This window comes from Lissotriton vulgaris, chromosome 2_1 (assembly GCF_964263255.1).
Source record: "Lissotriton vulgaris chromosome 2_1, aLisVul1.2, whole genome shotgun sequence".
NCBI classification, from domain to species: Eukaryota; Metazoa; Chordata; class Amphibia; order Caudata; family Salamandridae; genus Lissotriton; species Lissotriton vulgaris.
The window spans coordinates 1,102,564,763-1,102,636,851 of record NC_141687.1 but is presented as its reverse complement, the minus strand read 5'-3'; the positions used below and the strand labels follow the sequence as shown (position 1 = coordinate 1,102,636,851).

Below are 72,089 nucleotides of genomic sequence, written 5' to 3'. Positions count from 1 at the left end.
CCTCACCAGGGGGCCCCATTTGCACATAAAGTTTTTTAAATTCCCTAGGAAGATGTCAGAGAGACGCTCCAGACTCAACAAACGCCACAGCCGGGCATGCCACAAGGAGATAGCGGGGGCAGACGGGCTTTTCCAAGCGGTTGCCAAAGTCAACTTAGCTGCCCCCAGACATAACCACATAATGCGCTTATCCGCCCTAGTCTGGTGTTCAAGCAATGGATCCCTAAGGCCTAGTAAAAAAAAATCCATGGAATCGGGGAGCGGGTAACCCAGAATATCTTTAATGTGGGAGAGAATCTCGGTCCAGAACGGCCGGATGGTGGGGCAGTCCCACCATATATGGCTAAAGTCCCCCAACATCCCACAGCCACGCCAACACCTATCCGAAGCCGTTGGAAATATGCGGTGTAGTTTAGATGGATATAAATACCAGTCGAAGATGAGCTTCATATGGGCCTCCTTGAGGTCAATAGAATGGTTATGTGCCGTCACGTCCCGTCATAAGCTCCTCCACTCGCTGTCGGAAATGTCCCTCCCCAGTGTGGACTCCCAATGATCCTGATATCGCGGCCGCGGGGATATAGCAGTGTCTAGCAGCAGCCCATATAGAAAAGAGATCGCTCCCTTCATGGTGGAAGTGCGAAGGAGGAAAGATTCGAATTTCGTCAAGGGTCTGGTAGCGGCATCTACTACACCAGGTGACGTCGCCCAGTGCAGGAGCTGTAGATGCCGAAAGCGCTCCGTTGGCAGAACACCATAATCCCTCATACAGTTGTGGAAAGTGAGGGGTTCGGTGCCATGGAACAGATGGGTGAGGGCCCTACAGCCTCCCTCCCGCCAAGTCTCGAAAGGACCCTCCGTCCACGCCGGGGGAAAGGCCGGATTGAAATGGATCGGGGTGAACGGGGACGGAAATGTGGTCCACCGGTCATCGCTACTCACCGTGTCCCAAACCTTCAACACCGTGCTGGTGGGAGTGCTAATGTACGCGTTTCTGGGCCGGTCTACCTTAGGCTTCCAGGCCAGGTCCCAGATGGAATGACCTGCAACACTCCGATCCATGTGGAGCCAGTGCTTCTCCGAAAGCTGTTGGGACCACTCCACTAGGACCCTCAATTGGGCAGCCTTGTAATACAAATGCATGTCCGGAAAGCCCACTCCTCCCTCCAATCGTGGGCGCCGAAGAACCGCGAACGGAAGCCGCGCCCGGCCGCCTTGCCAGACATACTTCAGCATCACGGTCTTCAGCCGACGAAAGTAGTCCAGCCCTATCGGGATAGGCAAGGCTTGAAAAAGGTAAAGGAGCTTGGGTAGAAGAACCATCTTGAGTGTATGGACCCTACCCAACCATGAGATGAATTTGGGCTTCCATCGGTCCAATTCCGCCCGAATCGATGCCAACATCGGGGGGAAGTTAGCCTGGAACAAGGCACCTATGGTAGAAGTCAGGCGCACTCCCAGGTAGAGCAAGGACGATGACGTCCACGAGAGCGGAGTAAGCAGCCGGATCTGTTGCACCTCCCCCGGCGGCAAGGTTAGATTTAAGATGTAGGACTTATCAAAGTTAACCTTAAATCCCGCCACCGCTTCATATGCCGAGAGTACCGAGTGGACATGGGGTAGCGACAACGCCAGGTCTCTAAGGGACAACAGGACATCGTCAGCAAAGAGCGAAATCTTATGCTGCTCGCCCGTAAAGGGGAGCCCTAGAATTCGTTCATTCTCCCGGATCGCCAATGCCAACGGCTCTATGCTAAGGGCAAAAAGGAGGGGCGAGAGGGGACAGCCCTGGCGCGTCCCTCGGGAATGGCAAAAGCTCCCGGACCTATGGCCGTTAATCAACACTCGGGAGGTAGGGCTATTGTAATTGGCCTCAATCATCCGTATGAAATGTGGCGAGAACCCAAAGGCCACCAGCGTCTGGTGTAGGAACCCCCAATCAACGCGGTCGAAGGCCTTCTCCGCGTCAAGCCCTACCAATACTGCCGGTATGCGGAACCGTTCCGCTTTTTCAATGAGATGTACGACGCGCCGCAAATTATCATGGGTCTGCCTACCCTTAATGAAGCCAGACTGATCCGGGTGGATTAGGGCAGGCATCAGATCTTGCAGCCTGCCCGCCAGGATGGAGGAGTACAGTTTAGCATCCAGGTTAAGGAGCGCTATCGGACGGTAAGATGTACAGGAGGTAGGGTCCTTACCCAGTTTGGGGATAATAGTAATCAACGCCTCGGCCATGGAGTCCGTGGTTCTACCATCCGTCGCCATCGCGTTGAAGAGGGAGACTAAGTAGTCGCAAATGTCGGGCGCGAACGTCTTATAGAAAAGGGCCGTATAGCCGTAAGGCCCAGGGGCCTTGTGCAACTTCAAGGCCTTGATAGCATCCAAAACTTCTTCCCGAGTGATGGGGGAGGACAACAAGTCATTCCATTCTCTGGAGACTTTCGGGATAGGCAGACCTTCCAGAAACTCGGATTGAGCCTCCGGGTCGAGAGCGTCGCTAGAGTAGAGCGATGCATAGAAGCGACCAAATATGTCCGCCTTGTCCGCGTCTTTGTGCTGAATAGAGCCCGCGTGGTCACGCACGCCCCCTATATAATCCCTTTCGCGTTTGTCACGAAGTTGCCGGGCTAGGTGGAGCCCAATCTTATTGCCTTGAGAGTAGGAGGTACGCCGAAGGCGCAGAAGAGTGAATTCCGCCCTGTTGTTATAATGGGCCCTCAGCTTCCCTCGCACCGCCGTCAGGGGGCGCAGGGTCACCCTGGAGGGGTTCGCCTTGTGAGCCTGTTCTAAGGCGGCAAGTTCCGTTTCCAGAGCTTCCCTCTCTTCCCGCCGCAATTTATTCAGGCTCGCGTTGAGAGCGAGGCACGTGCCCCGCAGGGAAGCCTTGCATGCGTCCCACGTATTATACACCGACGTGTCAGAAGGGGGATTGAGGAGAAAGAAATCACCAATGGCCTTGCGTAGCGCCTTAAAGGACACCTCGTCCCTCACCAGAGCCGCCGGGAAGTACCACTTTCGCCAACCATCACCCCCCGCGGCCCAGTGCAGTCCCAGAACTACCAGGCTGTGATCCGATAACGAAAGCGGAAATATATCAGTTAATTGTATATCCCCCCTGAGTGCCTGGCTAACCAAAATGTAGTCTATGCGGGAGTATGAACGATGAACGTGAGAGAAGAAAGTGTAGTCCCTGGCCTGCGTATGGACAAAGCGCCAACTGTCAACTAGCCCCATTTCACTCAATTGACGCTGTGTTTCCTCCGAGAAGACGCCAGTGTCTGCCCTGCGCGCCCCAGAACTATCCAAGTCCCTGTCCCACACCATGTTGAAGTCTCCCAGCAGAATTAGGTGCCCATCCACAAAGTCCCCCATCTTATCCAGCAAACCCTGCAGAAAGCCATTCTGACCTGAATTCGGAGCATACACTACAACAAAAGTACACAGGCGTCCCCTTCACCATCAGCCAGCGACCCTCCTTATCAACACTCACCCCCAGGGGCTGAAAGTGGAGGGAAGCCCGGAAGAGGAGGGCCACTCCTCTATGTTTCGTGGGCGCGGACGCCCTGTAGATAAGGGGGAACTGCCTATGGCGAAGTCTCATTTCGTCCCTCCTAGCCAGGTGGGTTTCCTGGAGAGCGACCACATCCAGGTGATGGTCCGAAATGTACTTCCAAAGTTTCTGCCGCTTCTGTGGGGAATTGAGGCCCTTCACGTTCCAGGTGCCTATGCTAACAGGCATAATGGGGAACTAAAACTCCACGCCATGAATACGTTCAGACATCCACGCTCCACCTCCAGACCCCGACACACACCAGGTCCCGATCCCATCGGGGGCATTCACTCATATGGAACCAAGGGAGAGACCCCAGCCACAACCATACCGAGGGGACCATGTGCATTCTCCCCAAGCCTCCCAGTACAGCCCTTTTTCCAAAGAAGGCAAGAGCCGAGGAAGCACCATCATAGAGCAAAAGAAAAAACGCAAGGGTGAATAGCATTGAAGCCACCAACATCATGCATCCATCACACACGGTCGCCACCACACCCCCCCTCACCTCCAACTCCAACCCCAACTTCCCTGCCGCCGTACCCACATTCAGAGCACCAACTGACCCCCCCCTGCAACAACCCAAAAACCAGAAGGAAAATAGAGCACAAGGCCCGCAACCTGAAACGAACGTTCAGCAGTTCCAATGGGCCACAGGTCACACGGTCCACATCAGACTGGAATCGGGGTGGGAGCACCAGTTCGGGGGCCCCCAGGGCCAAGGCCCGGGGTGTCTTCTCCAAAAGTACCCCAGGGCCGTAGGAGCGGAGGCCCTCCGGCGCCCAACCATCAAAGAAGTCAGGGATCATGCCGCTCCAGAGCTCTGCTGAGTGTCCGCAAGGGTGGCCGAGGCCACCGACGCCACTGCCGACCCCCTCTCTTGCAAGCTGATAGAGTGGTCCGGACGTAGTCGATCCGGAGAGGCGCCGACCCGGTGCCAAGATGGTGAAGACTGCGCCGCCTGAGATGATGGTTCCTCCTCTAGTCCCAGCAGCTCCCTCGCGACCTTCAGGGAGCGGATCTGCTCCAGCCTGTTCTGCCATCTAAATATAATCCGGAAGGGGTGACCCCAGGAGTAGGAGATGCCACGCTCCCTCAGAAAAGCAGTCACTGGCCGAAATTCTCTCCGTTTTTGAAGTGTGGACGCCGCCAGGTCCTGGAACAGCTGCGGCCGATGGTCACGAAAGTGCAGGGCGGTGATGGCCCTGGCCTTCCGGAGGATACGTTCCTTCGTCTGGAAGTCATGGACACACGCGAGGATGTCTGGGGGGGGGCCACCCCGCCTGGGCAGGCCGACTCTGTGCACCCTATCCAACTTGACCTCCTGAACGTCCTCCTCATCCAGCACCTGTAGGAAGAGGGCCTGCACATATTCTCTCAAGTCTCCAGCCTCCCCGTCCCAGGGGACCGCTCTGATACGGATGTTGTTTCTCCTGGAGCAGTTTTCCAGGTCCCCGGCGTATGCTTGCAGGTTCAGGTTCTGGTCAGTAAGGCGAGGAACATCTTGTTGCAATTGGTGAACGTCATTCGCCATACTTAGATCATGATCTTCTAACGTGGCCACCTGCTCACCAATTCCGTCCACATCTCTGCGGACCTCTAGTAGGTCCGACGCTAGTTGAGCGCGAAGCTCGGAGATATCCTCCTTGATCGAGGCAAAGAGTTCCGACATGAACGCCTTGGTGGCGGGCGCCTCCTCATCCGACAGTCTAGTCGAGCCACTAGCTCCGGGAGAAGATGGCGGTTGCGATGCTTTAGAGGCTCCGTCCTTCACCGTCCTCCCCTTGCGAGGCAAGTTCGACATCGCGGCGGGCCGCGGAAACAAGGCCGCCCAAGATGTAGGCCGCTCAAAAGCACCTGCGTCACAAGCAGCAGTCGCCCGAAAAATGGCGGCGTGGAGACTTCCCGTCAAGGATCCAGAGGGACGGCAGCAGGCCCAGAATGCCCGTCTCACACAGCCGGATCTCAAATACAGCCACTCGACACCTCCAATGCACAATTTAGTCCACCATCACCGGGCAGTGCGGGCCGGGTAAGCAGTCCGCGGTACAGTGCAGGCCTCTGAATCAGCCAATGTCCAAATCCGGGCGCTCCGTACAGACCCAGCAGCCCCGAGCCGCAGGTGAAGCAGGGCACGAGGCCACCCCAAGCAGTACAGTACTCACAGGGACGGGGAGGACCCTCCCATACAGTAGAGGCCGTCGAGGGCGCCGACGCGGCGTGCAGGAGCGGCCGCGCTCAGATCGCACGGCTCCGCTAGAGATCCACGGCTCGCTTTTCACGTGGTCAGCCGTCCGTCAAGCCCTCAGCCCTTCAAAGCAAGGAGCCCACCATCAGACCAGAGTCCCGCTGTAGAGGAGGGAGCGCTATGGCGAAAGAAGGTAGAAGGCGTCCGCCGTTCCGCGAAGCCACGCCCAGCTGGCGCCGAGTCACTGCACTCCGCGGCGGGTTCGCTCCCACGCAAGGCCGGTGCTCAACAGGCCCGATGAGGAAGGGCACCCGGTGGCGTTGTACGGCCACTCCGGGACTCGCCGGGAACACCGGACCACTCCGCTCGATGCCGCTGGCCTCTGCGACCGTGTCAAAGCAGATTGGCGCCACGAAGGCGATGCTGTACAAAGCTTAGCTGGTCGGGCGCCGGAGCGACTCGAAAGCACGTCTTACTCCGACGCCATCTTGGCCACGCCCCTCCCCTGTGACAATTTTTAAGCTCAAGATACCATGCATTTCACCATACTTTGTAAACATTACAATGATATCAGAAAGAAGTTTTTAATTCCTGTTCTAAAGAGAAAGGGATTAACCCAGGTTAAACCAGCTCTAATGTACCTCCAACACTTAAATGAGCCTTGCGAAATTTTTTATATAGCAAGTTTTTTTGTAGCAGCTGTGAGACTCAGGAACCTACGTAATTGATTGTCTTTTATCAGATTGTTTTATATATATATATTTATGTTTTTAAATTCTGTAGTGTATATTTCTTTATTAATATATGAATTTTATGAAATACACTGGCTAAATGTATTTTGTAAGGGTCTATATTTGTATGTTCTGTACTTTTATGTTTTTTATTTAACCGAATAAAGTGATTTGACTGACTGGCCTGCTTGGTAAAGGCCCCGCGTGGAAACAGCCGTGTTGTAATGGCTGTTGCCCACTTCTTCCTAGCTAGGCCTTCTCATATCAGGCATCAATGTGAACGCAATTAATTGCACTTCAGCTACATTAAAGCAATTGCATAATACCTATGCTAGCCAAAAATAAAGAATATTGCACAGAGTCATAATATACAAAGTGGGTCTCTATGCTTAATATTTGTGTTGGAGAAGTGGCAACCCCACCAGCACAGTGACGTTTTGATGTAATTGAAGAAAGTGATAGTGCCCCCAAAGAATCTAGATGTTGCATCCTGAGATAAGAGGGAGAAAGGCCTTCAGGGCATGATGGATCACTTGTGGTTTGGAACATTTATGTGTAAGTGCTACTCCAACATAGATGAGAGGGTCAGCACTGTCATGTTGCCCAGATGATCACCCCAACCAAGGAGGAGTCATGCATGATCACAGAAGCTTCAGAATTGTGAGGGTTGAATTGGTTCAAAAGTTTGGAGGGGGTCCATCAACAAGTTCAGATCCTGATCACCGACTGGAAATTCAACTCTCTGCTGAGAGACTTCCTTTGTGTTACACCCACAACTTTCTCAAACACCAATAAAAGATGGTCATTTGCCACCCGTCATGGGGCAACAACAGGATGGGTAAGGCCAAGAGACCCAGAAGGCAAAAGAGCTGCAGGATTTGGACCGGAGCTTGAGTCAGACACACTGGAATCATTACCCAAATATCCATGATCTTCTGAGGACGAGGTAAGGTCACGCACTACCCCAATAAAACTAAGCCTCTGTGGTTGTGAGGTGAGACTTCCAAACGTTGATGGTAAATTGCACATCATTGGGAAAGGTTATCATCCCTGGAGATGTTCCTGGCCCAGTGTCAGGAACTCCATTTTCACCAGCCACTCATCTAAGTAGAAATATAAATGGAAGATGAAAGTAGGCCTCTTGGTGGTTCAGAGACACCAAGCAATCACCAGAGTTCATGGTCAAATGTCCTGGCTCATGAAAAGCCTTTGGAATGTGTACCTCTGTTTGAACAAATTAATTTGGAAAATGGAGATCCAGGATAGCCCCAAGCTTACTGGGTGTAAAGTCCTCTGCCTCTCTCTTCCAGGGCAACATCTCTATCGCTCCCATTTGTTTGCTGTAACACTTTTCGCCTTAAGTGGGATGGGTATGGCCAGACGTGGGTCCCTTGCTCACCGTGCCACTGTATTCAAGCTAGCCTGGCTGAAGAGTGACATACCCTGAACCAGTCCCAGGATGCTTGTTTCCGGTCCAGGGAGAACCTGGCGTGGCAGTTCGGTCTGGACTGTTCCCATGGGGCACAGGGTCAAGACTGATTTGCATATGGCTGGCTCCAAACTGGGGTGGCGTAGTGGGTAAAAGAACAATGGATTTAACCCAGATCTTTTGACTAGGGGAGAATGTTTGCATTGTCAGCATTCCGTCCATCATTTGTTTGCTGTGACGCACAAGTTACTACTTGTGTAACGATATATCTGTAAGAGACATTAGTTAGTGATAGATTCCTTACCTTAGAATATACCCAGGCGTCAGACTGGATCCGGAAACTTTGGCGTTGCAATATCCTTGCTCGTCGGTAGGCGTCGTCCGCAGCTTAGCATCTGTCGTCGGAATCATTAGCGCCGGAATGACGTCGCCGGAGTACTTAGACGCCGCCCTGACGTCAGTTCTTATACACAGCTTTTCCGCGCCAGATACGCAGAGTCATGATAGAACCAACACTGGTGCCATGAAACTAGGGCCCTGAAAGGGGAGGACCTTAACCCTAGATATCGGTTCGCAGAATGGGGAGGATGGGTGGGACGATAAGGAATCTATCACTAACTAATGTCTCTTACAGATATATCGTTACACAAGTAGTAACTTGTGCATCTGAAAGAGACACGTTAGTGAGAGATTCCTTACCTTAGAATAGATACCCCAGCAATACCAACCCCGGGGGTGGGTCTGCGAAACAATAATCACACCAGAAAGTCCCGGAGGACGGAACGGCCAAAGAAGCCATCCCTCCGGACTGCGCTGTCCAGGCAGTAGTGTCTTGCGAACGTGTGCAGCGAGGCCCACGTAGCTGCCTGACAGATGTCCTGCAAGGGGGCTCCCCGGCCCAGGGCAGTAGTAGTCGCCGTGGCCTGAGTGGAATGGGCCCTCAGCCCAACAGGAGGCTCCTTCTTAGCTAAAGAGTAGCATGCCTTGATACACAAGACGACCCACCGAGAGATGGTCTGTTTGTGCACAGCCCGTCCCTGCTTAGCGCCCATGTAACCAACAAAGAGTTGGTCATCCACCCGGAACTGGTGTGTGCGATCCAAATAGAAAGAGAGCGCACGTTTTGGGTCCAGACGGTGGAGCCGATCTTCCTCTTTAGATGGATGCAGAGGCGGAAAGAAGGTGGGCAAGGTGATGGACTGCCCGATGTGGAAGGCTGTGACTACCTTGGGCAGGAAAGAGGGTTTTGTTCGCAACACAACCTTGTCCGGATGGACAGAAAGGAAAGAAGGTTTAGAGGAAAGAGCCTGGAGCTCACTCACTCTCCTGGCAGAGGTGATGGCAACCAGGAAAGCAGTCTTAAGTGTAAGAAGACGGAGAGGACAGTTATGGAGCGGCTCAAAGGGAGCGCACATCAGGTAAGTTAGAACCAGGTTCAAGTCCCACTGGGGCATCACAAAAGGAACAGGAGGGAACATATGAGTGATGCCCTTTAAGAATCTGTTAACAATCGGGGACTTGAACAAAGAAGGCTGATCAGGAAGCCTTAAGTAGGCGGAAAGGGCAGAAAGGTAGCCCTTGATAGTGCCCATAGCAGAGCCCTGCTGGGCAAGAGAAAGAAGGAAGAGGAGAACCTCAGAAAGAAGGGCATTCAGAGGATCCACAGTCTTTGCTGTGCACCATGCCACAAATCTGTTCCACCTGCAGGCGTATACCGACTTTGTGGAGGGACGCCTGGCTGCCAGAATCACAGTACAGACTTCAGGAGGCAAGTCAAATGGCCTCAACTGTCACCGTTCAATCTCCAAGCATGGAGGTGGAGACTGGACAGGTTCGGGTGGAGGACCGTTCCGTGCTGCTGCGACAGAAGGTCCTCCTGAAGAGGCAGACAAATCGGGGGATCGACTGACATACTGAGTAGCTCGGGATACCAGTACCTTCGCGCCCAGTCCATAGCCACAAGGATGACTAGCGCCCGGTCGCGCTAGATTTTCTTCAGCACTCTGGGCAGAAGTGGTATAGGTGGAAAGGCGTATAACAAACCGCAACTCCACTCGTGACGAAAAGCGTCCCAGAGCGAGTGCCGCCTTGGAAATTCCAACGCGCAGAACTGATGACATTGCACGTTCTCTTCGGTGGCGAATAGATCTAACCAAGGCTCTCCCCACTGCAGAAAGAGGCCTTGCGCCATGTCCGAGTTCAGACGCCATTCGTCATCCATCATGCACCTTCAGCTGAGCTCGTCCGCCCTGGCGTTCAGAGAACCTGCCAGGTGTTGAACCACCAGGGTCACACCCTGATGTTCCAGCCACTGCCAGAGGTGCAGAGCCTCCTGGCAGAGGGTCCACGACCCCACCCCACCCTGTTTGTTGCTGTACCACATGGCGGTGTGTTGTCCGTGAACACCTGCACTACACTCCCCCGAACATAGGGGAGGAATGCCTTCAGTGCTAGACGAATCTCCCGCAGCTCCAGAAGGTTGATATGGAGCCGGGACTCCGCCGGAGACCAGAGGCCTCTGATCTCTGCCTCTCCCATGTGGCCTCCCTAGCCCTGGAGGGACGCGTCCGTCACAACTACGTGCTCCGATTGGGGAAGGGAGAGGGATCTGCCACTGACCCAATCGCGGTCCGTGAGCCACCACTGCAGCTGTCTCGCAGTGCCCTCCGAGATCATGACATGGTCAGACAGGTTGCCCTGATGCTGGGCCCACTGAAACTTCAGGTCCCACTGCAGATCCCGCATCCGCCACCTGGCGTGATGCACCAGAAGGATGCAGGAGGCCATCAGCCCCAGAAGCCACAGTGTCAACCTGACCGAGACCCGGGATAAAGGCTGAAAGATTGGAATCAGAGCCAGAATATTCCGGACCCGTTGTTCGGGAGGATTAACCCGAAACTGCGCCGAGTCGAGGACCGCTCTGATGAAGAGGAGCTTCTGAGAGGGGCACAGGTGTGACTTCGGCACGTTGATGGAAACCCCAGATGCTGCATGAGGTCCGCTGTTGTCTGGAGGTACCTCGACCAGTCATCGAGGTAGGGGAAGACTGAAACCCCTAACCTGCGCAGATGAGCTGCGATCACCGCCATCACTTTCGTGAACACCCGTGGGGCACTGGTAAGGCCGAAGGGGACAGCGGTAAACTGAAAGTGCTCGTGGCCTATCTTGAACCGCAGGTAGCGCCGGTGGGCCGGCAGGATGGGGATGTGGAAATAAGCGTCCAGCAAGTCCAACGCTACCATCCAGTCTCCTGGGTCCAGGGCAGTTAAGACCTAAGCCAATGTCAGCATGTTGAACTTCTCCTTCCGGAGGAAGCCGTTGACGTTCCGTAGGTCCAAGATAGGGCGCAGGCCTACCCTTGCCCTTCTTGGGTACCAGAAAGTAGTGGGAATAACAACCACACCCTACTTCCGGCCCAGGAACGTGCTCGATGGCCCCCTTGGCCAAGAGGGCCGTAACTTCCTCTTGCAGAAGTTGTAAATGATCTCCCGACACGCGGTGGTATTGCGGTGGCATGGCTGGAGGGGTCGCCTCGAAGGGGAGGGAGTAGCACCTTTGGACAATTTGCAGCACCCACGTGTCCGACGTGACAGTGCGCCAGTGGAAGTGGTGATGGCGAACCCTGCCCCCCACTGGTGTCACATGGGCCTGAAAGCATGGACTAGGAGGGTTTTGAGGCGGAGCTGCAGGGGAAGGTGTGGACTGGCTTTGCCGTTGTCCCCAACCACCGCCACAGTGGTTTCCACGGCCCCCACAGCGCTGTGTATTAGTCTGCGGTGCGTGGCTGGCAGCACATGTGGGAGCGCCCCTTCCTTGGCCACGAAAGGAGCGAAAGGCCCCCGTTTGCTGGCGTGGGGCCGAGAGGCCCAGGGACTTGGCCGTAGCCCTGGAGTCCTTAAAACGCTCAAGCGCATGGTCTGCCTTGTCGCCAAAGAGGCGACGGCCATCAAACAGCATGTCCAGAAGGGTGGCCTGGACATCAGCCAAAAAGTTGGTGGTCCTCAACCAGGCGTGGTGTCGAGCCGCCACCGTCTTTGCCATTGCTCTGCCTAGTGAGTCCGTGGTATCCAGCCCACACCGGATGGAACAGCATGCCGCATCTCGACCCTCCGCAAGGGCTTGGGCGAGTTTAGTCCAGGCCTCCTCTGGACATTGTGGCAGCACGTCTGAGACGGTGTCCCTCAGAGAGTGGGTGTAGCGGCCCAAGAGGCATGCGGTATTGACTGACCGCAGTCCCAAACTCAGGGACGAGAACACCTTCTTACCGAATTGCTAGTACCTCTTGGATTCCCGATCGGGCGGAGCCGTTGGAAATGCGGTCTGGGAAGTAGAGGCCTGGATAACCAGGCTCTCGGGGGTAGGGTGGGTGGACAAGAAGCAAGGGTCACCCGGAGACAGGCGGTAGCGTCTGGCCACGTTCCTATCTACAGGCTGACCTGTTGCGGGCTTGGACTAAGTGCCTAAATGAACGTCACACAAGGCCTCATTAAACGGCAGCAGAGGCTCAGCCGAGCTTGCCTGTGGTTTAAGGACCTCAGTGAGGAGGTTAGTCCTCACGGCCGCGACGGGGATCTCTAAGCCCAATGCCTTGGCCGCCTGCGTCAACACTACACTGTAGGCAGGCCCCTCCTCTGTAGCCATGGTTGGAGGGGAGACAAAACCAGTGTCTGGCAAAGTGACCAGTCCACTGGCATCCCCAAGCTCACATGTCCAGTCCTGTTGAGACTGGCACTCCTGTGCCAGAGGGTCCACAGACCCCTCCCAATCTCCCACGTCACCCATCACCTGAAATTCAGGTTCAAAGGATGGGGCCGGTTCATGGAAGTAAAAGTCTCCATACGACGTCGAGAGCGGCGCTGCTCCGGCGCCGGAACCGAATCAAGGGCAGGATCAGGGACGGCGTCGCCCGTAGTCAGCGCCGGGCGACACCCTAGGGGCCGGCGTCGGTGAGGTCCTGAGGTCGACCGGCGACGACCCGGAACCGGATCCAGGGAGGGCCTGCGGCACCCGTACCGAAGTCGCCGGCGGCGCGGGGGCCGAAGCACCCGACGGCGTCGGAGCCGAAGCACCCGACCCGCTAGGCCCCCCAGCTGGGACCGCTGGGCCCGAAGGCACCACGGAGCCCGGCAGAGGAGGGAGAGACCTCATGGCCATGAGGTACCGCTCGATCTCCTCTGGTGTCGCATCGTGCCCAGGGACCGGAAGGTATGGGGCAGGTTGCGATGCCCGCGACTCCGTTGGAGCCGCGTGGGTGGTGTCACCCGAACCTCCGGCAATGTCACGCGGAGCGTCGAGGTGGGTCGGAAGAACGATGACGCCTTTCCGACCTCTCATGCCTCTTACCTGAGGACCTTGATCCCGAAGACCGATGCCGACTCTCGGAACTACGAGGACTCCGACCCCACGACCGGTCCCTCGACCTCCTGTGGGACTGGGACCTTGAACGGCGCGGGGCCGACTGCCAGAGCTCAAGCCTCTTGCGGGACCGCTCCTGCCTAGCCTTAGACATCAGGGCCCAGCAGTCGGAGCAGGTTCGGTCCTCGTGGTCGAGGCCTAGACACTGAAGACACCGGCGATGGGGGTCGGTAACCGACATCAGTCGGCTGCACTTGGAGCAGGGTTTGAACCCGGACATCCCTACCGGCACCGTAGGAGTCAAACGACTCGAGAAGAACAGATCAAAAGATCAATAAAGTTTAGTCATAAAGTGACTAAGGGGTAGTCCCCTCCTCCTTATTAAAATGTTATCAGACAGGTAATAATTGCATACTTTAAAATGCTATATAATTGAACACTTTAAACACTTGCCGCTTTTGTAATTGCAAAACGGCTTCTCCGGATCTGCGCTAGCTGGCGCGGATAAAAGAAGAACTGATGTCAGCGCACGAGGGCGGCGTCTAAGTACTCCGGGGACGTCATTCTGGCGCTAACGACGCCGACGACGGATGCGGAGCCGAGGACGACGCCTACCGACGCGCAGGGGTATTGCTACGCAAAAGTTTCCGGATCCAGTCTGACGCCTGGGGATATTCTAAGGTAAGGAATCTATCACTAACGTGTCTCTTTCAGATACATCCCTCTTCCAGGGCAACATCTCTATTGCTCCCTTTCCAAGTAAGAGAATGATTTTGAACTCTAGAATCTAGCTATGCATCAGGGTGAACACGCTGAAGGAATATCATTGGCGAGGGTAAAAGATAGGGCAAGAAGGGCATGGCCCCAGAGGATCAGCTTGATGACCTAGTAATCATGATTTTCTCCCAATAGGTTGCAACATGGGAGACACTATCCCACTGGAATGTGATGTCATGGTGAATGATGTTAAAGGGGGTTTGGAAGTGGAAGAATCTGTGGAGGATGGTGGGGACATCTTCTGTTGGCAACGTTCCCTAAATCCAACCATGCTCCAAAAGGAGTGATACTGTTGTTGAGTTGTTTCAATCAGCTGATGCGGCTGCACTCGTTGAGACTGCACAGCTCTAGAAAAATGACAGAACTTCTAATACTGACGCTGAACTATTGTTCAGGAGAGACAAGACATAGGGTGTGAGCTGTGTTTGAACATTTCAAGGAAGGGTATCACACACTCGCTTGCCATCAAAGGCAATGTCCTCCACCGACCACGCCCTGACCTCCACCGACTACATCCTCCTCGGAGACCTGAACTTTCACCTTGAGAACAACAACAACAACAACTCCACAACCCTGATCGATAACCTCACCAACCTCGGACTGAAGCAACTCGTCACAACGCCCACCCACTCCGCCGGCCCCGTCTTCTCCTCAGGCCCACACGTCTCCATCAGCCACACCACCAAACTCTTCTGGACTGACCACTGCTGCATCCACTTCACCTTCCAGAAGCCCACCACACACCACCGCACCCAACAGATCCCCCACCGCTGCTGTAGCAAAATCACCAAAAGACCAACTACACCCAATCATCGCTCTCAGCCCACCCACCGAACCCTCCAACACTGACAACGCTGCCCACAGCCTCAGACGCTGGATCGAGTTCCGCGCCAACACCCTCGTCTGCTGAAGAAACCTCCCCCACAGAGACACCAGCAAGAGGGCCAGCTGGTTCACCCCAGAACTCCTAGCCTCCAAGCCAGCCTGCCGGAAATTAGAGAAGAAATGGCACAGTGAACAGACTCCGGACAGCCACGCAGCACACAAGGACGCCATCCGCAACCGATACCACCTTATCAGGGCGGCCAAGAGGACCTCCTTCAAAGACCGCCTCGACAACAACGCACACAATAGCAAGGAGCTCTTCAACATCGTGAAGGAACTCTCCAAAGCCAACGACATTCCGCCGTCGCAAGCCCTGTGCGACTCCCTTGCCACCTTCTTCCACCGCACGATAGCAGACATCCACGACAGCCTTAACACCCAGACAGCCCCAACAGACAGCAACATAACAGACCCTCCGCACACCATCGACCACAACCCCCTGCTAGCCTGGGCCAGCGTGAGCATTGATGATACCATCAAGACCATGCGCACAATCCACTCCGGCTCTCTGTCAGACCCATTCCAGCACCACGTCTTCGACAGAGCAAGCAGCTCCATCGCACCCCACCTGCGCAACGTCATCAATCTCTCCCTCGAGACCGCGACCTTCCCAGACATCTGGAAACACGCCAAGATCAACGCCCTACTTAAAAAACCTAAGGCAGACCCAAGAGACCTCAAGAACTTCCGGCCCATCTCTCTGCTCCCCTTCCCGGCCAAGGTCATCGGGAAAACCATCAACAGACAGCTAACCCGATACCTCGAAGAAAACAAAAGCCTGTACCCTTCCCAGTCAGGGTTCCGCAGCAACCACAGCACCAAGACTGCTCTCATCGCCGCCACGATGACATCAGGACCCTGCTGGACAACGGCGAGACCACAGCACTCCTTCTCCTAGAACTCTCTGCCGCCTTCGACACCGTCTGCCACCACACACTATGCAAACGCCTCCATGCCGCAGGGATCCAAGACAAGGCTCTGGATTGGACCTCCTCCTTCCTCTCCGGCAGAACCCAAAGCATCGGCCTCCCCCATTCCGTTCCAAAGCCTCCGAGATCATCTGCGGCGTACCGCAGGGATCCTCCCTCAGCCCAACGCTGTTCAATATTTACGTGGCCCGCTCGCACACGTAGCCCGACAGCACGACCTCAACATAATCTCCTACGCCGATGACACTCAGCTGATCCTCTCCCTCACCAAGGACCCTATCACTGCCAAAGCCAACCTCCACGAAGGAATGAAGGCCGTCGCCGACTGGATGAAGACCAGCCGTCTGAAGCTGAACTCGGACAAGACGGAGGTCCTCATCCTCAGCTCCAACCCTTCAGCCTGGGATGACTCCTGGTAGCCGACGGCTTTGGGGGCAGCCCCGACACTCAACGACCACCCACGTAACCTGGAAATCATTCTTGACTCAATGCTCTCAATGACCAAGCAAGTCAACGCCGTCTCCTCCTGCTGCTTCAACACCCTCCGCATGCTCGGCAAGATCTACAGTTGGATCCCGACAGATAGAAGACAGTCACCCAGGCCCTCGTCAGCAGTAGACTCGACTACGGAAATGCCCTCTACGCGGGAGCCCCGACCAAGCTCATCAAACGACTACAACGCATCCAAAACACTTCGGTACGACTGATCCTCGACGTACCATGCCACGGCCACATCATCCCCCACCTTAGAAACCTGCACTGGCTCCCCGTCAACAAGAGGATGTCCTTCAAGCTCCTCACCCACGCACACAAGGCACTCCACAAGACCCGCCCAGCCTACCTCAACAGACGACTCTCCTTCTACATCCCCAACCGCCAGCTATGCTTCGCCGACCTCTCACTCGCCACCGTCCCGCGCATCAAAGAACAACCACTGGTGGGAGATCTTTCTCCCACCTCGCAACCAAGACATGGAACACCCTCCCACGGAGTCTACGATAGTCCCAAGGAAACCAAAAAACCAAAGACAGCAGACCAGGTCAAGCACTACGGATCATTTCATTCTCAATTTTGGATGGTGCAAACTTCTTCCAACACCCGCTGCCATAGGGTGTGTAAATTAGTAAAATACAAAAAACAGAATGGAAGGTGCCACTCTTTATAATGGCGCTGAATTCCAACTGGTAGCCGCACTGTGTCCCATCACGTGACAGGTGCTCTATGTTATTTCATCCAAAACACTTTTCATAATGGCGCTGAATTCTAACTGGAAGCCACACTGTGTCCCATCATGTGACAGGTGCTCGATAGGCGGGTCCCACACGGAACAAGGAGGTGGGCTTTTTGTTTATTTCCGCATTTAAACACGATGGCGGCCTTCCTCTCACTGCAGGACGCCGGTCGTGTCGGTACTACGGGAACGGGCACCCTATGACAGGTACGAATGCTACACGCTTGAACGGGGGGACTATGGTTCTTGGAACGTCCCTTTCACTTGCTCCGTTATTACTTCTCGGGCTATTGAGCAAGTCCCGATTACCGTCATGTTTCTGTTTTGTTTATAGGTGCTCCGTGGTTATTGCCACATCTACTCGGATATCTTCCGGACCGGTGGTGTTTTAATTAATCCGGACCGGTGACGTTTCAATTGACCTTGTTCGACTCCTTTATCTTGGAGGTTGGCTTTGTGGGACTTAAAGTCATATGCTTCACAAAATTGATATTAGGTACTAGCAATGTATATTTTGCTCTTTTTTCATATTAATTAATGGTCCTTGTTGATTTACATGTTATGAATAGGAATTGGTATTGCTTTTCTTTTAAAGAATAAAATTACATTATGTCAGAAGAGGTTTCTGCTGATTCCTGGTTGTTGAAACTATGCACATAGCGTAAAGTTCATGACCTATGACACACGGTGTTTCTCATACTTGGCAAACAGTAGTTTGTGTTTTTTTAAATAAGGCACATGATGTTTTAAAAGGCTTCCATATTCCTTGGTCGTCATGAGGCACTTGATGTTTGAAAGGGCTTCCGTATTCCCTGGTTGTCATAACATTCATTGGCCAACGATGCATCACTTGTTTTAATTCAATATGAATGCTATTTTGTCTGGTCGTTTTTCAATCTAAAACCGTTCTGCTTGGACTCTTAATTGACACTGCTCCGACCACCTTTTCATTTCAATTTATCCTTCTTTTTAATATTATAGAAACTGTGTTGAGGAGGATATATTCCTAACATATCCTATACTACTTTGGTTGTGGGGTAGACTCTAGGTAAGGATGGGACCTACGGATCACTGCGCATATATTCTTGGGCCATAAGTAGGTCCTAGTACACCTATAATTAGTATAATTTGTAGAGATTAATTAAACAAATGGAACAGAAATACAACTTTATGTGGGGTCCCTTCATTGCTAATTCGAATTTTAATGTGTAAGGGGCCACCTAATATTGCAGAAACCGCATTTTTCATTGGCTTGGCTGTGCTTTTAATTATGCACCCCATGGCCTTTATTTTCCACTTATCTAGGACCTTCTGTTCTCTTTGTTTCCTTATCAGATTCCAAAACTTCTCCCGAACCTTGGAAAATCGACCGGATGCACTTGAGGCCTCTCATTGTGAGGCTCATTTTTTCAAGTGTAAAGGTACAGTTATATATACAGTATGCAATGGAAACTAAGATAGAAGTTAGGATCTATATAGACTTCTCACCATCCAATTATACTGTACTATGCTGACCTATGCATATAAGATTCTACTTTTTAATGTTGTGTACCAACCCTCCAATTTATACTCTACAGGATACTGATTATTTCCAATGCCCATAATGACTAGTGCATTGGCCTTACCGTGCGATGTGATCTTCCTCTTTATTGCATCACCATATTTTCTAAATATTTTTTTCCTACCTCAGGTTACTCTGTTCTAATCTACCGAACTACTACCACTTTTGATCCATATTTACCTGACTTCCTTGATTCCAGCTCAACTTGTACAAAGAACTTGGTAAGCACATGTAACTTACTGTATATTTCAACTGCTCTAATTTTTTGTGATTCCATCCATCACGACATATGTGTCTGGATTACGCCATACTATTATATATTCCTAGGGACCCTCTCATATGTCCAAAATCACTATATTTTGTGGGTTTTTGCTGCTGTCAATAGCACATATAGAAGCAACAAACTCTTTTTAATGCAGCTTGCTCCTTTCTTTTCTAACCCCCCCCTCTCTTTCTCTAAAAATGCATATTATACTGCATTTGAAACCTCTCATGCCAGTCCTCTGAAGTGACAAATCTTTGTAAATATAATTGTAAAATGTTTTTCAATAAGTGTTCCAACAGTCGTTTTTTAACAATGTAATGTAAACAGTGGTAGCTGTTGTATTTTAACACCTGTCAATTGGTCTATCGTAGTGAGTAAGTCTTGTCAGTCGCTGTTTGTTTGGGTTAGTTAAACTTAGTCTATTGTGATTATTTATGTCAAGATGTGTCATTTTAAATGTATATTTATGTATATATATGTTTGTAACTCTTACAGCCCTGGCGAAGTTCCTAAAAGGCAAGAGGAACGAAACGCGTTGGCTGTGCCTATGTTCCATGAATACTTTTTGAATAAAGAAGAAGAAACTTTAAATTACCATTTCTATTGACTTTATTCGAGTGCACCTTCCATTCTGTTTTTTGTATTTTACGATAGTCCCAAGACCTGCTGACCTTCAGGAGGATACTCAAGACCTGGCTGTTCGATCAGTAGCGCCCCCCAGCGCCTTGAGACCCTAGCAGGTATGTAGTGCGCTTTACAAATTATTGATTGATTGATTGAATGTCCATAAGTATAACCATGTAATCTAACAAAAATCCAGTGGACTCATCCAAGCGTATCCATAGCTTGACAGCCATACCTATAAACTAAGGGAAGGTATTTACAGATTCTAGGCCACACTTTAGGATCTGCTTTGAGGCATCCAGGCCATCACTCACCAGTTCAATTAATGGCTTTTTCAAATGATCTTGAAGACTCATAACTAAGTTTGACGATGTCCCATAAGCAAGGGCACACTGGCCTAAAAGGCTGGAAGTAATAGAGGTGTGGAGGGCCAAAGTGCTAGAAGCAAAAACGTTGAAGCTCAAGGCATCAAGTTTCTTGAATTCCAATTATTGGTGAGCTGTAAGAAAGACATTTGGATTCTGCTTTGATGGGAATGTTTGAACAACCTGACAATCTGGTGATGGTTGGGAGGTTAAAAAGTGCAGGTCATCCAGAGCTGGCCTGAGGCATCTGGTAATCTGCCTGTGTGTTGTCGGGCCTAAAAATAGCTTCTCCGCAATAGAGGATCTAGAAGGGCCTCATTAAATGGAAGCACAGGCTCCAGCATTGTTGTGGAGGGCTGCAAAACTTCAAACTTTTAGATTTTACGTCTGCAGAAGATAAAGTCAATTCCAAGACTTTCACCACATTCCAAACGTCGGTCACAAGAGATGAAATCCCTTATGAGGCATGCCACAGGGGTAGGAAACATCACCTTCTGGTGAAGTATCTAAGCCACTGCCATTTTGTTATTGCATCATCATTATTTTTAGGTGGCAGCCCTTAAGTCATCTTCCTTCATCCAGTAAAGTCTTTATCCTCCATAGCCTTCGAATCTGAACCAAAATTGTTAGTGTGTGAACATCCATGTAATGGGGAGTTGTTCACTATGGGATTCTTCCTTAAAATTCTCATTGACCACCTCTTTTGCCACAAGTATGATACTTTTTCCTATGGACTCCTTGGCCAGAGTTGTCACCTTCAGCTTCAAAATCAGGACCAAAGAATGGCCTAAGTGAATGGGACGCTGTCCCGTAGCCAGTTTTGACTTTGCCTTAGGAAGTGAGGCCTAAGCGCGTGGAGGTGACACAGCGGAGACGCTGTCAGCTACGGGGCGCTGCACATTCTGTTGCTGTAACTGCTAACTTGATATTTGCTTTTTGTTTTAACAAACTGATTTTAAAGTCACTGATTACCTACCTGAGCACTCCTAGGCTCTGGTCCGACGCGGCTGGTGCCGATTGTTCGAAGGGCCTGTTAGGATGAAACACAACTTCCGGTCGGGTTAGCGCTCTAGCATACGTGCACCAACCGGTATTTATAGAACACCTAATGCGCACACGCGTTGGACAAATCGGAGATGCTGTCAGCATACCCGGCGCTGCACATTCTGTTGCTGGAACTGCTAACTTGATATTTGCTTTTTGTTTTAAAAAAACGATTTTAAAGTCACTGCTTACCTACCTGAGCACTCCTAGGCTCTGGTCCGACGCGGCTGGTGCCGATTGTTCGAAGGGCCTGTTAGGATGAAACACAACTTCCGGTCGGGTTAGCGCTCTAGCATACGTGCACCAACCGGTATTTATAGAACACCTAATGCGCACACGCGTTGGACAAATCGGAGATGCTGTCAGCATACCCGGCGCTGCACATTCTGTTGCTGGAACTGCTAACTTGATATTTGCTTTTTGTTTTAAAAAAACGATTTTAAAGTCACTGCTTACCTACCTGAGCACTCCTAGGCTCCGGTCCGATGCGGCTGGTGCCAATTGTTCGGAGGGCCTGTTAGCAGGAAACCCAACTTCGGGTCGGGTTTGCGCTCTAGCATACGCCCGCCCACCGGTATTTAGAGAACACCTAATGCGCATGCGCGGCGTACACAGCGGAGACGCTGTCAGCTACGCGGCGCTGCACATTCTGCTGCTGGAACTGTTAACTTGATATTTGCTTTTTGCTTACAAAAAAAACGATTTTAAAGTCACTGATTACTTACCTGAGCACTCCTAGGCTCTGGTCCAACGCAGCTGGTGCCGATTGTTCGGAGAGCCGGTTAGGAGGAAACACAACTTCCGGTCGGGTTAGCGCTCTAGCATACGCGCGCCCACCGGTATTTAGAGAACACCTAATGCGCACGTGCGGCAGACACAGCGGAGACGCTGTTAGCTATGCGGCGCTGCACTTTCTGTTGCTGGAACTGCTAACTTGATATTTGCTTTTTGTTTTAAAAAAACGATTTTAAATTCACTGATTATCTACCTGAGCACTCCTAGGCTCCGGTAGAGCCGATTTGTTCGGAGAGCCGGTTAGGAGGAAACACAACTTCCGATCGGGTTAGAGCTCTAGCATACGCGCGCCCACTGGTATTTAGAGGACACCTAATGTGCATGTGCGGTGGACACAGAGGAGACGCTGTCAGCTACGCGGCGCTGCACATTCTGTTGCTGGAACTGCTAACTTGATATTTGCTTTTTGTTTTAAAAAGAGATTTCCAAAGAGTGTCGGTCCCTCACGATGGAGTGGTATTGTGAGGGACCGACACTCTTTGGAAATCTCGGCTATTTTGCTTAAATACGAAGCGATCACTCGTATTGTTTACTAATTGAACCAACGCTTCATTTTGGACTCAGACTCTGGGTTCCGTCCAGAACTTGTTTCATTGCAAGTCACCGGTTCATGAGCCCTCTCCACACTGGCTGAGTCACGGCAAATGAGGCTTGTATCGTTTAGGCATTTACTAAATGTCCTGATGATGATTCCCCATAACTATGTAGTGGGATCGAAACGCCGTCGACCTTAATTGCGCACCTTAGAGAAGCAGGGGGGATATTTCCACCAAAAAATCCAGCGGATTTCCCTCTCTTTCACCTCGCCACAGGGCAAACCCACTCTTTTGGGTGCCAATAGTTGCCCTTTGCTTACGTATTGCCCTCTAGTGGAGTTCCCCCTGCTTGAGGAGGAACTACTGAACACTCTAGTGTCGAGAGTATCATCTGGTTCTCCGACTGATTCAGCCCCGCCGCGCCATCTTATGTTAGTCTCTGATGTAATCCGGCCAGTGATCCTGAAGGTTCTAAATGCCTCCATCACAGCAGGAAAGGTGCCGCTGGCATGGAATTATGCCCAAGTCAGAGCATTATTGAAGAAACACAGTTTGGATCCTTCCATCATGGCGAACTATCGCCCGATCTCCCTCCTTCCATGGTTGGGCAAGCTGCTTGAGAAGCATCTGGAGTCTAACAATCTACTCCATGACTCTCAAGCAGGTTTCCGCCCGAAACTCGGGACGGAAGTAGCCCTCTTGGCTGTGACAGAGAGCGCTCGGAAGTATCTGGATCAAGGCGGCTCTGCAGCAATTATTCTGCTGGACCTCAGTGCCGCCTTCGACCCGGTAGACCACAACATCCTGCTCTCTCGTCTAAAACATCTTGGAGTGACAGGACTGGCTCTCTCCTGGCTGCACTCCTTTCTGGAAGACCGGTTCTTTCAGGTCTCGGAAGGCGCAACTCAATCCAAACCCTGGCCCATTAGCTGCGGGGTTCCTCAGGGATCTTCTCTAAGTCCCACCCTTTTCAATATTTATATGGAGCCTTTGGCTGGGATATGTGCCCTTTCGACATTGAAATTGTCACCTATGCAGATGATACTCAACTGGTGGTTGCCTTCAACCACCCTGAGGGATCATCTAGCACCCTGGGCAGTTGCCTAGGGGCAGTGGCCGACTGGATGGCGCTCTCCCACCTAAAACTAAACGGGGACAAGACAGAACTTATCTTCTTGGGTAAGTCCCCGCCATCTAGAGCAGCTATAGACTGGCCGACATGTATGGGCACTATGCCAGAGCCTAAAGATCAGATTAAGAGTCTCGGAGTATGGCTTGATAGCACTCTCTGCTTCAACCATCAAGCTATCGAGCTCTCTGCCACCTGTTTCAGCCTGATGAGGTTGTTGAGAATAATTCTGCCCCTCCTCCCTTTTCAGGCCCGAAGGATTATGGTGCAGGCTCTGATCTTGTCCCGCCTGGACTACGGGAACGCCCTATACCTGGGTGCCCCGCTGACCACCATAAAAAAACATCAGGTAACCCAGAACTGCGCAGCACGTTTACTTCTGAAGCTGCCTCGGAGACACTCAGGATCAGCCGCTCTGAAAAAACTCCACTGGCTGCCTATCCAGGCCAGGATTCGATTTAAAGTGATGTGTATAGCCCACAAAGCTATGTTGCATGCTGGCCCTGTTATGATTTGCTCTTTAGTGACCCCTTACCACCCATCCAGAAATCTGCATTCCAGTACATCCTTTCTTACAGTCTCACGGAAAGTGCAACGAGCTAGATAGGGAGGTCGCTCCTTCTCCTGGAGTGCTGCCTCCTTATGGAACTCCCTGCCCCACACCATATGCAGTAAACCTGATCTACAAAAGTTCCGCAAACTTCTGAAAACCTTTCTTTTCCACTAATCTGCGCAGCCTGATTGTTGTCTCTGCCCACCTGTCCGAAGTGCTACGAGGCCTCAGGGTAGAAGCGCGCTTTATAAAACCGAATTTCATTTCATTTCAGGTGCTGTGTTTGAAAGCAGGAGGGTGAGAGCACACTGCCTCACTTTCCAGCACTCAATTTGCCAAAATGCATAATGGTAAATCAGTGCATGATAACAATTACTTGAGTAGTAGTCTTTAATTTTTCACCGTTGTTGTGCAGCCTGAGCTGTGTAACTCTAGATATTTGTTTCTGGATTCATTCCTTCACCAGTAGAGAGCAACAAGTTATTTTGGAGGTGCTGGAAATGCTGCTCAAAGTCTTCTCAGGTGTCTGTACCACTCACTGGGAGCAGGTGCATAGAAATATGTATGTTGTATACCCTGTTGATATCCTTGACTATCTTTGTGTATTTGCCGCCAAATGCTTTGTTGTATCCTCAATAAAAAGAATTAAAAAAAAAATAACTATTAGATAAGACACCAAATGGTCTTGAGTGTTGAACCTCAAATAGGAAGAAGTGCTGGAAAAGACTCGCCGCTTTCAGTGAAGCCAATGTGAATGGACGAGTCAGATCCATATTTCATTTAGAAACCAGAGTTGTTCCCACTTAGGCATGCCTCCTATCCTACAACAGGGGTACGACATATGAAAGGAAAGCATCCAATGGATAGAGGAACCACAAACAGAACAAAGATAATTCTCACCCAATACCTTCCAATCCTCTACTTTGCACTTCAAAGATTGAGGCATCTATTGATTAACCTTAAGTGATATAGCCACTGTTTTATGTTTACTGTTGGTTGCTACATTGGAATGGGCTATTTGGGGAGTATTAGGAAGAAATAGCAGATCGTGGTGATCTCCTTGCAGGGTGGTTAGTAGGTTAGCACAATCGGCTATCCCTTCCTTGAGCTCCCCAAATAACCCCAAGCCAGTGCAGCATTTAACAGACAACATTAAACAGTGGCTATTGTCACACCCCAAGAACCTCCAACTTCCTGTTGAACAGGAAATAGGCACTGTAAAAAAGAAGGTCCTGACACCTTAGCCTCCACTGCTAGGGCATACGGAGAACTGATCTTTCGGGTCTTGACAATTTCTCAATATCCTTGTCTGGGCTCTGGAAGGCATATTCCTTACCAGAGTTTGGGAGAGGATGTAGCCTTATGGCTAGAGCAGGTCTACTTTGAAGCTGGGGAACCGGGTTCGAGTCCCGGCAATGACGCTCAACATCTTGTGATTCTGGGCAAATCACTCTATCTCCCCGTGCCTTACAAATATGAATTGCTATATAAAACTCTTAGAATAAAAAAAAGAAGTGGCGTGTAAGTCAGCTTTCTCTATTCCCACAATAAAGTGAGTTATGACCTTCTTACTCACCGCATACCCACTCTCCTCGCAATTGTTTTTCTTTTTATCACCTGGCTTTTGGATCTTTGGGGTAAGTGAGATATCAAAATCTTAGCTACCGTCTAAATCAGGGGTCTCCAAACCGGTCCTGGAGGGCCGGATCCATGCCAGATTTTTAAAATAACTACATGTATCTCAATGGGGGTATCCCAAAAATCTGGCATGGATACGGCCCTCCAGGCCCGTTTTGGAGATCCCTGGTCTAAATGGTTTTGAATGGTAACCACTCTACTTTTAAAGTAAGGCCTGTTGCTGCACAGCTAGAATAAGTTCTTGTGCTAGTTACATATGAACTCATGTGCAGACTAAGTGAGAAAGACTACTCTCCGATTCAGCGCACTATCCGCACACAGGGAGCCTGTCACATTTAGGATGCTGAATTATGGTACTGCAGGTCTTAGACTATATTTGAGCATGAGAAAGAAAGATTTATTTTTTTCTTACTAAAGCATAGACCTGCAGTGTTTCATGGTTGTTACAACTTTGGTGAAAACTGAACAAAACATAATAGCGCATTGGCTTAACCCAAAAAAGTGATTAGCATGACTTTATGTTTAAAAGAGTTCTGAGCATAATGAAGTATTATTTTGACAATACGTGTTCTTCTCAATCTGTTTGGTTTTTGCAATGTTTCCCTGAGCCAGTCCGAATGTGATTTGGGTTTTGAACTGCAATGTTGAGCCACATTAACTACTCTGCTTGCGAGCTGGTAGTTCAAAAGCCTCCCCTAGACAAAAGGCCATTTGATGGAATTAGCCTCCTCCCGGTCGAGGAAGAGGGCAGGGGAGAAAAATGCTTGGGGTCATTTGGTCACAGTCCCTGACAAGCTTAGGCATGACCTTCTCACCGGGACAAAGGGGGAATAGTCACAAACTTAAATCAGTTTTGCAGTTTCAGTCAGGCGCTAAATTAAGGGAGAGGTCTTGCATACCACAGCCTGATTCTGCTATCTTGGAAAATTTCAAGACATTGTAAGGGGGTGGGGCAGTCTGTAGGCTGTTCTCGATACATATCTGTCAGGCATGAGAGGATGATGTGGCATCTTTGGAGTAAGCAGAGACGTCCACCGTCTACAACTTTTCTCTTTGATTGTATAACCCATGCAAAAGGGCGGAGACTTTGACAGAAGAGCATTCTACAGAAAAAGAAGGGCGGACCAGTGAGCTTCCTGAAGAGAACACCAGAGTTATGCTTTTTGGGAGTCTGTGGACTGTCCCAAGGGCAAGTTCCCCTGGCATTCCTACTACTTTGAGGGGACAGTAGAGGGTTTACTTGGGGGACCTTGGACGAGAGGGTACAATGGGGCTTCTGTGAACCAGTTCTGGCTGGAGCTACCCTGGGAAAGGATATCCCAGATTCCAGCGAGAGACACAGGTCATGCATTTGGCTAGGAGGCCTTCGCGCCTGTAGAGTGCAGGCAGGCCACGTCGTCTGCCTTGAGGCCTTTAGAGAACATTTCTAGTGGTTGGAGCATGTCAACAGAAAACTAAACACCATCTGTCAAACCATCCCTTGGCCCAGAGATATTCAAATCTGTTCTGACTGATCATGTGCAGGGGTCCTCAGAGACCACTGGACTGAGAAAAACACTTCTTGTACAGCAATTTATTCAAACCAAACACAGGAGCACAAGGCCAGTTGGGTCCCTCATTCTAAGAGTCATTGATCCCTTGAAGTGGGGCGTTGTGCAGCAATCTCTCACCCAAGGATCCAAGAGGCAGTGTGAGCAGGGAGCTCCTCAGGACAATCACACACTTGGCTGCATGCTCCCTGGCATAGGAACAGAAGCCAAGAGTGACAGCCTGCCTCCGTACCCACTGCTACACCGGAGCGCCAGACGGTAGGATAGACAGGAGAAGGACTCTGGTTCCCCTGCTGCAGCTGGAGTGAATGAGGGGAGTGGGGAGTGGGGGGGAAGGAGCTCACAAAACCATATATGCTTAAGGGCTCCTGTAGCAATGGCCAGTTGTGAACAGTACCAGCAGCAAGTAAATCAGGACAAAAGAAAATAAAAGGAAACAATGCAGCCTTTGCATAATACTTGGAGGGGGCTCAAAGGAGCAAGGCCATTCCCAGAACAAATCTGTCTTGTACTTTAGGGGCTGCCAGAGAAGCTGCAGACCCCCCCACCCTCTCCGAAGGAGCCCATATTATTATGTATTTATTTTTTAATACCACGCATCCTGTCTTCTGAGACAAAGAACTTTAGTTCGTGCAAGATTTTCTTTATCAAAATCAAGTTGAGGGTTTGGCCTCTAGGCTCTGGAAGGCATGGGGCTTTGGTAAAAGGGTCTCTGAGATTAGTGGCCAATAATGTTCAATGTAGAACTAGGACTCGGACAAGGAAATATTCATTGTCTTTATGTTTTATTATGAAGAAATGGTATGTGCAAAAAAGAAAGTCAAAACCAATGCATATTTCTGATATCAAAAGAATCGTGGCACCACCTTAAAATGTACTTATTATTAAAATACTTAATAACTGAAGGGCTAAAGTTCTGCCTTTGATTAATGTGGTGGCCGACTTTCTAACTATGCAGCACCCATAATTATGTTAGGTACATAAGGGAGTTTTGATGGGCGAGGGCTTACAAGTGTGTAGACTGTGCAAGGGGCCTCTGGTACAGGGTGTCTAGCATGACCTTTTTGGACTGACCAATGTAGCCTTTCTTTGATCGTCATTTAACTATCCATATAGCTTTTGATATTGGGTAACCTTCAGGAGATTTAGGAAAATCGACAAAAAGCTTAAAAAAAGGTCTAGTTCTGTTGCACAAGTTACTAGTTGTGTAACAATATATCTGAAAGAGACATTAGTTAGTGATAGATTCGTTACCTTAGAATATCCCAAGGCGTTAGACTGGATCCAGAAAGTTTTTTTCATCAGCAGTACCCCTGCTCGTCGGAAGGTGGCGTTGTGCGGCTCCGTGTCCGTCGCTGGCGTTGTATGCACCGAGATGACGTCACAGAGACTACTTAGGCGCCATCCTTCTATTTGGCCACTTTCCGCCCGCCTTTAGGGAGTCTTTACGGCCTTCGGATTATCCCCGTCCTAACTCTGTGGGCGCCCCAGCTAAAAGTCTAGGGGTCTGGTTCAAGGAGGATCTGCGTTTCGGGGTGCAAATCAAGAAAATCACTGGAGTCTGTTTTAGCACCCTTAAAGCACTGAGAAGGTTCTTTCCGCTGCTTCCACGGACGGCCAAGGAGATGGTTTTGCGGGCGCTTATTCTTTCCCGCAATGACTACGCCAATACTCTGTACGTGGGTATCCCTGGATACCTACTTAATAAGCTTCAGATCATACAGAACGCCGCGGCTGGACTCCTGTTTAACATCTCTGGAAGGTCTTGTGTAAAACAGCATCTTTGCGAGCTGCATTGCATGCCCGTGGCTCAGAGAGTGCAATTTAAGGCTCTCGTTCTGGTTGACAGAGCTTTGAAGGATCTTGGACCATTGTATCTTAGGAAGCGCTTCTCCTTCTATATACCTAACAAACCACTGCGCTCTGCCTCTATGAGACGATGGCGATCCCACGCTTCCGTAGAATGCGGGTGTGGGGGCCAGTCTTTGTCTGTTAAAGCAGCCACCCTCTGGAATTCTCTTCCCGTCATTGCGGAATACCCAAAGCCTCATACTTTTTAAAAAAGCAGCTGAAGAACTTCCTCTTTAAGCAGGTATATTAACCGGCCCTATTCCATCAGGTATCTGTTATACGCCGCGCCAGGACACTCTGGAGTATTAGTGATTCAGAAAAGGGGGTGGTGATGAACAGAGTGTCTGAATTAAGCAGACCACTCTTACCCAGTCCACAGATCAGGGCTTGATCCATCACCGTTTTTTAGCTCACTGCACCATCCCAGCTCAGAACCTGGCTACATGCAAATTAGTCTGTTCCTGTCCCAGTGCATGATGGGAACAGGGCAAACTAAACTACCAAGCCAATTCTTATACTGGGAAGGAAACAAGCTTCCGGGGACCGGTTTCTGGCATTTCAGCCGTCGTCGGCCCGGCTTGCTTGAATCCTGATGGTGCAATGAGCAAGGGACTCACATCTGAGTATACCCTTCCACGCTTATGGTGGACAAAATGATTCAGAAAAGGGGGTGGTGATGAACAGAGTGTCTGAATTAAGCAGACCACTCTTACCCAGTCCAAAGATCAGGGCTTGATCCATCACTGTTTTTTAGCTCACTGCACCATCCCAGCTCAGAACCTGGCTACATGCAAATTAGTCTGTTCCTGTCCCAGTGCATGATGGGAACAGGGCAAACTAAACTACCAAGCCAATTCTTATACTGGGAAGGAAACAAGCTTCGGGGACCGGTTTCTGGCATTTCAGCCGTCGTCGGCCCGGCTTGCTTGAATCCTGATGGTGCAATGAGCAAGGGACTCACATCTGAGTATACCCTTCCACGCTTATGGTGGACAACATGATTCAGAAAAGGGGGTGGTGATGAACAGAGTGTCTGAATTAAGCAGACCACTCTTACCCAGTCCAAAGATCAGGGCTTGATCCATCACTGTTTTTTAGCTCACTGCACCATCCCAGCTCAGAACCTGGCTACATGCAAATTAGTCTGTTCCTGTCCCAGTGCATGATGGGAACAGGGCAAACTAAACTACCAAGCCAATTCTTATACTGGGAAGGAAACAAGCTTCGGGGACCGGTTTCTGGCATTTCAGCCGTCGTCGGCCCGGCTTGCTTGAATCCTGATGGTGCAATGAGCAAGGGACTCACATCTGAGTATACCCTTCCACGCTTATGGTGGACAACATGATTCAGAAAAGGGGGTGGTGATGAACAGAGTGTCTGAATTAAGCAGACCACTCTTACCCAGTCCAAAGATCAGGGCTTGATCCATCACCGTTTTTTAGCTCACTGCACCATCCCAGCTCAGAACCTGGCTACATGCAAATTAGTCTGTCCTGTCCCAGTGCATGATGGGAACAGGGCAAACTAAACTACCAAGCCAATTCTTATACTGGGAAGGAAACAAGCTTCCGGGGACCGGTTTCTGGCATTTCAGCCGTCGTCGGCCCGGCTTGCTTGAATCCTGATGGTGCAATGAGCAAGGGACTCACATCTGAGTATACCCTTCCACGCTTATGGTGGACAAAATGATTCAGAAAAGGGGGTGGTGATGAACAGAGTGTCTGAATTAAGCAGACCACTCTTACCCAGTCCAAAGATCAGGGCTTGATCCATCACTGTTTTTTAGCTCACTGCACCATCCCAGCTCAGAACCTGGCTACATGCAAATTAGTCTGTTCCTGTCCCAGTGCATGATGGGAACAGGGCAAACTAAACTACCAAGCCAATTCTTATACTGGGAAGGAAACAAGCTTCGGGGACCGGTTTCTGGCATTTCAGCCGTCGTCGGCCCGGCTTGCTTGAATCCTGATGGTGCAATGAGCAAGGGACTCACATCTGAGTATACCCTTCCACGCTTATGGTGGACAACATGATTCAGAAAAGGGGGTGGTGATGAACAGAGTGTCTGAATTAAGCAGACCACTCTTACCCAGTCCAAAGATCAGGGCTTGATCCATCACCGTTTTTTAGCTCACTGCACCATCCCAGCTCAGAACCTGGCTACATGCAAATTAGTCTGTTCCTGTCCCAGTGCATGATGGGAACAGGGCAAACTAAACTACCAAGCCAATTCTTATACTGGGAAGGAAACAAGCTTCCGGGGACCGGTTTCTGGCATTTCAGCCGTCGTCGGCCCGGCTTGCTTGAATCCTGATGGTGCAATGAGCAAGGGACTCACATCTGAGTATACCCTTCCACGCTTATGGTGGACAAAATGATTCAGAAAAGGGGGTGGTGATGAACAGAGTGTCTGAATTAAGCAGACCACTCTTACCCAGTCCAAAGATCAGGGCTTGATCCATCACCGTTTTTTAGCTCACTGCACCATCCCAGCTCAGAACCTGGCTACATGCAAATTAGTCTGTTCCTGTCCCAGTGCATGATGGGAACAGGGCAAACTAAACTACCAAGCCAATTCTTATACTGGGAAGGAAACAAGCTTCCGGGGGCCGGTTTCTGGCATTTCAGCCGTCGTCGGCCCGGCTTGCTTGAATCCTGATGGTGCAATGAGCAAGGGACTCACATCTGAGTATACCCTTCCACGCTTATGGTGGACAAAATGATTCAGAAAAGGGGGTGGTGATGAACAGAGTGTCTGAATTAAGCAGACCACTCTTACCCAGTCCAAAGATCAGGGCTTGATCTATCACCGTTTTTTAGCTCACTGCACCATCCCAGCTCAGAACCTGGCTACATGCAAATTAGTCTGTTCCTGTCCCAGTGCATGATGGGAACAGGGCAAACTAAACTACCAAGCCAATTCTTATACTGGGAAGGAAACAAGCTTCCGGGGACCGGTTTCTGGCATTTCAGCCGTCGTCGGCCCGGCTTGCTTGAATCCTGATGGTGCAATGAGCAAGGGACTCACATCTGAGTATACCCTTCCACGCTTATGGTGGACAAAATGATTCAGAAAAGGGGGTGGTGATGAGTATTAGTGTGCGCTACAAATTCATTATAACATAACATAACCCATGCGTGCTGACGTCAGTTCTGTACACGACTTTCCGCGCCAGGAACGCAGAGCCATGCAAGAAACTGACCACTGGTGCTATAAAACTAGGGCCCTGAAAGGGATGACCTTAACCCTAGATATCAGTTTGCAGAACGGGGAGGATGGGTGGGGCGGTAAGGAATCTATCACTAATGTCTGTTACAGATATATTGTCACACAAGTAGTAACTTGTGCATCTGAAAGAGACACGTTAGTGATAGATTCCTTACCTTAGAATAGATACCCCAGCAATATCAACCCCGGTGGTGGGTCTGCAAACAAGATCATACCAGAAAGTCACGGAGAACAGAACGGCCAAAGAAGCAGTCTCTCTGGACTTGACTGTCAAGGCAGTAATGTTTGGTAAACGTGTGCAGCGAGGCCCACGTAGTTGCCTGACAATTGTCCTGCAAGGGAACGCCGCGTCCCAATGCAGTAGTGGCTGCCGTTGCACTGGTAGAATGGGCACGCAGCCCCACAGGAGGCTCCTTCTTAGCCAACGAGTAACATGCTTTGATGCTTTGATGCACAGAACGACCCAAAAGAGATGGTTTGTTTGTCCATGGCCCGACCTTTTTTGGCACTCACGTAGCCAACAAAAAGTTGGTCATCCATCAGGAACTGTCGTGTGCACTTCAGATAGAACGAGAGCGCACATTTTGGGTCCAGACGGTGGAGCCTCTATTCCTCTTCTGAAGGATGTGGAGGTGGAAAGAAGGTGGGCAAAGTGATGGTCTGCCCGATGTGGAAGGGCGTGACAACCTTTGGCAGGAAAGAAGGACGGTTCTTTAAAACTACCTTGTCCGGATGAACAGAAAGGAAAAAAGGTTTAGAAGAAAGAGCCTGCAGCTCACTCACTCTTCTGGCAGAGGAGATAGCTACCAGGAAACCGTCTGAGAGTAAGAAGACGTAAGCAACAGTTATGAAGGGAGCGCACATCAGATAGGTCAAGACAAGATTTAAATTATGAAAGGCACGGGAGTAAACGTGTGTGTAATACCTTTGAGGAAACGATTAACAACTGGGGACATATAAAGAGGAGACTGATCTGGAAGCCGTAGAAAGGTGGAGATGGCCGAAAGATAACCTTTGATAGTGCCCAGAGCGGAGCTCTGCTTGGCCAAAGAGAGAAGGAACAGAAGGACCTCCGAAAGAGGGGCAGAGAGGGGATCCACAGCCTTTGCTGTGCTCCATGCCACAAACTTGTTCCACCTGCAGGCGTATACCGTTTTAGTGGTGGGACGCCTGGCTGCCAGAATAACAACACAGACTTCGGGAGGAAGGTTGAAAGCTGTCAACTGTCGCCGCTCAATCTCCACGCATGGAGGTGGAGGCTGGACAGGTTCGGGTGCAGGACCGTCCCCTGCTGCTGCGACAGAAATTCCTCCCAAAGGGGCAGTCAGATCGGGGGATCGATCGCCATGCTGAGTTGCTCGGGATACCAGTATCTTCATGCCCAATCTGGAGCCACAAGGATGACTTGGGCCCAGTCGCGCTGAATCTTCTTCAGCACTCTGGGCAGAAGTGATATAGGTGGAAAGGTGTAAAACAGACTGCAACTCCACTCGCGACAAAAAGTGTCGCCGAGAGAGTGCTGCGTTCTCTTCGGTGGTAAATAGATCTAACCAAGACTCTCCCCACTGCAGAAAGAGACCTTGCGCCATGTCAGAGTTCAGACGCCATTCGTGATCCATCATGCACCAGCGGCTGAGTTCGCCCACCCTGGCATTCAGAGAACCTGCCAGGTGTTGAACCACCAGAGTAATGCCTTGATATTCCAGCCATGTTCAGAGGAGCAGGGCCTTCTGACATAGGGTCCATGACCCCACCCCGCCTTGTTTGTTGCAATACCACATGGTGGTGGTGTTGTCCGTGAACACCTGCACTACCCGGACAGAGGGAAGTAATGCTTTCAGTGCAAGACGGATCACCCGAAGCTCCAAAAGGTTGATATGGAGCCGGGACTCCGCTGGAGACTAGAGGCCTCTGATCTCCGCCTCTCCCAAGTGGCCGCCCCATCCCAGGAGGGATGCATGCGTCACCACTGTGTCTCTGGTTGGGGAAGGGAGAGGGATATGCCATTGACCCAATCGCGATTCATGAGCCACCACTCCAATTGTCGTGCAGTGCCCTCCGAGATCTGGACATGATCTGACAGGTCGCCCTGATGCTGTGCCCACTGGAAGTTCAGGTCCTACTGCAGAGCCCGCATATGCCATCTGGCATGTTGCACCAGCAGGATGCAGGAGGCCATCAGGCCCAGGAGCTGGAGGGTTATCCTGACTGAAACCCGGGATAGAGGCTGAAAATCAGAATCATAGCCTGAATATCCCGGACTCGCTACTCGGGAGGATAAACCCGAAACTGCGTTGAATCCAGAACCGCTCCGATGAAGGGGAACTAATGAGAGGGACTCAGGTGCCACTTCGGCTCGTTGATGGAAAACCCCAGCAAATGCAGGTCGGCCGTAGTCTGGAGGTGGGAGACAACTGCCGGCGAGCCCGCCTTCAACAACCAGTCATCGAGATAGGGGAAGACTGGAACCCCTGATCTGCACAGATGAGCTACGACCAACGCCATCCCTTTCGTGAACACCCGAGGGGCACTGGCAAGGCCGAAGGGGAGCACGGAAAACTGAAAATGCTGGTGGCCTACGTGAACATCAGGTAACGCCGGTTGGCCGGCACGATGGGGATATGAAAATATGCGTCCTGCAAGTCCAACGCTACCATCCAGTCTCCAGGGTCAAGGGCAGCCAAGACCTGAGCCAGATTCAACGACTTGAACTTCTCCTTCTGGGGGAAGCAATTGACGTTCCTGAGGTCCAAGATGGGGCGCAGGCCTCCATTCTCCTTTTTGGGGACCAGTAAGTAGTGGGAATAACAACCACATCCTACTTCTGGCCCAGGAATGCGCTCGATGGCCCCCTTGACAAGAGGGCCGTGACTTCCTGTTAGAGAAGCGCAAAGTGATTCCCAGACATGCGGTGGAACTGAGGTGGCATGGCTGGAGGGGCAGACTCAAAGGGGAGAGAGTAGCCCCTTCGGACAACTTGCAGCACCCACGTGTCCGAGGTTATAGAACAAAGGGTATGGGTGTTGCACAGCCGGGTTAGAGATGAAAATTGAGTGCGGTTGATGTTGGAAGTTCAAAGGTTTAGGGTGCTCTCGAGGGTGGTGTTTCCGTCAAAAACACGTAAGTCGATACTGGATAGGTGTGTACGCACGAAGTGCTAATACATCCCCAAGTGAGGCACACCGTGCACGATCATACCAATGATTCAAAAGTTCAAAGGAGGTTATAGTTGTTTTTCACTATTTATTCCATTGAAAAGTTTTTCAGTGACATTGATCAGCTATCATTCCGATGTTACACTCATTGAAGTTGCCATGATACAATTAAACTGCTCCAATGCATTTCGGGCGGGTGGCCCTTTATCACGGAGTGCTGAAAGGAAGACAGAGAAGGATCAGAAGTCGTGGTGGTACAATCATGCGAAAAGGTGAATACAAAGTGCTCAATGGGTGGCGGGTGGAATGGTGTTAGGGGAGGTGAAAGGTAAGGGCTTACATGCAGGGTGTGCATAAGATATAAAAGACTCTAGCATACAATGAAGATGAACGTAAACGAATTTATTCGCTGATCGAAGAAGACATTAGCCCCACGTCCACTACCCGTAACAAGGAACAATGCATTAGACAATTCATCTACTTATCCAAACGGCATATAAATCAAAAACTTCACGCAAGCACCTTATTAAAATACCACCGTGCACTCAGGATCCCTCGCGGTTTACGGATAGCCCTCAAACCGTCGCTCTGCAAAAACTCCAAAACCTTTAGGAAAAGTGGGAAGGAATTCTCAATAAGTGCAGCCTTGATTTGATCTTATTGATAGTAGAAGAACTTTCTGGTATACTTAAAGATCTTGAACAGGAAATGAAAGAAATCAATAAAGAATTGAAAGAAATGTTAACATCTGAAGAATTGACAAAATCCCTCGACGAGGTGCAAAACATCCTTGACAAACATCACAAGGAAGTTAATGAACGGAAAATCAGAAAGTTTCGAAGAGACACGCTTGATTACAAGCTTGATGAAGTATACACGTGGGCTGACGTGTTTGCCCAACGTCGCCGCAATAGACCTCAAAAGGCACAAACTGACACATCCTCTTCAGAAAGCGACATCTCATACCGCCCACCAAGACAACCTAATAGAGGAGCTACTACCGATCAACCCTCAACCTCAGCTACTACATCTACTACAGCACAAGATCAAACCACTGCGGTTCCTTTTTTAGAGCCAGGCCAGGACAGAACCGAAGACCCCGGCGGAGCAAAAACAAAAGAAAAGGAAACAAGTCCCCCCACTACACGAAGCGCAATTGCCAAGAAAGACCTCACGAAAAAAAGAAACACCTAGTCATCAACATTTCCAAAACCAACATCACACCCCATCAAATCACTCTTCTTGAAAAAGGTACCTCATTTATTCCTACGACACATACCAATTTACTTGAACTGGAAGTGAGCACTTTCAAACTTACGAGAAAACTCAGACTACGTCATTTTTTTGACAACATTCTTTCACCGACTAACTAAACCAAACCCGATGAATTAAGAGGTCTAAGACCATCGAGTACATTCCAAGCGCCTAACAGTCACAAAAGTATCGACACATTTGAGAACCTTGTACGCAATGATTTGTCTAAAATTAACTTCAACAGACAAACCAAACATCAGAACCTAACTACTAAAGATCGTGACACTCTTAAATCCTTGGCGAACAATCCCGAAATCAGATGCGTTAAAGCCGATAAGGGCGGGGCCCTTGTAATTCTCGACACCCCCTTGTACACACAACGACTCAATTAACATATACAGGATACAAATATCTATATATGCAACTTGATCATAATCCCACCAGAGAATTTCAAGAAATTTTGTTGAACATCGTAACCAAAGCATGCCACAATGGTGCCATCGAAGAACGCACTAAGAATTACCTTTTGCAACAACACCCAAGAAGCCCCACCATCCACTTGTGTCCGAAAATTCACAAGGATCTCAACAACCCACCATTTAGACCGATCGTGTCTACTAAAGGATTGATACACGAACCCACAGGTAAATTCATCGACAAATACCTACAACCACTGGTGATACAAACTACCAGTTATATCAAAGTGTTCTGACCGACTTTTTCGGCCCTCTTTGGAGGGAGAATGATGGAAGATGACTCCAGCCTATTACCCTTCTAGTACAGGGATTAGAACTATAAACAGGACTTATCCATAAGGCACAGTAGTGCATTTTCGTACCCTTTTCCTTAGATCAGGGCTTATAAACTTAAGTTAGGGGATAGATTCATTGGTATTAGTGATGATCCGTCCTTTTGCAAGAGTGTTAGTATACCTTCTATGGAGTTATGCTTATTTCGGGCCTTGTAGGCCTCAAACGGGAGAGACTCCATCTTGCTTTCTGCCCGGCAGCTTGAGAGGCTTTCTAGGTCAAGTGTAATGTTTTAATTTCGAAGTGTTGTTCACTTGGAGAGAACCGGCTCAGGCTGGCCCTTATCGAAAGACTGCATTTTTCTCCACTCCGAAGACACAACTTCAGGCCGGCCGGCTGGGAACGTGTCCTTGGTACGGGGAGGTACAAGAATTTGGTGGGCGGCAGGTTACTGGCCGTAACTTTCCATGAAAGGACAAGCTTCCATATTAGCGAAAGTGTTAGGCAGTGAGTCAGTCAGTCCGTAGGCGGCAGCTAGCCGTTAGCATCTATGCCATTAATTATTTCCAGGCAGACAGTCGCCATTTTGAAGTCTGAGACAGATCATGAAACTGAGACTCTCGGAGAAAGATTGAAGGAGAAGGAGAAGTAGCGCAGAGCGATCAGAGACAGACAGCAGCTAATAACGAGAGAGGTTCCAGTGACTTGGAGGGAAGTAGAGGAGATCGAGCATAGCGGTGCAGACGTGTACTCATGACTGCTAAGGTGTGATTCCGAGACGAGCCAAGGCACAGACGGGAAGGGAACCTACATGACTGCCGAACCTCGACTTCACGTTAATAAGGTGACCTCCGCCCTTTCCCCTATAGTGTGCACATTCTAACCTTTCACTTTTCTTTGCAGAATATATATATTATCGTATAGTATTGTGTTTATAATCATTGTAATAAAATACCCCAGTTCTTAGTGAACCGACATGTGCCTTGTATTCTTGTTCAAACAGGGTAACCTGGTCTTCTAGTCAGACATTGTTTGCATGAACGGATGTGAATCCCGGTCAGGTAAGAGGTGACTGAGCAATGAGGGAGAAGGGGAACGTTTGATGCCAAGAGCAAAAGGTACATATTTCAATTTGGAAAGCCGCACTAACTTTTATTATTGTAGTATTATCCTGAGTAGACAATGAGAGATTTCTTCCATAGGTGTTCATAGGAAAGTGATCGTCGTTGGTACGCGGCGTTAATGAGAGCACCAGGAGGACACGGTGTGTAGATCCGCCGGATTGTGGATCGTGTTGGAAGTGAGTGAGAGCACCGGGAGGACACGGTGTGTAGGCCCGCCAGATTGTGGACCGGATGAGAGAGAGAGCACTGGGACTGCAGGCCCGTGTGTAGACACGCCGGATTGCGTGTCGAGTGAGCACTGAGAGTGATCAGTGTGTAATGGTACATAATCAGACCTGCCCTAGGGTAGATTAGTCTGGGCCTAAGTGGCCGCGAGACTAGTTGGTATGAATAGGATATTGTAGAAAAACCTATGCATGTTTATTGCTATTTTCCCCATCCTTAGGTACGAGATGTACATACATATATCTATACCCATTGTAAATACGTTCTAAGGAGGGAAGTGAATACGTTCCGACTGGGTTAGAGGGGCTCCTAGGAGCTGATTCCATCTGGTCCGAAAATCCGGTCGTTACATCTGGCGTCACAAACTGTTTACGAAGCCTGTGTGCGCTGTATTGTTTTGATCTTGTTGGTTTGCGCTCGGCTCGTACGTATTTTCTTTGTTGATAATTGTGTATATATTTTTTGTGTGTCAAAATGTTTTTGAAAAAATCGAAATCTACTTTTAAATTGCCTGCTGAAATTCCCGGCTGGGAATCAACGCCTTACGAGGCCTTGGCCCGTGAGTGGGCCGATTCTACTGGTTTGAGTGAGAATTGGACTTCTTGTTTGGAGCAGGCGGAGCCTGCTGATGTGGTTTCTTGCTTGCAGAAAGCTCCAGTAGTGAAGGGTGATGAGCTTCCTATTTTAGGACGCAGAGGTTGGATTGTGCTGACTGCTTACAGAATGCTTCATGAGAAGTTTGTTAAATTGCAGAGGCGGTTTGTGGATATGGAAGAAAAGTTTGTTGAAGTGCAGAATGCGCATACTCTTTTGCGATGTCAAAATAAATTGCTTGCCGACAAACTTGAGACTTATCAAACTATAGCCGAAAGGGCTGCTGTGCGCATTGCGAAATACAAATATAGACACCGTCGTGGTCGTGTTTCTACACGGAAAGTGCATCTGGTCGCGGCGAAAGCCGGACTGGATTGGAACCCCGATGAGTGGGATGGTAATATCTGGGATTCAAATGATTCTGGCTCCTCGGCTGAGGAGGGTGATAAGCGCGAGTCTTCTCGCTCCGGACGTGATTGTAAATCTGCTTCTTGTGACAAAGACGATATTTCTAGCGACCGTGGTCGCTTTTCCCGTTCTGATGACGTATCTCGCCCTGATTGTTCATCTAAATCTGAGGACCGGGCTTCTTCGGAGGCTCTTCCGGAGGTTTCTGCTCACCCTGTTTTTCGACGCAAATTGCAACAGGCTCCTGGTATGCCGAATGGTATTCATTTGGATAGTATTGAAGATTTTACTCAACAGGAGGTTAGTGATATTTTACAACGATTTCGACAACGGCCCGGTGAAACTTTGCTTACATGGATGGTACGCCTATATGAATTGGGTGCTGCTGGTATCATGCTTGATGCTGGTGATTGTTTACGATTTTGCTCTTTGAGTTCCGATTCTACTGTACAAGATCATTTTCGGAATTATAATGGTGCTGGCCAAATTAGTCTGCTCCAACTTGCGAATGATGGCTGTAACCATAAATACCCTACTGAATCTGACTGGCCTGTCAATGACAAGCCGTGGTATACTTTGCGCGATGCGTCGCAACGTTTGAAAGAGGAAGTGATGAAGACTGCGATTTTTCTCAGTACTTCTGACAGGTTGTTGGATGGTCTATTAACATCTTCCGTACGTAATCGCATTATCCGTTCTTCCCCTGTTGCTTATAAACAGGTTATGATGACTTTATTGATCAATCAGACTGGCAATCCTTTGTCTATGGTGCTTGAATCTGTTCGTCAGCTTGGTGAGTTGGGTGAATGGTTTAAACCTGAGAGACAATCTCGACCTGAGGGTCGTACCGCTGGGGATTATAAGTTCTCTAGACGTGATATGTTTCTTGCGCTATTGGCTGATGGTGTGAAGAGGGAGGACATTGATGGTGAACCTAATAATCGCTTATGGGACATATTTCGTAAGCGTGGTTTAGATCGGAAGGAGGGTGCCCGTCGTGTGCGAAAGAATGATTGTGACCGTGGTTCTGATGGCAGTGGTGATGAGAGGCGTTGTGTGGATGCTGATCGCCGTGATGAACGGCGCTATGAACGTGATGTATCCCCTCGTCGTGAGAACGTAAGGGTGAGAGAGGGGGACAGAGAAAGGGGGAGAGATGATTGTGTCTCCAACAGACACAGAGATGAAAGAGGTTATTCCCCTGAGTTGAGGAGAAGGGAGGTTCGCCACAAGCTTTCGGATCGTAATTCTCAATACTTTGAAAATGACAAAAATCCGTTTCGTAATAGAGATGGATATGAGCAGGACATTCTGATTCCCAAGAAACCTGAGAGTATTTATCCTGATTTGTCTTGGTTGACAGACCACAATAAAAATGACTAGGAAATAGGTCACGCTCCGGTACGCAGGTGTGCCCACAGAAACAACAGACCCTATGTAGATATTGAAATTTTTTGGAAACATCGTAATATCCAAAGGGCCCGAGCATTGGTAGATACAGGAGCGGAGGCCACTTTAATTCATGGTAAATCTAAGAAATTTAAAGGACAATTTTTCACTATTACTGGTTTAGGTGGAAAAGAGACCCCCGCAGTGCAGACTACACTTGGGATGAAAATTGGTAGAATTCCCCGTAGAGAATATTCTGTGTTAGTTGTACCGCTTTTGGAATATATAATTGGAATAGATATTTTGAAAGGAATGACTTTGCATTTGGATGATGGTTGTTATCAATTTGGAACTAAGCATTAAATATCGTCCAGACCCGTACGGGTTGGCCGTTTACGGATGCCCCCCATTAAGATTCCCCAAGCTACGAAAGTGGTTTCTCAGAAACAATATCGTATTCCAGGTGGTCATGAAGAAATTAGTGCCACAATTCAGGATTTGGTTGATGCAGGAGTTATAACTCCGGTTACTTCTGCTTGGAATAATCCCGTTTGGCCTGTGCGCAAGAGTGATAATTCTTGGCGCATGACTGTTGATTATCGAGAGCTGAACAAACACACACCTCGTTTGACTGTTGCAGTACCCGATATTGTTACTTTAATTCAAAGAATTCAAAAGCATCCAGGTACATGGTATGCGTCCATTGATATTGCTAATGCTTTCTTTTCGATTCCGATTGCCCCCGAGTGTCAGGAACAATTCAGTTTTACCTGGAATGGACGTCAAATGACGTTTAGAAGTCTTCCTCACGGTTATGTACATAGTCCTATGATCGGTCACCGGCTGGTGGCGGAGCATTTGTATGAAGTGGCTGTACATCCGCAAATTCAAGTGTGTCATTATATTGATAACATTTTAATTCAAGGTGAGACACAAGGTCAGGTCCAGACCCATTTAGATCAGATTCTTGACTGCTTACGTGCAAAAGGTTGGGAAATTAATCCTGATAAATTACCAGGTCCATCCCAAAATGTTAAATTTTTAGGCATCAATTGGCATGAAGGTCACAGAGAAGTGATCCCGCAAGTGAAACGAAAAATTTTAGACTTTGCAGTTCCAAGGAATAGGAAAGAAGCTCAGAGTTTCATTGGCTTGTTTGGTTTTTGGCGCCAACATATTCCCCATTTGAGTCAGATATTGGCTCCCTTATATCGAGTCACTCGTAAAAAGAATGCGTTTGAATGGGGTGAACCACAGCAAAATGCTTTTAATTTGGCGAAAGAAGCGATTCAGTACGCCTTGGATCTGTGGCCTGTGGGCGATGGTGATGTGGATTTGAATGTGTCTGTAGAAGGTCTGTATGCCAATTGGAGTTTATGGCAAAAGCAGGGCAGACAAAAAGTGCCATTAGGTTTTTGGACTAAAAGTTACCTGAGGCTGGTGAGCGTTATACACCTTTTGAGAAACAGTTGCTTGCATGTTATTGGGCTCTGGTGGATACCGAGCAATTGACCTTAGGTCATGCTGTGATTTTGAGACCTGAAATTCCTATCATGAGGTGGGTTTGAGTTCGCCGAAATCCCATCGAATTGGACAAAGCTATCAGGAAAGCAAAGAAAGAATACTTCTCACGGAGGATAACAGAAAGTAAAAATTCATCAAAAGAACTATTTAAAATAGTCAAGGAGCTAAGTAGCCCTACCAGTCTTTCACTGGATCTTACGCCCTCACAAGAGGGCCTTAATAAAATTAACGAATACTTCTGTGAAAAAATAGATAGGATCTATACCTCCTTTTCCAACACCGATTTGAAACAATCACAAACCCTTGTACCACCCCTGGCTCAGGCCAGCTGTCCTACTTTTATGCCCATTCACAGAGGAGGAGGTGGCCAATGCTATGTTAGAAGTAAAATCAGGTTCGCCATTGGATCCATGCCCACACCATATTTTCTCTCAACTAACACCAATAATTTGCCCGGCTGTAACTAAAGTTTTTAATTCCTCAATAAATTCTGCTGAATTCCTGAAGACCTGGAAAAGTGCCATAGTCACTCCCTTATTAAAAAAAGCAGGGTCCGATATTAATAACCCAGCAAACCACAGGCCCATTTCTCAACTGCCATATCTATCCAAAGTGATGGAGAAATTGGTCAACAGGCAGTTGTCCAATTTCTTAGAAACCAACGATTTGTTGGATATTCCCCAAACAGGGTTTCGGGCAAACAACAGTACCGAGACAACACTCCTAGCAGTGATGGACAACATAAGAACCAAGGTTGATCAGGGAAAAACAGTCGCCCTGATTTTATTGGACCTCTCGGCGGCATTTGATACCGTTCCACACCATCGACTCCTTGAAATCCTTGCTGCCAAGGGTATCCGGGAAAATGCACTAGGGTGGCTGCAGTCTTTTCTGCAAAACAGAACACAGTCAGTACGGATGGGTGATTTTGTTTCCCCTCCCCGGAACATCAAATATGGGGTCCCACAGGGGGCCTCATTGAGTCCAACCCTATTTAATGTCTTCGTCTCCTCACTGGCAGAGATAGGGAGAAAGTGGGGTGTCGAGATCTGTTCTTATGCAGACGACACCCAGCTGATGATTACACTGGATGAAGAAGATGACCCTAAGGACAGGTTATTGAACTGTTTAACGGAACTAGCCAACTGGATGCACAGCCACTGCCTTAAGCTAAATGCAGATAAATCCGAAGTACTGCTGTTTGGTAGACATACACAGCTATGGGACAACAGCTGGTGGCCCACAACCTTGGGCACCGCTCGCAGTCCAGCAACAACGGCCAAGAATTTAGGTGTGACTCTGGATAATACTTTGAGCATGAAAGCCCACGTATCATCTATTTGTGGTAAAGGCTTTGCTATACTTAAGATGCTCAGGCGAGTCTTCCCATGGATCCCTATTGAGTGTAGGAAAATACTGGTCCAATCCTTGTTAATGAGCAGACTGGATTATGGGAACTCTCTGTTTGTCGGAATGGCTGACTACCTCTTCTCAAAACTACAAATTGTACAGAACGCAGCGGCAAAGGCGATTTGTAATAAAAAAAAGTATGATCCAGCTAAAAGTTGCCTGCGTGAGCTTCACTGGCTGCCAATGAGGCAGAGAGCCACGTTTAAGCTGATGTGCATAACGCACAGAGCTTTGCACAAAACGGGCCCTCACATCCTAAAAAACAAAATCAGATTTTACGTTCCCTCCAGGAATCGGAGATCCCATACGGCAGCCAGAGCAAGAAATACTCGTGCGAAAACAGCCAGGATGGGTGGACGGGCGTTTTCCCACCTGGCGGCAAATAGCTGGAATGAACTGCCTATGGAACTTAGATTAATTGACTGCCATTTGTCCTTTAGAAGGCAATTAAAAACATTCCTTTTCCCCAAATCTGATTAAATTACAATGATGATCCTGTTAATTGCCACTACCCACTTCTGTCATAACAGCGCCGTGATATCCTATTTAGGATGATTGTTTGCGCTCTATAAGTACCATTGACATTGACATGCTCAAGAGGCGAGCGTGATTAAATGGAAATGGTACATTCAGGACAGGGCACGTGTGGGTCCGAAAGGTGTGGCAGTGTTACATGAGCGAGTGGCGCAGGTGCCATCGAACGAGACTGGAAATGATTGCTCCGTACCTGTAGTGCAGGAATCTCCTGTCAAGTGGGGTAAGCCATTTGATGATTTGTCCGCGGAGGACAGAAAACATGTGTGGTTTACGGATGGTTCAGCGAGGTTCATTGGTGAGAAACGGGATTGGAAAGCAGTGTCCTATAACCCGATCACGCAGAAATTACTGAGTACAACTGGTGACGGAAAGAGTAGTCAATATGCTGAATTGTATGCAGTTTACCAGGTTTTGAAACAGGAACTACCTGGCACATGTCATATTTTCACTGATTCCTGGTCCACAGCTAATGGACTGGCGGTATGGTTACCAACTTGGCATTCTCATAATTGGGAATTGCATTCAAAAGAATTGTGGGGTAAAGAATTATGGCAAGAAATTTGGGAAATGCTCCCACAGAGTACTGTGACAATCTTTCATGTGGATGCTCATACTCCGATAGACTCCCTTGACAAATTCTTTCATAACATTGCAGATGAAAAATCTAAAATTGCTGAGGCAGTGGTGGACATGCAAGATTCTGATTTGGCGGGATTGGCGAAATGGGCCCACCAGAAAGCAGGACATTTTGGAGAGAGAGCCACTAGCAGGTGGGCTGCCGATCGAGGAATTCATATTCCTTTAAATTACATTAAAGATATCATTCTGCATTGTCCCATCTGTCAACATTCTAGAAAGAGAAAAGTGCCTCATATTGTTAAAGGACATTTACATCGAGGAAAATTGCCCGCTCAAATTTGGCAAATTGATTATATTGGCCCGCTCCCTATGAGCAAAAATTGTCAGTATATTTGTACAGCTGTTGATACCTATAGTGGCCTTTTGGTTGCCTTCCCATGCAAACAAGCTACCCAAATCAATACCATTAAAACATTGGAATTACTCATATTATATTATGGTGTTCCATTTCAAATTCAATCTGATAATGCATCCCATTTCCGTAGAAGATTGGTGCAGGAATTCTGTGTGGAGAATAACATTGAATGGGTGTTTCACATTCCATATTATCCGCAGGCTTCGGGCCTAATTGAGAGAATGAATGGTTTGCTAAAGGACCAATTACGAAAGATGACTGATGAACACTACAAGAACTGGAGGGACTTTCTGCTCCAGGCATTGCTGATTCTGAATAATCGTCCCTTGTTGCATGCTGAATCTCCTTTAATGCGTTTGTTTCCTCCAAATGTTGATGCAAAGCCCAACACCATTGGTAATACTGTTATGTATTGGGAAATTACCCCCGGAGCTTTGGCTCCTTGCAGAGCAACCCCAGGTTCCGCAGGCTTGGACCTGCATGCTATGAATGATACTGTCCTAAAGAGCAGGGACCGAATAATTGTTGAAACAGGCGTTGGTGTCTGTATATCAGCTGGAAGTTTTGGACTGATTGCCACTAGATCGGGCCTTGCCTTAAAAGGTGTTCAAGTACTCGGAGGAGTGATTGACAGTGATTATCAGGGAGAGATTAAGGTTCTCCTGCTGAATAGCAGTGAGATTGAATTATCGATTAAAAAATCTGACCGTGTTGCTCAGTTGCTAATTATGCCTGTTTTGAGTGGTGAGATTAAGAAAGGCGTTGCTCCGACTTTGCTAACTGTACGAGGCCAAAAGGGCTTCGGCTCTACTGATAATCCTGGAGCGAAAATATGGGTGCAATCGCCTAAACATCCCCCTGAACAGGCTGAAGTCATTGCGACCGGTCATGACAATACCATTTTGGTAATGAGACCAGGGAAAGATAGCTGGGAAGCTGTCCCGGCTGACAAATGTTATTTAAGAGAATGAATAATGCCTGTATTTAATTTTCTTTCAGATCATTCTCTGGACTGCTGCTGCAGGATGTGCCGGCGTTGGACTCCTTTTGGTCTGCTACACCGGGAGAGGAGAGGACCCACAGACTTCGGTTGATTGGAGAACCCGAGTTCCGCGTTCCTTCGCTGCGTGGGATTCCTCATCGAACTTTTGGATCACCCTTGCTAAGCGGGTTACTAACTCTCCGCATTGCTGCCTTACCCCTATGCGTTCTGTGACTGACATCTTAGCGACCTGCTTGGTTGCCGTCCCTGCCTCCACTGAAACGTTGCGGCACATTTTCAATATATCGAGTGCCCGAACCAATATTATTCTGGGCGATTTCGCGGCCCACAAATTTTGCCCTTTGTGTACTGTTCTTTCAGACTCCATTCCCCCGATTCATTCCCAAATTACTACCTACAATATCACGCAGGGTGATTTATGCTTTATTTTGACCTGTGATCCTAAAGCAATTACTGAATCTGTCAGATTGAAGTTAAATGCTGCCACTTCTTTTTCAGCTCATCAACGTTTGCTATGCTTACAAAGTCTCCCGTCTTCATGTATTTCTGTTAAAAATAATATGACATGCAAACGTATATTAGTTGCTCCTAGCCATTACCGTACGATGTTGTTACCCTCTGGTTGGTTATTTTCCTGCGGAAATTCCTCCTGGCCCTATATTCCTGCAAATATTTCCGGCGGTCCATGTGCCATCACCAGACTGAGTTTATTAATGTTTTCTTCACATCCCAATACCCATTCCCGTGTAGTCTGTGATTCTATGATGTTACATGAGGACTGTGATTCTTCCCTTCATCTTTATTCTAAATCTGAATATCTAAGTTTAGCTATTTCCATTATTGGTGTCCCGGCGTTGGCAGTTTACAACGCCAAGTCCATTGGTAAAATGGCCTGTTGGATGGTAAAATCGATTAATCAAACCTCTACCATTCTATCTGACATGTTATTAGATGCCCAGGGTGAACGCAGAGCAATTCTGCAGAACCGCGCGGCCCTCGACTACCTCTTGTTAAAGCATGGACATGATTGTTCTGACTTTGAGGGTCTTTGCTGCTTCAACTTATCCGACCACACCAAATCTATTCAAGCCCATATTGATAAACTTCACGACTTGACTGCAGAAGTTAGACAACATATTGATCAGGGTTGGTTTGACTGGCTCTTCAATTGGTTACCTGACTTACATTCTCTACGACAGATATTAGGGGGTATTGTGATTTCTATTTGTATTTTGGTAGCCGTTTGCTGCTTTATTCAGTGCATTCCTTCTCTACTCCAATATTGTAGATTTGGCAAGAGAAATAGATCAGTTAATTTTGTTTCTTATTATTCTTCCACAGATGTTAGTTCCATATAGTACATGGTTAATAGACTGGAGTCAAGGGTGAAGTGTTCTTTGCAGAATATATATATTATCGTATAGTATTGTGTTTATAATCATTGTAATAAAATACCCCAGTTCTTAGTGAACCGACATGTGCCTTGTATTCTTGTTCAAACAGGGTAACCTGGTCTTCTAGTCAGACATTGTTTGCATGAACGGATGTGAATCCCGGTCAGGTAAGAGGTGACTGAGCAATGAGGGAGAAGGGGAACGTTTGATGCCAAGAGCAAAAGGTACATATTTCAATTTGGAAAGCCGCACTAACTTTTATTATTGTAGTATTATCCTGAGTAGACAATGAGAGATTTCTTCCATAGGTGTTCATAGGAAAGTGATCGTCGTTGGTACGCGGCGTTAATGAGAGCACCAGGAGGACACGGTGTGTAGATCCGCCGGATTGTGGATCGTGTTGGAAGTGAGTGAGAGCACCGGGAGGACACGGTGTGTAGGCCCGCCAGATTGTGGACCGGATGAGAGAGAGAGCACTGGGACTGCAGGCCCGTGTGTAGACACGCCGGATTGCGTGTCGAGTGAGCACTGAGAGTGATCAGTGTGTAATGGTACATAATCAGACCTGCCCTAGGGTAGATTAGTCTGGGCCTAAGTGGCCGCGAGACTAGTTGGTATGAATAGGATATTGTAGAAAAACCTATGCATGTTTATTGCTATTTTCCCCATCCTTAGGTACGAGATGTACATACATATATCTATACCCATTGTAAATACGTTCCAAGGAGGGAAGTGAGTACGTTCCGACTGGGTTAGAGGGGCTGCTAGGAGCTGATTCCATCTGGTCCAAAAATCCGGTCGTTACACAAAGACACAACGGATTTTTTGTTAAAACTTTCTACCGTTGAATGCAAAAGCAACGAAACAGTCTTACTCTGCACCGCAGATGTCAACTCACTATACACCTCCATTCCGCACCAGGGCGGAATTGAAGCCATTGAACACGCTTTACTCAACAGTAACATCGACCAACAAATGCAAACTTTTCTGATTGAACTTATGGGTTTTACTTTATACCACAGCTATTTTCAAGAAAACAACCAATGGTACCTTCAGCTATCTGGAATGGCTATGGGAAACTGTGCTGCCCCGACCTATGCTAACATCTATATGGAAAACTTTGAAATACTTCAGATATATGCCAATAGTCATTTCAACGAAAGAATAAAAATGTACGTCAGATACATCGACGACTTATTTTTAATATGGACAGATTCCAAAGAAAGTCTCAATCAATCTCTTCTGGAACTTAACACCAGGGATGAATGCATTAAACTACCCTGGCAAATCAGCGAGAAAGAAATAACATTTTTGGACGTCAAAATCTCAATTACACAACAAGGTTTCATCACAGACCTCCACAGAAAAGATACGGACCGAAATAATACCCTCCACTACACCAGTTTCCACCAGGGATCGCTTAAAAAACATTTGCCATTTTCCCAAATGCGGCGCATCAAACGCATTGTGTCTGATGAACAAACCTATCACCTACGCATCAAAGAAATGCAAAACCGATTTTTGGATAGAGGATATCCTGAACAAGTTATCAAGGAAGCTCAGACCCGTGTATCCACAATTTCGAGAGCACAAACCCTCAGCAGAACATCAAAGAACACCGAACAACGCATGGTATTGGTTTCTAAATACTCAACAGCAAGTCAGGCCTACAAAAGAATCATACTTCGCCACTGGCCCATATTACAAATGGAACCCGATTTTATGGACATGTTCACAAACCCGCCATTGTTTGCATACACCAGGAACAAAAACATCAAAGAAATCCTCTCCAAACCAACTCCTACACCAAAAACCTACAAAGGCACCCAACCTTGCTTTAATTATAACCATTGTAACAGTATCATTAAGGGCAACAGCATCAGACACCCCATGAAGGGACACGCGATTCACCTCCAAGTCAACGCCACCTGTGACTCCGCTAACCTAATCTATGCATTAAAATGCCCTTGCGGCAAGCTATACGTCGGCAAGACTGAACGAAAAATCAAAACGCGTCTGAATGAACATAAATCGAACATTCGTCTAAAACAGGAGAAGTCAAACATTGCAGTCCACTTCTCTGAAGCCCGACACACCATAGCACAACTACAATTCATCGTCTTGGAAACCATCATCCCCAAAGAAGGTGTTGACAACAGAAAAACTTTACTCAGAAGAGAACTCGAATGGACTTACCGTTTACAGACTCTCAAACCACACGGTCTTAATGACCGCACTGAATACAGTTGTTACCTGTAACTTTATTGTACATAGTTGTATATATGTCCTGCATTGTTCTTTGTACTTCTCTTCTACTTTCAACATCCTTTCTTCACATTCACTCCTATTATTCGTTTTCACCACTCTGACATGGCGTCACCTTGACCCCACCATCACCATCCCAATCTTAGTCCTTCGTTTATCTTCACTGCCTTACACACACTTTAAAATTTCACCACACACCCCTTACTAACCGTCACAACGCCACGCGTTTGTCCCGACTCGTTGAGGTAGCGGCTGCCACCATCATCGATACTAAGTAAGTCCCACGTCTAAAACTTATGATTACTGTTACCCTCGTACCCAGTGCCCTTCACCGACTTTATCTTTTATATCTTATGCACACCCTGCATGTAAGCCCTTACCTTTCACCTCCCCTAACACCATTCCACCCGCCACCCATTGAGCACTTTGTATTCACCTTTTCGCATGATTGTACCACCACGACTTCTGATCCTTCTCTGTCTTCCTTTCAGCACTCCGTGATAAAGGGCCACCCGCCCGAAATGCATTGGAGCAGTTTAATTGTATCATGGCAACTTCAATGAGTGTAACATCGGAATGATAGCTGATCAATGTCACTGAAAAACTTTTCAATGGAATAAATAGTGAAAAACAACTATAACCTCCTTTGAACTTTTGAATCATTGGTATGATCGTGTACGGTGTGCCTCACTTGGGGATGTATTAGCACTTCGTGCGTACACACCTATCCAGTATCGAGGTTATAGAACGCCATTGGGGGAGGTGATGTTGAATCCTGCCTCCCAGTGGCATGGGGTGCACCCCAAAGCGCAGACTAGGAAGGCTTTGAGGCGGATGCTGCAGGAGCGGAGGAGGACTGACCCACACGCTGGCCCCCTGTGCCGCCGCAGTGGCCACCACGTTCGTGCTGAGGTTGGTTCTGCACCAGCTTCTGGCTGAACAAACGTGTTCGGGCGCCCCATCCGTGGCCATGAAAGGAACGAATAGTAGACGTGGCCGGGCGCGTGGTGGAGAGACCTAAGGACTTGGCCGTAGCCCAAGAGTCCTTAAAACGCTCCAGTGCACTGTCTGCCTTATCGCCAAACAGGCGAGTACCATCAAAGGGCATGTCCATGAGGGAACTCTGAACATCCCCTGAAAACCCAGTGGATCACAACCAGGCGTGGCGATGGAGGGCCACTGTCGTGGAGATCGCCCTAACCTGGTGAGTCCGCTTTGTCCAGCCCACACCGGATGGCGAACTTTGCTGCATCTTTCCACTCAGCAACAGCTTGGGAAAGCTCCACTCCAACCTCCTCCGGACACTGGGGCAGCGTCTGCGCAACTGTGTCCCACACAGCGGGCGAGTAGCGGCCCAAAAGGAATGCGGTGTTCACCGACCACCGCCGCAAGCTGGCAGGGGAAAACAATTTCTTGCCAAACTGTTTCAACTTCTTAGATTCCTTATCCGGAGGGCGGTAGGGAATGCACTTTGGGAAGTGGAGGCTTGGATGACCAGGCTCTCCGGAGTTGGGTGGGCCGTTAAAATGGCAGGTTCACCCGGTGACGGGCGATGACGCCTGGCCACGTTCTTATCCACAGGAACCCCCGTGGATGGCCTAGACCAGGTGCCCATCAACACAAGTCAATGCCCCAATGAACGGGAGCAGTGGCTCCATAGAGATTGTCGCCGGCTGAAGGACTTCAGTGAAGAGGTTGGTTTTGAGAGTCACCATAGGCAGATCAAGGTCAAGGGCCTCAGCTGCTCTACGGAGCACCACAGTGTATGTGACGCCCTCATCCATGGCCATAGCAGGAGGAGAAAGAAAACCAAGTTCAGAGGAGAGGCAAAGGCCACCTGCATCCTCCGACTCTTCCGCCCACTCCTGTTCCGACTCGCACTGCCCTAAAAGAAGGTCCTCAGACCCCTCCCAGTTGTCCCCCTCCACTGCCCGTGGCACAGGCTGCGGCAGCAGGGGAGGGACAGGGAATATAAATGGTCCAAAGGCATAGGGAACGGCACCGGTTTGCGCCAATTCGGCTCCATGTCCCAATTAGGGTCCCAACCTGGAGCAAAATTGTACGGAAAACTGGGCAAGGGCGGAGGTGGAACAAACGGAGCCCAATGCAGCACTGGAAACGGAGCTACGGGAGGCGCCAGAGCTGCAGGCAGAGGACTTTGCGGCGCCGGGGCCGCCGGCAGAGGACCACGTGTGCTGCCGGCAAAGACGTGCACACAGCTGGTACCGCGGGGCCTGAAGGCATGCCCGCGGGAGCCCGAGGCTGAAAAGGCGGTTCATGGCAGCAAGAAAGTCTTGCACCTGGGCTGGAGTTGCCGACAGACCTGGATAAGGTGGGTAGGCCGCGGGACTCAAAGACTTCAGGAGCCGTGGGGGAGGTACACATGGCACCCTCATCCGCGTGTCTTACCTGATTCCGAGTGTGAAGACTTCGACCCCCAGGAGCGATGATGATGGCCCCGCGGTCGGTCCCTCGATCGACCCCTTGACCTTGAACAGCGTGGAGACGAGTGCTGGGCCTCCAGCAGCTTACGGGACTGCTCCCGCAAAGCCTTCGGAGCCATGGCCAGACAGTCAGAACATGATCGGGAGTTATGGTCGCGCTCCAGACTGTAGAGACAGATGCCATGGGGGTCGGCCACCGACATTGTACGGCGATTTAAACCCAGGCATTCCTACGTGGCACCAGGAGCCAACGACTCAAAGAGAGTAGAGACAAAAAGTCTCAAAAAATGTAGTCAAAAAGTGACTTAGGGTACGTGCTCTAACCGGATCTGCGCTTGCTGGCGTGGAAAAAGAAAGAACTGATGTCAGCGCGCATGGGTGGTGCCTAGTCTCCGTGATGTCATCTCGGTGCATACGATGCCAGCGACGGACGCGGAGCCGCGCGACCCCACCTTCCGGCGTGCATGGGTACTGCTGATGGAAAAAAATTCCAGATCCAGTCTGACGCCTGGGGATATTCTAAGGTAAGGAATCTATCACTAACATGTCTCTTTCAGATAAAGTAGTACATTAAGGCTCTTATTATGTTGAAGGTGTGAAAGGCCCTTTTTGTAACCGAGTCTAGGTGAGGAAAAGAGACTGGTAGCTCAATTATTTGGTTGAGGTGGAAGGGAGAGAGCACCTTGGTAAGGAAATTAGGGTCAGTTCTAAGGACAGCACTAACTGCATGAACCTGGATGAAAGGCTCTTGTATTGTGAGGCCTGCAGGTAACTTTATACACGTTGCACAAGTTACTACTTGTGTAACGATATATCTGTAAGAGACATTAGTTAGTGATAGATTCCTTACCTTAGAATATCCCCAGGCGTCAGACTGGATCCGGAAATTTTTGCGTAGCAATACCCCTGCGCGCTGGTAGGCGTCGTCTGCGGCTCCGCGTCCGTCGTCGGCGTCGTGAGCGCCGGGATTACGTCATCGGAGTATATAGACGGCGCCCATGCGCGCTGACGTCAGTTCTGATAACACAGCTTTTCCGCGCCAGATACGCAGAGCCATGATAGAACCAACACTGGTGCCTTTGAAACTAGGGCCCTGAAAGGGGATGACCTTAACCCTAAATATCGGTTCGCAGAACGGGGAGGATGGGAGGGCGGTAAGGAATCTATCACTAACTAATGTCTCTTACAGATATATCGTTACACAAGTAGTAACTTGTGCATCTGAAAGAGACACGTTAGTGATAGATTCCTTACCTTAGAATAGATACCCCAGCAATACCAACCCCGGTGGTGGGTCTGCGAACCAATATCACACCAGAAAGTCCTGGAGGACGGAACGGCCAAAGAAGCCATCCCTCCGGACTTGACTGTCCAGGCAGTAGTGTCTTGCGAACGTGTGCAGCGAGGCCCACGTGGCTGCCTGACAGATGTCCTGCAGGGGGACACCGCGGCCCAGGGCAGTTGTCGTTGCCGTGGCCCGAGTGGAGTGAGCCCGCAATCCAGCTGGGGGCTCCTTCCTCGCCATGGAGTAGCATGCTTGGATGCACAAGATGATCCACCTGGAGATGGTCCTCTTGTGTACAGCCTTTCCCTTCTTCGCGCCCACGTAACCAACGAAGAGTTGGTCATCCACCCGGAATTGGCGAGTGCGGTCCAGGTAGTAGGAGAGCGCACGTTTTGGATCCAGACGGTGGAGCCTCTCTTCCTCTTTCGAGGGATGCGGAGGCGGAAAGAAGGTGGGCAAGGTGATGGACTGCCCGATGTGGAAGGCCGTGACAACCTTGGGCAGAAAGGAAGGTCGTGTACGCAACACCACCTTATCAGGATGAACAGACAGGAAAGGCGGAGAAGAAGAAAGAGCCTGGAGCTCACTCACCCTCCTGGCAGAGGTGATGGCAACCAGGAAGGCCGTCTTCAGCGTAAGGAGACGAAGAGGACAGTTATGAAGTGGCTCAAAGGGAGCACACATCAGATAGGTGAGAACAAGGTTCAAGTCCCACTGGGGCATCACGAAGGGAACAGGAGGGAACATGTGTGTGATGCCCTTCAGAAATCTACTCACTATAGGGGACTTGAACAAAGAAGGCTGATCTGGTAGCCTCAAGAAGGCAGAAAGAGCAGAAAGGTACCCTTTAAGAGTGCCCAGAGCAGAGCCCTGCTGGGCAAGGGAAAGAAGAAAGAGCAGCACTTCCGAAAGGGGTGCAGAGAGGGGATCCACAGCCTTTGCTGTGCACCATGCCACAAATCTATTCCACCGGCAGGCGTATACCGACTTTGTGGAGGGACGCCTGGCTGCCAGAATGATGTCACAGACTTCGGGAGGCAAGTCAAATGGCCTCAACTGCCGCCGCTCAATCTCCAAGCTTGTAGGTGGAGACTGGACAGGTTCGGGTGCAGGACCGTCCCCTGCTGCTGCGACAGAAGGTCCTCCCGAAGAGGCAGACGAATCGGGGGATCGACTGACATGCTGAGTAGCTCGGGATACCAGTATCTTCGAGCCCAGTCCGGAGCCACAAGGATAACTTGGGCCCGGTCGCGCCTGATCTTCTTCAGCACTCTGGGCAGAAGTGGTATAGGCGGAAAGGCGTACAACAGGCCGCAGCTCCACTCGCGACGAAAAGCGTCTCCGAGCGAGTGCTGCCTTGGAAACTCCAACGCGCAGAACTGCTGACATTGCGCGTTCTCTTCTGTGGCGAATAGATCTAACCAAGGCTCTCCCCACTGTCGAAAGAGACCGTGCGCCACGTCCGAGTTCAGACGCCATTCGTGATCCATCATGCACCGGCGGCTGAGTTCGTCCGCCCTGGCATTCAGAGAACCTGCCAGGTGTTGAACCACCAGAGTCACGCCCTGATGTTCCAGCCACTGCCAGAGGCGCAGAGCCTCCTGGCAAAGGGTCCACGACCCCACACCGCCCTGTTTGTTGCAGTACCACATGGCGGTGGTGTTGTCGGTGAACACTTGCACCACGCTCCCCCTGACAGAGGGGAGGAATGCCTTCAGTGCAAGACGAATCGCCCGCAGCTCCAGAAGGTTGATGTGGAGCCGGGACTCCGCCGGAGACCAGAGGCCTCTGATCTCCGCCTCTCCCCTGTGGCCTCCCCAGCCCTGGAGGGACGCGTCCGTCACAACTACGTGCTCCGGCTGGGGTAGAGAGAGGGGTCTGCCACTGACCCAGTCGCGGTCCGTGAGCCACCACTGCAGTTGCTTCGCAGTGCCCTCCGAGATCAGGACATGATCGGACAGGTTGCCCTGATGCTGGGCCCACTGAAACTTCAGGTCCCACTGCAGTGCCCGCATCCGCCACCTGGCGTGACGCACCAGAAGGATGCAGGAGGCCATCAGTCCCAGAAGCCGCAGCGTCAACCTGACCGAGACCCGGGATAACGGCCCGAAGATAGGAATCAGAGCCTGAATATCCCGAACCCGCTGCTCGGGTGGGTAAACCCGAAACTGCGCCGAGTCGAGAACCGCTCCGATGAAGAGGAGCTTCTGAGAGGGACACAGGTGTGACTTCGGCACATTGATGGAGAACCCCAGCAAGTGCAGGAGGTCGGCCGTAGTCTGGAGGTGGCTGACGACTGTCTGGGGCGAGCCCGCCTTCAACAACCAGTCGTCGAGGTAGGGGAAGACTGATACCCCTTGCCTGCGCAGATGGGCTGCGACCACCGCCATCACCTTCGTGAACACCCGTGGGGCGCTGGTAAGGCCGAAGGGGAGCACGGTAAACTGAAAATGCTCTTGGCCTACCGTGAACCGCAGGTAACGCCGGTGGGCCGGCAGGACGGGGATGTGGAAATAGGCGTCCTGCAAGTCCAACGCTACCATCCAGTCTCCTGGGTCCAGGGCAGCCAGGACCTGAGCCAAAGTGAGCATCTTGAACTTCTCCGTCCGGAGGAAGCCGTTGACGTTCCGTAGGTCCAAGATAGGGCGTAGGCCCCCTTTGCCCTTCTTGGGTACCAGAAAGTAGTGGGAATAACAGCCACGTCCTACTTCTGGCCCAGGAACGCGCTCGATGGCCCTCTTGGCCAAGAGGGCCGAAACCTCCTCTTGCAGAAGTTGCAAGTGATCCCCCGACACACGGTGGTATTGAGGTGGCATGGATGGAGGGGAAGACTCGAAGGGGAGGGAGAAACCCCTTCGGACAATTTGCAGCACCCACCTGTCCGAAGTGACTGTATGCCAGTGGGAGAGGTGATGGCGAACCCTGCCTCCCACAGGCGTCACATGGGCCTGAAAGCTCGGACTAGGAAGGTTTTGAGGCGGGGGCTGCTGAGGGAGGTGTGGACTGGCCTCGCCGCTGGCCCCGACCACCGCCACGGTGGTTCCCACGGCCGCCACCGCGTTGCTGAACATTCTGCGGCGCGTGGCTGACGGTCCGTGGTGGGGCGCCCCTTCCGTGGCCACGAAAGGAGCGAAAGGCACCCGATTGCTGGCGTGGGGCCGCAAGGCCCAAGGACTTGGCCGTGGCCCTGGAGTCCTTAAAACGTTCCAGCGCATGGTCTGCCTTGTCGCCGAAGAGGCGACGGCCATCAAACGGCATGTCCAGGAGAGTGGCCTGGACATCGGCCGAGAAATTGGCGGACCTCAACCAGGCGTGGCGTCGAACCGCCACCGTCGTTGCCATCGCCCTGCCCAGTGAGTCCGTGGTATCCAGCCCACACCGGATGGAAAAGCGTGCCGCATCTCGGCCGTCCGCAAGGGTTTGGCTGAGTTTAGCCCTGACCTCCTCAGAGCATTGTGGCAGCACCTCCGCAACCGTGTCCCACAGAGTGTGGGTGTAGCGGCCCAAGAGACAGTTGGTGTTCACTGACCGGAGCCCTAGGCTCACAGACGAGAAGACCTTCTTCCCGAACTGCTCAAATCTCTTGGATTCCCTGTCGGGCGGGGCCGACGGGAATGCGGACTGGGAGTTGGAGGCCTGGATGACCAGGCTCTCGGGGGTGGGGTGGGTGGACAAAAAGCAAGGGTCGCCCGGTGCCGGGCGGTAGCGTCTGGCCACGTTCCTATCCACAGGGGGACCTGTGGCGGGCTTGGACCAAGTGCCCAGCAGAACGTCACACAAGGCCTCATTGAACGGCAGAAGGGGCTCCGTGGAGCCGGACTGCTGTTTGAGCACCTCAGTGAGGAGATTAGTCCTCACGGCCGCGACGGGGAGCTCAAGGTGTAGGGCCTTAGCTGCCTTCGTCAACACTACACTGTAAGCAGAACCCGCCTCCGAAGCCACAGTCGGGGGCGACGTAAATCCAGTGTCTGGCGATGTGTCAATACCACTGGCCTCCCCAAGCTCATATGTCCAGTCCTGATGAGACTGGCAATCACGTGCCAGAGGGTCCTCGGACCCCTCCCACTGCTCCTCGTCACCCGGCTCCTGGAGACCAGGATTAACAGCCAGGGCCTCCTCGTGGAGATAGAATTCTCCGAAGGCCGACGAAATCGGCGCCCAGCGGCGCCCCTCCGACGCCTGAGGCGGACCGTAGGAAGCATTGGGGTCGGCAACCACTACGGCTGCCGGGGACGACACCTGAAGGGACGTCGCCGGTGAGGTCGTAGGGTCGACCGGCGAGGTCCCGGATCCGGAGCCGGATCCAGTGAGGTCGCACGGCGCCGGGACCGAAGTCGCCAGCGGCGCCGGGGCCGAAGCACCCGACGTCGTCGGGGCCGAAGCGCCCGACCCGGAAGGACCTCCAGACGGAGCCGATCGGCCCGAAGGCGCCACGGGAACCGACTGAGGAGGGAGGGCCCTCATGGCCATGAGGTACCTCTCGACCTCCTCCTGCGACGCGCCGTGCCCAGGGACCCGAAGGTGTGGGGCAGGCGGCGACGCTTGCGACTCCCGCGGAGCCGCGTGGGCGGTGTCGCCCGAATCCCCGGTCGCATCGTGCGAGCGACGGGGCGGGTCGGAGGACCGATGGTGTCGCTCCGACCTCTCATGCCTCTTACCTGAGGACTTGGAACCAGACGATCGGTGACCACTCCCGGAACGTCGATGACTCCGACCTCGCGACCTGTCCCTCGACCTCCCGTGGGACCGGGACCTGGAGCGGCGCGGGGCCGACTGCCTCAGCTCGAGACGCTTGCGGGACCGCTCCCGCCTAGCCTTCGACGTCAGGGCCCGGCAGTCGTCACAGGTTCGATCGTCGTGGTCGAGGCCTAAGCACTTCAGGCACCGGCGATGGGGGTCCGTGACCGACATGAGTCGGCCGCACTTCGAGCAAGGCTTGAACCCGGGCATCCCTGGCACCGATAGTCGAGAATCGACTAAGTAGAGGATCAAAAAGATCAAAAAAGTTTTCAGTCAAAAAGTGACTGGGGGTAGAGCTTCTTCCGGATCTGCGCTAGCTGGCGCGGAAAAAAGAAGAACTGACGTCAGCGCGCATGGGCGCCGTCTATATACTCCGATGACGTCATCCCGGCGCTCACGACGCCGACGACGGACGCGGAGCCGCAGACGACGCCTACCAGCGCGCAGGGGTATTGCTACGCAAAAATTTCCGGATCCAGTCTGACGCCTGGGGATATTCTAAGGTAAGGAATCTATCACTAACGTGTCTCTTTCAGATATGGAGGGAATCACAATCAGGAAAGCTACTCTCCAAGAAAAGAAGGACATGAATGCAATTGTTCAAATGGGACTTATCAGTCTTGTCAACACTATATTGTGATGCCAGAGAGGGACAGATTGAGCTCTGGATTGTATAACCCTTTTAATGCGTTAATGACTGGGATTTTTAAAAGAGAAGAATGGTCACAATTTTGGATGTATACGACAATATCCACAAGGTATATTCATATGTAGGTATATTGCAACCTGGATTTCTGGTGGTGAAGAAAAAAACAATGCTGGTTTAAGGGGGTCTAGATGTTTAGAGGTATAGTAGTGGACAAACCTGTTCCACTTTGTTGCATAGTAGGCTCTAGTAGCTGGTCTGTAAGCCTCCTTAAGGGGAATCATCCTTTACTACGCAGTCTTTTGCACACATGTAAACTATAAATAAGGTGTGTTTATCTCTCTATCTATATCACCTAGAGGTCGCCATGTGTTATGTATTATGTGATCAAGGGCTCACAGGGCCAGAAACGCGTCATGGCAGAGATTGTGTAGCGCACATTAAAGACTCTACAAATTACCTGCATTGGGTCCGTGTTCGTTTTTCTACATAACTTCAGAAAGGAAACGGAGTTCTTTGAATATATATATATATATATATATATATATATATATATATGAGAAACAAAAGACCTGACCCTCCAAATCAGAGGAGGGACTACTGACAGGCACAGACCACAGCAGAATATACTTCAAAAAAGGTACATAAGCAGGTTTCAAGGTTCCAACATGTATTTTATAATATTCTTCACCCATATTGATACGGACAAGTGTCCGTATATATATATATATATATATATATTCACTAAAAAAAACATAGGTTTCACATCAGTTATAGTTAGCTGGAAATTTTACTGTCATAAAACCATTGAAATTCCACGTTATAGTTAGTTGGACTCACTATAACTTGCGCGTGTAATGCACTGCTGATGACGTCACATATTACATCACTCATGACATGGTCAGTGACATCACTGATGACATCATCCTTGTGACAGAGTGACAGACCTCCTTTCACTGTAATGTAACCCATAAAAAACGTATTGAAAAATATAAATTAAAACATTTTAAAAAATGGAGATACCCATACCAGTTACAACAACCAATTCAATAATTCCACCATCTATATACACATTTACACATTCATCAACAGTTCCATATAGTCACTCATACATATACTCACTCATCATATGTAGTGATACACCTATTCATCCTGTTACACACCGACAGTCATCAAAAAGTTACTCACACATATACTCACATATGCAAATAAACTAATAAACATCCATTTATTTGCATATACAAGTATACACACACTACAACCTTACTTCTAAGGAAACTTACACATACTTACTCTCTTAAACAATCACTTATAGAAACACTTACTTATTAAAACAAGAACTCTTTCAATCTCTCACTCTCTCATATACTCACTTATATACATCAATACTCACATATACTAGATAAAAACATATCTTGTTACTGATAAAGACAATAGTGAGACAGTCATTCACTCACTAACACACACATATACACACTCATCCACCCATACAGTCCTGCACATATGCTGTCTTCTAAACACATAGAAACAGTGAGTCAGTCACCAACCCATGCAGCCACTTATACACAAAGTGAAACCCTGATACATATATTACAATATTTAAAAGTTACTTGCTAATATATGTATTCACTAAAATACACTTAATAAGGCAGTTAACCAATCAATTCTTTTTTAAAAAAACATCCATTTACACACTTATTTAACCATTTATTCTTCCATCGTCCTTTACAAATACATATATTAAAAAAAAAAAAAATTCAGAAAGACACACATTCACTGGATGGTGTCATCAGTGATGTCATGAGTGATGTCACTGACCATGTCATGAGTGATGTAATATGTGACGTCATCAGCAGTGCATTACACGCGCAAGTTATAGTGAGTCCAACTAACTATAACGTGGAATTTCAATGGTTTTATGACAGTAAAGCTCACTTTTTGCCAGACGGCAAGCGGGGGAGTACCATTGATCTCTGCCCCTAGTCTCGTTTCTCCGCTTGGACCCACCCCTCCCCTGAGGAACCAAGAATAGATTGCTAAGTGATACAATGGTCTCCACAAATGGCACAAGAATGGGAGTGTCGGAATCCAACGTGCCTACGACACACTTTGCTTCCATCATTATGGTCTTTACTTGAGCCATTCTTGAATCGTCAGAAGCAACCTTAGCCCATTTCAATCGCCTCCCGCAGTTAGATGGAGCAACTTCATGGGATGATTTCCAAGTTGGCCGGGGTAATGCTGAGACCCCAGTCTCCCACGGGTGAGCAAGCGATAGGACCAAGGGATTGTGGTCACTGTCCGTGGTTTGTTGGACGACCATATCAAGGACATATTCCCACAGGTTGTAGTTTAGCAATATGTAATCAATTCTGGAGGTGTGACCAACCCTGTTGAATGTGTGCACACCCCCAGTATCTGACTTGCAACGGCCGTTAGTGGCTCTGAGGGCATATTCCAAGCAGAGTGCGTTAATATCAATGGCATTCTGTGTCCATTTCTTAATGGGGTCAAGAGCAAGCAAGGGAATGCCTCTCTTGACGTCATCCTCCCATGTGTCCCAAATGTCATCACTGGCCAGAGGCTCAAAACAACAATTAAAAACCCCAGCCAAGACAATGAAGGAGTCATTATTGCAGCCAGTGAGCTCCTCTTCAACTCCAGTTGAGAACAAGGGGGAAGAATTCCCCGCCCTGGCCCCCCTGAGGTACAGATTAAAAAGCTCTAGAGTCTTGCCCCCCGGGCATTGAATAGTGAGTCTCTGAAGATCTGGGGATGGGGTATTTATATGTTTTACAATGAGCCCCAACGATATACTGACCCAGATAAGAAGGCCACCAGAAGGACGGCCTTTATTGCCTTTGGGCCTGGAGGCTGGCACAGAGTAGGTCGTAAAGCCGACCCTGTGGACAGGCTCCAGGCACCAGGTTTCTTGTAGGAGGCAAATCCCAAAAGGCTCCATGAAAGAATTCCAGTCTGGTTTGTCGAAATTCCGGGCAAGCCCTGCCACATTCCAGCTTAGAATCTTAAGCTGGGAAATGTCTGCCGAGATCTCGCCAGACTGGGGCGCAGAAACTGGGGAAAAGGCATGGATGTCACCATCCCGGAAAGACTGAAGAAGAGCTGCAGATGGCGAGGAATCGGGGGCTATCATACTTAAAACTGAGGGAATATTAGAAGAGCAGTCAGTTGTAGGAAGGTGCACCAGATCCTGTGCAAGAGAGACCTGGGTTAAGGACTGGGTCGGAGGGGCAGTACTAGTCACGCCCAAGGTAGTCGACAGAGAGGATCTCCCAGCCTCCAGTGTAAGGCTATTGGATTTAATTAGTAGTGCTGGTACTGGGGGCGTTAGGAGTCAGTCGACATCCTCAAGGCTGCCAAACCTGTTTGAAGTTGCAATACCAAGCCAACCTCTGTTTGGATGATACACCTTGGGAGGGTACCCCCAACTGGGCTGTTGGGGGACCGTAGACCAATTACCCCCCTGCGGGCATACAGCACGGGGAGGATAAAAGAATGACAAGGACCTCGGAGCAATGGAGGAGCCCCAATCTTGGTTCCCACGAGAACAGATGTGTTTGGCCGTATAGACATCATCAAAGGTTACGACTATACAGTCACCGGGGGTCGATTTCCTTGTGGTTCCCACCCACGGAACGCGACGTACCATTAAGACTCTGCTCCTCCTACCATTGGGGATAGGTCTATAAGTATTGAGCCAATGCATGACTTTGTTATGTAGGGAATGCTGGTGTTCGTGATGGCCAATCTCTAATTCCGGGACACCCGTCAAAACCACCACATAATCATTAGCTTCAGGAGGAAGATCGATGTAACCTCCTCGAAAGTTACTCCTGGTATGAGGACCCCCAAAAGAACGAGTAGAAGATTTATTCTGGGGGGCCTGGGCAAGTCGGGAACTAGAGCTAACGGAATTCTGTGCTCTCGGGGCAGCTGACTTGGTGCTAATATGTGATTGTGTTGTTGGAGCATTTGAGGTGTTAGCCCTAGGCTGAAGGGGCGGATTTGCAGTAATAACACTCCTAGTGCGGGGTTTAGGAATAGGCTGGGTAGGACAAGGCACAATAGGATTAGGAGGCAAGCCAGGAATGACTGTGGGAGGTGGGGTAGGAACCTGGGGGACCATGTTACTGTCTATCAAACCCTGGCGTTCAAGGCCTCTCAGGCCAAGAGTGGCCAAGGCAATAATGCTTTTCTCCATCTCGAGGAGGTTGTTCTCTATTCGAGAAAGCCTTAAATCTAGGGGAGATAGAAGATTTTTTAGAGAATCCCAAACCACTCCTATAAATTCCCTCTCCCTCCCTTCTTGGTTATTCCAACCCGGATCTATTCTCTCAGTTGGTAAGGTGCTTCCAGAAACTACGGGGGCTTTCCCCACATTATTTTCGCCACAAAGAGCCAGTGGGGAAGAATAAGACATATCGGGACTGCCATCAGCTAATGTATTATCAACGATGGACAAGTTACCCCCCTGCGTTGTCATTTTTTTCCGTGGGGAGGTTGGACTGGGGGAACGCTTTCTCTTGTTTAAATTCACCGGGATACTATCAAGGCCACCGTATGAAGTGGAAGCCAAAGAGGTGTCAAAGGATTGTGAAGTAGAGATGGGGGGAACGGGAGGGCTACCCACAACGATGGGCAAGCCGTCAGGCAGAGCGGGTGAGCCTAAAGATGTGGGGGGGATGAACGAAGCTGGAATATCGTGAACATCAACCAACGTTACAACACCCTCCCGATTACAAGTGCGATTAGGAGAAGTAGCAGAAGCTATGTGTCCAAGGGAGGATTTCTTGAGGGAAGCAAATTCGAGTGACAGCTTCCTAGCCGCTTCCAAGTCAAGGGACACTCTAGTTTGCAATTTGTTGATTTCGTGATCTATCGCCTTGTTTGTCCGTGTGAGGAAATCGTCCATGGGCCCATTTTGGACCAACCCTCCCTTGGCCGCCCTATTACGTGTAACGCGGGTACACATGTGGGCTAACTATGGCTGGCAACCAGGGCAACAAGAATGGACAGACACAAATCCCAAGTTGCAGGAGGAGGGCGTAAGAGGGGGGGCCCAGACCAGACCGCTCAGACCTCGAACGGCCTCAAACGACCCTGTCTTCGCCCCGGGCTGCGTCCCACGCTGCGGTAGGGCTGAGTCAATAAATAAGTGGACGAGTAAAAAAGGGGGGGCGTGGCAGCAGGGAGAGCGGACCGGAAGTGGGATAATGGTCTTGCAGGGACTCCTGGGCAATGGAGTCCCCTGCACGCTCGCAGCCCCGCTGTCCGCACTCACCCAGTGGCCTGCTCACAGTCCCTCGCCAGGTGTCCCAAGGTCCAGAGGGGCGAGTTGTGGTGACAAATGCTGGATAAGCCGCCCTCCGTCGGTAAGGTCAACTTCCAAAGTGCCTCCGTGCGCTGAAGTGCGTCCCCACAGTAAAGTTTCCAGCTAACTATAACTGATGTGAAACCTATGGTTTTTTAGTGAATTTAAGAGGTTTTTTAAATGCTAATTCCTAACTATAACTGGTGTGAAACCTATGGTTTTTTCAGTGAATTTCAAAGGTTTTGTAAATGCTAATTCCTAAATTTAACTGGTGTGAAACCTATGGTTGTTTCAGTGAATTTTATAGGTTTTTTTATACTAATTCCTAACTATAAATCTCACTTTATAAGTAAGACTGTTAGCGCTCTAGTTGTTTAGAACACTCTGGTACATTCTGTCATTGGGCTACAGTTTGGCTACATCTGGCTGATATTTGGGATATATTTTTTTTTTGTCTCTGGTGGCCATCTTTGGGCTACATTGGGCTGCATTGGGCTACATTTGGGCTACATTTTGGCTCTAACATATATTAAGCCCAATGTAGCACAATACATATTTTTCAAAAGTAAATTTTTTTAAAAACCATTTCAGAATAGGGCTACCTGTCCCTACAATTATCCCATTTTTTTAAAATGTTTTATTTATTTTTGGAGCGCTCCCGGAGCGCGCCCCGGGGAGCGCCCCGGAGAGCGTACTTCTATAAAGCGCCCCGGGGCGCGCTCCGGGGAGCGTCCCGTGAGCGCCAAAATCGCAAACGAAAACATGATCGTGACGTATCGCGTAGCCGCGTCCGCGTGATACGCACGGCGTAAGCGCACCCGGAAGTACTCGAGCGAATACGATCGCGCAACGTAAACATCCGACGCGCTTACGCTACGCGACCCAGGGCGCGACCCAGGGCGCGCCCCGGGGCGCGTAGCGTAAGCGCGTCGGTCATGTGACCTGAAAATATCACTTTTCATTGGTTCATAACAGTTTTGGTTTCATAATGATGAAGCCCCTGGTCTTGTGACCTGAAAATAACACTTCTCATTGGTTCAGTACAGTTTTTTTTCCAAATGATGAAAGACCCCACCTTTTTTCCTTATTCTGACTTTGTCCTTTGACTGAGGAAGACCTGTTTGTACATCTCTGTACCTTTTTGATCTTAATAATGGCTTCAGTAGCAGCAGCAGCTGGTGCATCTGCCCCACCACCACCACCACCACCACCACCAAGAGGACCAGCACAAGATTTTATTGGTGGTCAACAACAGGAGGAGGAAGAGGAAGAGGAGGAGGGGAGGAGAAGATGGCTTCCTGAAGAAAATACCCCATACAAGCCCAAGCCACACATTGTATGTGAGTTTTTTTCAATCCCAGAGGGCAAGAAAAAAGTCAATGCGGCCAAGGTAACTTGCCTAATCTGCAATGAAGAACTTTCAAGGGGCAACCCAAACAAAAAATATTCATTTGGTAACTATACCATGGTTCGTCATATGACCAGAAAGCACCCTAACAACTATTCTCGTGCAGAGTTCAGGGAACTGGCCAGTAACCTTCCCCATTCTTCAAGGACCACCTCCCAAAGAAACAAACCCTCTTCATCAGGACCAGAAACATCAGAGATGATGCCTTGTATTCAGCCAAGATTTTCTGATTTTAAAATCACTTGTACTGCATGTGGCAAGCTTATCGCCTATGGTGAACAGAGCGTAAAGCTAATCGTCCTTGCAGGTGACAATCACAAGTGCCCCAAAAAGAACAAATTTTGGGGGGTTTTTGTTTTTTTGCTCCAGTTGAGCCAGTTTCAATTCCCTTTTTTTTGTTTCTCCCCCTAAAAAAATACAAAAAAAATATAAAACTGTTTTGAAAAGACAAAAATAGTACAAAATGTTCAAAAAACACAAAAAAAATATAAAACAACAAAAAGAAGAAAAAAAAAGTTCTTTTTAGAACTACTTCCAAATTCTAAAAAAAGGCTTTCTTTTTTAAAAACTCTGTCATTCTTTTTTCCTCATAGTGCGCTCCCCGGTACGCGCACCGGGGAGCGCACCAAGCGCTCCCCCCGCGCAAAACGAAAAAAAAAAAATATTTTAAATGCCCCGCTGGTCCCTTTTATTGCCCCCACATCAAACCTAGGGGGTCAGAGGGGGTCTATCCCTGACGCCTTATGGTCATTTCCCCCTTTGTTTTAGCCACCTCTTGTGTCTCGATTTTACCGAGACACAAGATGGCGGCCGCTCCGGACTGTTTCGAATGTTTACAGACACCCGAGAACCAATCAGCTTTCCGTGCGCACCTCACGTGGCGCGCCCGGAGCGCTCCCCGGGGCGCGCCTATAGATATATATATTTTTTTGAACCTAAATTACTCAAAATCTACAGGAGCACATATCTCGAGACATAGCAAAGGCACATCGGGCTACCAGTCCCTACAATTTTGCCAAATTTGGTGAAAATCCATTCAGCCGTTCGGGCTAAAAGTGAAATCGACCGCCCTATGGAAATTAACATGGAGAAAACGCGTTTTGGGACCCCCCTTTTATCTCGGCCCCCGCTTGACGAATCCCCCCAAAACTTTCAGGGAAGGACCGGGGCGCCGCGAGGCCATTTTGAGGGAATTTTCAGGCAGATTCGTCAACTGAAGCCAAAGTTATTCCAAATAGAATTTTGAGATTTAACATTGAAAAAAATCCTAACTATAACTACCTATTGGCGACCGCCAGTAGGTAATATATATATATAAATATATATATATATATATATAATATAAATATATATATATATATATACACACATATGTATTACCTACTGGCGGTCGCCGAGGAGGTCTGCCACTCTATCACAAGGATGATGTCATTTGAGATGTCATCAGTGATGTCATGAGTGATGTCACTGACCATGTCAGGAGTGAAGTAATATGTGACGTCATCAGCAGTGCATTGCGGGTGCGCGAGTTATAGTTAGCTGAACTAACTATAACGGGGAATTTAAATGGTTTTGTACGAGTGAAATGTCCAGCTAACTCTAACGCCCCTGAAACCTATGGTTTTTCCAGTGAACATATATATATATATATATATATATATATATATATATATATATATATATATATATATACATACATATATATACGCTCCAGTTTTCCACGACTGCGAAGCACTCTTCAGCGGGTGCGGGAAGCAGTCGTAGACACCGCTAAATTCTATAGTTCCAGGATCCTTCGTGATCAAAAAGGAAATCCGCACTCACGGGGAATCTTTTTAAAGGTTATTTATTTAACCCACAAGCAACAGACTCGTTTGCGTTTCGGCAAAGTGCCTTCTTCTATGTCAATAGCCTTTTGAAATCGACATGTTTTTAAACACTTAAATTTTCAACACAATAGAGAAAGGACTATCGCGTCACATACTTCTATAAATGTATAACTACATCAATTGTTATATACAATTATACATACTTGGAGCCACTATTGTCGCTATTTCTGACCATATTAATTTATAGATATGCGTCAAATTTATCACAATTTACATATACAGTTTCCAAAGTTAGCCGTGTATCGGCCTTTGCGACAGTTGTTCTAAGATCATCTACATCTTGCCGTGGATCGGCTAATGTCCCTTCCCTGTTCAGTTCTGGTCTTATATCAATTATTGAGTAAATTAGAATTAACGTTTGTGAATCAATTAATCATAATTTTAAATTAGTATATACATACTAAACAAGGTTTTTCAAAATTTCAACATTTTAAAATTTTCAAAGAGGTACCTATTCATGATTTCATAATACATTGTTCAACTTCATTAAGTTATGACATGTTACAACAACAGTTCAGGTAAGAAACTTACTAAAAAGACTAGACAATAATGGGATTTATTTATCCCCCTTACATTTCTGTCCCTCAACATTCTTCACATTCCTACAGTTTTCATATTCGTATGAGAACAGTCAGTTCTTCCCCAATGTTTAACCCCCCAGGAGTTTTCGTGTGGAGGTCTATTCTATTTCGTGATTCAAGTCTCTGTAGTCTCTTTAGTCTGTCGCCACCTCTAATATTCAGGGGAACGTGATCTAAACCAAAACATTGTAGTTTATTTCTATCACTTCCATGAAGTTCTGCGAAGTGTCGCGCCACTGGATAAGACTGATCTAGCTTATCGATTGCCCTCATGTGTTCCAGAACTCTTATTTTTAACTGATGTACTGTACTGCCTATATATTGCAGCCCACAAGGGCAAACCAGGCAGTACACCACATAGGGCGTGCTACATGTAATGAATTTATTTATATGCTTTAACATCCCTATGTCTGGTATAGTATATGTTAAAACCCTTTTGCTACACGAACAGGCTTTACATAGACTGCAGGGGTAAAAACCTGACATCTCTTTAAGAGTACCTATTCTCGTCGGTATCTTTTCCAGATGACTTTTTACCAACTTATCACGTATTGATCTTAGTTTTTTGAAAGTTACTAGTGGGAAATTCGGAATATCCTCTCCTATTACACTGTCCGTTTTAATAATGTGCCAATTCTTTCTGAGCATGGATTTCAAATAATTGGCCTCTGCAGAATAAGGTGTAATGAATCGGAATTTTCCATTATCTTTCATATTGACCTTTTTCTCTACTAACAGTGTTTCTCTTGGTATGGCCCTGACTTTACAGTGTTGTGTTCAATGTGTTAGGATTATATCCTCGCACTTTGAACCTATCTATACTTGCTGATGCTGCTATCTAGAATTCTTGATCACGTGTGCAATTCTTCTTAAGCCTAAGAAGTTCACCATACGGTATACTTTGCACTAATTTCTAAGGATGACTGCTTGTCGCAAACAGAATGGAGTTCCCTGCTGTAGATTTCCGATGCAGGGCTGTTTCTACCTTGCCATCTTCAATGAACACTCTCAGGTCCAGGTAGTCCCAGAATACCATGAGGCCACGCCCATCAGGGCGGGAGTGATTCATTAAGAACAGCATGCGCCGAAAACGCCTCCCCTTGCCTATTCCAAAGCCACTGAAGAAAGGATAAACCTCCTGAAACGAGTCTGGCATGATGGATTATACTGCCTTCCTGAAACATTCTCTGCTGGCATGCTGTCAATAAATCCCCAGATGAGGCACACCATACACGATCATAACAATGATTCAAAAGTTCATGGGAGTTGTAGTTTTATTTTTCACAATATTTTTTGTTGGAAAGTATTTCGGCGACATTGATTTGATATCATTCCGATGTTATACTCATTAAGGTTGCCATGATACAATTAAACTGCTCCAATGCATTTCGGGCGGGTGGCCCTTTGTCACGGAGTGCTGAAAGGAAGACAGAGAAAGATCAGAAGTCATGATAGTGAAATCATGCGAAATGGTATGTGCAAAGTGCTCGGTGTTAAAGGAAAGCATGTCGACGAGTGAGGTATATAATGGTGCTAAGGGAAGTAAAGAGGTAAGAAACAGCATGCAGGATGTGCGTAGGATATAAAAGATAAAAACCAGTGAAGGGCACAATGTACCGGGGTACCAGGTACCACTAGTTCAAGCTTAGGACTTACTTAGTATCGATAAGGGCGGGGCCCTCGTAATTCTTGACACCACCTTGTACACACAACGACTCAATGAACACATACAGGATACAGATATCTATATGCAACTCGATCATAATCCCACCAGAGAATTCCAAGAAACTTTGTTGAACATCGTAACCAAAGCCTACCACTTACGTACTTACCCCCGCGGATCAAATACCTGCTAACGGAGGTGGTGCAGTCGGGGGACCCAAGGAGCCTTGACATTTCAATGGGCATTGCAGGACACTTGTGGTGGGTTACATGACGCCCCGCTGCTTGCGCCAACACTCGGCGGCCCTTTCCCGGCAATACAATGCATGCTGGGATTTGCAGTTCAGTGACCATCCAGGAACGGCTGCAGGTGACATTGATCATCACACTGGGCGGAGCAAACCATAGTTGCTTAAGTAGGGCTGGACTATGGATTTCGTGGCAACTCATTCACTTCCTGTTTTACTTCTGGGCGCTGACGAGGCTACTCAGCCGAAATGCTGCATTCGCCCCTTTTTTGCCTGAATTGAGAATAAAGGACTCCAGAATACTCCCCTGGTGTGGCCTCCGCCTTTCTTACTGAAGGGATTCCTGTTGCATGTTACCACGCCAGCCAGCGGCGTGCTACGGAGGTCCCTGCACATAAGTGGCCTGATCATCACTGGTTTGTCTTTGCTCCTGCGAAGTATTCTACATTCCGAGGTATCGGAAAGGATCAGGTCCACCTTCGAATGCGGGAGGAATGGAAGCGGAGCCAGAGTCACTGCACTCTGCACTGGGCAAGGCGGAATCCCGTACTTACCCCCGCGGATCAAATACCTGCTAACGGAGGTGGTGCAGTCGGGGGACCCAAGGAGCCTTGACATTTCAATGGGCATTGCAGGACACTTGTGGTGGGTTACATGACGCCCCGCTGCTTGCGCCAACACTCGGCGGCCCTTTCCCGGCAATACAATGCATGCTGGGATTTGCAGTTCAGTGACCATCCAGGAACGGCTGCAGGTGACATTGATCATCACACTGGGCGGAGCAAACCATAGTTGCTTAAGTAGGGCTGGACTATGGATTTCGTGGCAACTCATTCACTTCCTGTTTTACTTCTGGGCGCTGACGAGGCTACTCAGCCGAAATGCTGCATTCGCCCCTTTTTTGCCTGAATTGAGAATAAAGGACTCCAGAATACTCCCCTGGTGTGGCCTCCGCCTTTCTTACTGAAGGGATTCCTGTTGCATGTTACCACGCCAGCCAGCGGCGTGCTACGGAGGTCCCTGCACATAAGTGGCCTGATCATCACTGGTTTGTCTTTGCTCCTGCGAAGTATTCTACATTCCGAGGTATCGGAAAGGATCAGGTCCACCTTCGAATGCGGGAGGAATGGAAGCGGAGCCAGAGTCACTGCACTCTGCACTGGGCAAGGCGGAATCCCGTACTTACCCCCGCGGATCAAATACCTGCTAACGGAGGTGGTGCAGTCGGGGGACCCAAGGAGCCTTGACATTTCAATGGGCATTGCAGGACACTTGTGGTGGGTTACATGACGCCCCGCTGCTTGCGCCAACACTCGGCGGCCCTTTCCCGGCAATACAATGCATGCTGGGATTTGCAGTTCAGTGACCATCCAGGAACGGCTGCAGGTGACATTGATCATCACACTGGGCGGAGCAAACCATAGTTGCTTAAGTAGGGCTGGACTATGGATTTCGTGGCAACTCATTCACTTCCTGTTTTACTTCTGGGCGCTGACGAGGCTACTCAGCCGAAATGCTGCATTCGCCCCTTTTTTGCCTGAATTGAGAATAAAGGACTCCAGAATACTCCCCTGGTGTGGCCTCCGCCTTTCTTACTGAAGGGATTCCTGTTGC

General features: G+C 49.1%; 1 long non-coding RNA gene across 2 annotated transcripts; it reads left to right on the top strand.

Moving 5' to 3' along the window:
- The first annotated feature begins 17,203 nt into the window (after positions 1 to 17,203).
- On the top strand, positions 17,204 to 48,052 carry LOC147731660 (uncharacterized). Of its 2 annotated transcripts, none has more exons than XR_015308647.1 (7): positions 17,204 to 17,282; positions 17,410 to 17,571; positions 18,411 to 18,496; positions 18,766 to 18,857; positions 19,556 to 19,641; positions 45,240 to 45,354; positions 46,578 to 48,052. It is a non-coding gene; the product is annotated as an uncharacterized LOC147731660 (long non-coding RNA). The 2 variants fall into 2 exon arrangements; XR_015308648.1 differs by having other exon boundaries at positions 19,397 to 19,641.
- Positions 48,053 to 72,089: the final 24,037 nt, after the last annotated feature.